At 39.3% G+C, this 72089-nt stretch overlaps 1 protein-coding gene and 1 long non-coding RNA gene across 3 annotated transcripts; one reads left to right on the top strand and one right to left on the bottom strand.

The window, feature by feature from the left end:
- Positions 1 to 2256: 2256 nt before the first annotated feature.
- On the bottom strand, positions 2257 to 3270 carry LOC115262665 (uncharacterized). Its single transcript, XR_003895398.2, has 3 exons — positions 3129 to 3270; positions 2876 to 3049; positions 2257 to 2813 (listed from the first exon to the last, which is right to left on the bottom strand). It is a non-coding gene; the product is annotated as an uncharacterized LOC115262665 (long non-coding RNA).
- Positions 3271 to 22371: 19101 nt separating this feature from the next.
- Positions 22372 to 45995, top strand: LOC109621264 (AP-1 complex subunit mu-1). Of its 2 annotated transcripts, none has more exons than XM_020076998.3 (4): positions 22372 to 22535; positions 22929 to 24028; positions 24097 to 24222; positions 45379 to 45995. In XM_020076998.3, the coding sequence occupies exons 2-4, from the start codon at positions 22985 to 22987 to the stop codon at positions 45475 to 45477; spliced, it is 1269 nt and encodes a 422-aa protein (XP_019932557.1). In that variant the 5' UTR covers positions 22372 to 22535; positions 22929 to 22984; the 3' UTR covers positions 45478 to 45995. The 2 variants fall into 2 exon arrangements, with proteins under 2 accessions (XP_019932557.1, XP_019932558.1); XM_020076999.3 differs by lacking the exon at positions 22372 to 22535 and adding an exon at positions 22555 to 22705.
- The last annotated feature ends 26094 nt before the right edge of the window (positions 45996 to 72089 follow it).

A 72089-nucleotide genomic window follows, 5' to 3' on the forward strand; every position in this document is an offset into this window, starting at 1 on the left:
CAGATAATCCTCCAGCGGTTGACGAGCGATCTGATGCATGGGTGGATAAGGACGAAAGAGCAGCGGCTACGATCGGTTATCTGGTGGAAAACAGTCAGCTGCAGCTGATCAAGAATGCAAATACAGCCCAAGAAACATGGAATGTTTTACGTGATTATCATGTACGTCAGTCTTCTGCGGGAAAAGTTGGCCTGGTGAAACGTTTATGTCGATTGGAAATGGAGGAAAATGGGAACGTCGAAGAGCATATAATCGAGATGGATTCATTATTTGACAAGCTTGCGGAGGTAGGTTGTGAAATATCAGAAGAAATGAAATGTAGTTTCATCATGGCGAGCCTTCCTGAATCCTACGATAGTTTTGTCACTATGGTGGAGGGATTCGCTGGCAAATTCTCGGAGAAAACGGTAAAGGCTAAACTTCTGAACGAGTTTTACAAACGTCAGCACAAAGTTTCGGTCCAGGAGGAGAAAGCGATGAAAGCTGCAGTGCCGAGAGGAAGAAAACCGTTCGGTCTGGAATCGGATCGTCGCGAAGAACGTCGTGTTTGTTTTGAGTGTGGCAAGCCAGGACATATAAGGCAGAATTGCTACATTTATCTCTCGAGACTAGCTGAAGAACAAGGAGTCCATCGCGAAAGCCCTGTTGACAAGAATAATGCGAAGATTGCTACACAAAAAGAGGAGAATCAGTCCAGGTCTGTTTGTTTTTCTGCAATGGAGGAGTTATGTGGTGGTGGTGGATGGATTGTTGATTCAGGCGCATCGCACCATATGACAGCTGATCGGTCATTTTTCGATCGATTCCAATACAAAGACTCTAAACTTTGCTTGGCCGACGGAAAGGAGATGGATGTTGTCGGAGTTGGAGAAGGACATTTCACTGGTTTTGACAATGATGGGAATGTGGTTGATGTGAAGTTGACAAATGTTCTTTTTGTTCCGGGTCTTCAGCACAGTCTGATTTCTGTGAAACGTATTGTTGAGTCTGGAGCGCGAGTAGAATTCACTGCAGAAAAGTGCTGCATTCTGAATGCGGACAAGATTGTTTTGATTGCAAACGTTGTGAGTGAAGTATACCGTCTGTAGATGTATATGTTTGGAGCTGCAAACATCGAGGAGGAGTGTTAGAGTGTGAGTGATGTTGCGATGTTTTCAGTAGCGGATACTTGACATGATCTGTTTTCGAAAGAATGTATTCGAATATCTGTGTTTATGTTTTTAAGTTGATGATGTAATAAATAGATGAGTTCGTAAGTGAAAGTTCACAAGACGTGTTTTATTTTGCTCTGCTTTCACGGAAGAATTCCCACAAGTTGTTGGTCGCAACGCACATGTGAGGCAGCGATTGAATATGAGCGTCGCTAACGCCATCTGTTCGCTGATTGCCACTTGGCAATTTGTGGCGGCCATGTTTTTTACACAAGCTGCTGAGTCAAACTTGAACGTCTGTCTGCGGTTTTACGTTCATTTGTATACATGTTGCTTCTCCTGCATCTGTTCTCTTGCTGCATTTTGTCGCCACCAAATTGATCACTAAATCATCACCCTTCCATATAATTTTGAACCGTCGAGATAATTTTCCATGGTTTAAATACTAGTTTAATAACACTGATTCCATGGTGCATCGGTGGAGCAGATGGAAAACGCAAATAGACAAGGACTTTCGATCAGGAACCACCCGCATAACCATGAACAATACTAGTACCTAGACTAGTACTGTTTATCATACTGTTAGCAACAATTTATTACAGAATCTCAACAGTATCGTATAGCATCCAAAGCAACAATAAGTCAACCGTACCATGAATGTATTCAACAGTTTCACAGATGGTTCTCGAGTAAATTACAATATGTGGGATAGGCGGTTAAGTTATGTTACAATAAAAAAACGCCGATTTTCTCGAACAAATTTTTTCGAAAACAGTACGCCAGATGGTCAGTATACTATCCATTTTTTGCTCCGATCCACTGTAAATCAAACAGTTTGTGGACAGTTGTACAATAAACTGGGAAGAAAAACGAACAATGTATGTGCTATTGTTGGTTTATTGTATTTAGGGGTATTTTAACCGTATGTTATATTGTTCATCTATGTTGAAACCATTAAATAAGAATAAATAAATATAAAAAATAAATAAGCTGATGGTTCCGTTTTTAAGTTGAAAAATTCCAAAAAGGCTAATCCAGCATAACCATCACAAGTTGTTCGGTTTTTTTTATGTAAAACCTGAGCTTTTGATGATTGTACTAACTCAAACCTGGATTGGAATTTTTTAACTTATAAACGGAGCTATCATTCACTTGAATTAAAAAAAATCAAATTTTATGAATCATTTTATAAGTTATTTTATTATGGACCTTCCTATTCCTATTCTTCCTATTCAACATCACTACCTTCTCTTCTTCATCCTTTTTCCGTTTCTGACCGAGACCGCAATAGTTTCTCCTTAGACTCCGCGTCGGAATCCGGAGGTTTCCTCATTTTTCTTGGCAGAAGTCACCGCCATCACCACCACAGTTTCTTCAAAAGCAGTTGTTCCTCTTTCTTCCTTGCAAGAGTTTTTACTCGACTTGCTTGTTGGCCGGAACTGGCAGTCACAGATGCTGTAGGTTTAGCTGCTGGAGCTGACATTTTTTCCCTACAGTCGAGGCTGCAGCTTTCGCCGGTGCTGATTGTTCAAAATAGCTGGTTCAAATTCATCCTCATCGTCATCGAAACTGTTGCCTGATGACTCCTTCCTTGCCGAAGTCGGTCGGTCAGTTCCGAGTGAGCTATCATGCCCGGCTTGCACAAAATTCGAGGGAAAATTCCTACAAACACATAGAATAAAATGTTAAAGTTTTTGTATTAGAATGAATGGTGAAAAGCTTACCACTTCCATCTATAACGCAGTTCCGACATCGGTTCCGAGTTGTCGCGGATATTCCGAAAGACGCCATAAACACCCAGATCCGATGATCTGTTTAGAACTAGTTCCAGGATCGCCCTTTAGCAGCAGATCTGGTTCAGATCTTCCGAGTACCCGACAATGGCTTACCGGGCTTACCTGTAATCAGATGGATGAAATTCGCGATGAAAATAGCAGTAATAATGCTAGAATATTCGATCCACAAAAAATAACTCACCTTCAAGATCCTACTTCTGGGTGGAGGCTGAATTTTCATTCTTGGCGAATTTTCGTTTTCCCGCGATGATGATGTCGCATTTTAGTTGTTGTTATGCAAAACTCGCGTAACATTTGAAACGGTCCTATACGCAATGCAATCAAAAACAATTGTTTTTCTGTTCAGAGATTTTAAACACTCCTTTACGTCTATTTCTCTGTGTTATTATAGAACATGTGCTGATACTATAAAATATAATAAAAATAATGAAAAATATTGCTAATCGGATTATAGAAACAAATCAAATAGAATCAAATAGAAATCGCATAAAATTTTCTCGAACTTTGCGTTATCTTGAACAGGCTTTTATAAAATATTCCGCGAGAAAATAAGAAACACCACGATACAAGTCGATCACAATTACAAATACGTGTAACTCTTTGTCATAATGTTGAACAGCAGTAATGTATGGTGAAATGTACAGGTGTGAGTGCGCTGTGCAAGCGTAATAATCAACCGTATGCTATATTGTGGTTTCATATTGCAATTATTCAATTCAGGTTCACATTTATATACTGTTTCACAATGTATGCACAATGTAATATATTGGTAACGCTTGGTATGGGCTATCCATACTGTTATTTACGGTACATAGCTTTCAGTTTAATATTGTTGAACATAAGAACAACAATATGTGACACATTAACCATACTATTTAGAACACGTTTACTGTTCAGACCGTATGGCAAACTGTATTTGTCTATGCGGGCAGGAGGACAACAGCTGGAATCTGGGTCATACAGCAAAAAAAGTAACTTCAGTGAAGCAAAAAAAAAATAGAAAAGAACAGGAGATAAACACAATATTTTTTTCTTTTTTCTTCGTCTCACTTTTGACAACTACCGCTCCAGAGACCTGGTACGGAATTTTGAAGTTGGCCGTATATCAGCCGAATAATGCGCCAAAAGTGGCTTTTGGGCAGCTCTATTAGAGGATATAGAACCAATTAGCTCTGTTAGCCAGGTTCTATATTCGACTATAGAACCGATTTAATGCTATTTTTACGGCTTAATGGTTACTTGGGTATTTCTATTTATACTCCGTGGAGTTTACAATTCGGTTCTTCTTTATCGACGGTAGCTATTGCTAATTTAGAGAAAACTTTCCGTTTTAGGGAAGATTCAAAAATTACGTCCATCGTTTTTCTGGATTTCTAGACCCCCCCCCTCCCCCCTCTGTCACGCAATTTCCCAATAGCCAATACACGTACTGTCACACTTTTCTAGATTCCCCCCCCCCCTCCCCCAAATGTTGGACGTAATTTTTGAACGTTCCCTTACGGTAGAATGAAAAGCTACCGCAGCTGTCAGACTACTGATTTTCACTGAGGTATCATCGATCTACCCTAGCGAGCCCTAGCGATGCCTTGGATAGCCTTGGATACGACGCCGATGATCATTGTTTGTTGTTGGTTTTCAGTTCAATTCACCTTGCAAGCATGCTTTGATTTGGCCTTCAGTTTCAATGAAAGGATGATTTTCAAGCCTGCGGTAGAACTTTGACAGCTGCGGTAGGACTCGGCGGCTACCGCAGAGTGGATTTTTTTCTAAAAATCCGCAATATTGTCGCGCTTATCTTAGATTCTCAACAAACTGCGTTCGAAACGCGCAGCATCAGATCGCGCTAGACCGCGCCCGTATGATTTACACACGGTGTGCGCCTTTGCTAAAACCACAGACAAACAGACGTAACACTCTTCAAAACAGCTTGGCACATGCATTTAACGATCAATTCAAATTTAATTTGATTTGCGCGATTCCCTGATAAAAAGTATCATAAAAATACGATAAATTTTATTGTTACAACACCATTTTTCGAAAAATATTCACCATTAAACATATTATAATTTACACAACACACTCACCATCACCCCTATTGTTCTATACCATTCGTCGAATGGTAAATGGCACTTTTACAATAAAAAATGGTGGTCGTTATGTATCTTAACCATAAAATTTTGAGAAAATTTTCATACACTTTTTCGCGAAAAACAATAGAATGTATTGTGTTTTTATGAGACATTTTTAGGGCAATTTTCAAAAGATAACAATATATCTTAATGTTTTTCATTGTTCTTACAATACAAATACAATTACAGTAGACGTTCGGTAACTGCAACATGTTTACGTTTCACTTATCGAACGAAAATCCGATAACTGCAACGCCTGACAGTGTCAACAAACCATCAACTGACGTAAAATGAACGTGAAATTCATCCGACTGTTCAATTGGGCTAACATGGCGCACCATTTTGACAGATGGCGGTGCGATAACTGCAAAATTGTTGCACTTACCGGACTTGCAGTTAAAAAGCATTGCAGTTAAACCGTTTGCACCGACCGAACGTCTACTGTAATTGAATGGCGTCAAATGAATCGTTGTTACAATAAAAATACAATAATATTTGTTGTTATTTGTAAGCAGTTTTCGCTTTTGAAAATCCATAGAATTTATATTTCCCGCTAACATTTATATCCAGCATTTACGAGCACTAACGTCCGCCAGAATGATATGCACATTTTATGATAATAATCAAACACTCTGATGTCTATCTGGTATGTATTGCTTGGCAGCTGTTGATAAGATCTATCTTCAATCTTTTCAAATAACTGTCAAATATCACAAGTCAGACCTCAGGTCGTATGATCCATACCATAAATCGTTCACAATTCATGTGGCCATTGGTATCTGTAAATGCTGGAGAAAAATGTTACCGAGAAATATGAATTCTTTGGTTTTTCAAAGGCGAAATCTGTTTACATAACAACAAATATTATTGCATGTTTATATTAACATCGGTTCAATTGACCCCATTAAACTAATTGTATTTGTATTGTTATCAATGGTAGTTTACTATTTACAAGATTCTTTTAATTTATTGGAAAACATTAGAAAAATCATTGTTCATCTTTTTCTTGTCTTAACATCCTCACTTGGCTAAACCTGCTTTTCAGCTAGTTTTCTATAAGTACTTCCTCAGTTATTCATTGAGAGCTTCCGTGTTGGCAGCCTTGACGTCTGTCAGTTTTAGCGAATAATATTCGATAACCGAAACATCTACTGTACTCAAATTTAAAACGAAAACTATAAAAAATATGTCAAGTGATTTTGTATTTCATTATACAAACATGATCCAAGCAACAATAATACTTATTGTTATTTATTTGTTACAAATTGTTTTTAAGTGTAATGGGGCACGTTCGGTGTAGTACTAGATTTGTAGTAATGAGCTGAATTTTTGTATGGTGAGAAGGTCAATTCTCCGTTTCTGCAAAGAAATGGTGCAAAAAGCGTGGGTATTATGATTCCTTGCCTAATTTGATGGTGTTTGAGCAAAACTTTGGATATCTATGTTGTTTATGTTGCAAGAAATGAAAAAAACAACAACATTGTTGTAAAAAGTTTTGCTCAAACAACATCAAATTAGGCAAGGAATCATAATACCCACGCTTTTTGCACCATTTCATTGCAGAAACGGAGAATTGACCTTCTCACCATACAAAAATTCAGCTCATTACTACAAATCTAGTACTTCACCGATCTGTCCTATTGAGAAATAAACTCTTTTTTAATAAAAAGTCCATGAGAACTTTGCAGGCACTTTTGCAACTATTTAAAAACAACTTAAATTAATTTTTACTGATATTGCATCTTGCTTTGCTTTATAGATTACCGTGCAAATGTTCAATCGTCTAAAATATTTGTTGACACGTCAAACACCAAAGAAAGTAGCAAGTAAACAAACCGATTATTCCATGCACCACCCAAAAAGTGTAACCGACGCTTAAAATGTCTAGCAGCGAAACGAACCAATGTATGCTAAAACTGGTGGGAACATATTGTGGCGTGACAAAAAATTTCTGCAGGGGGTCGAATACGGTGCAAAAAAAGCAATAGTAACTTTAAATTATTATAGAACTATTGAAAAACAATCGAATCAATCAGTCACTAATAAAGCTAATGTTCACTTATTGTACGAACTATATGGGCTTGATTTCTATTGTAAAAAGTAACAATATATTTACTATGTGTTTTATTGTGAACAATAAAACCAGTCATTTGTTAATAATATTTACCATGTAATGAATGGTAATTTTTTATCCGGGTTGTTCCACCAGAGGAGCTAGTGTTCGATCGCTTTGACGTTTTCCAGTGTACACGACGCTGAATGATGCAAACGAAGATTACAGCGAAGACGGCTAATAACAAGACAGTCGGCTCCCACCCTGTCGCAGGTGACATGGTTAGAACGCCCTCAACGATTCACAGGAACATTAAAACATGATTGTGTGCGTGTACATGCTAATACGTACACGTAAATTGTAGTATCGCACGCACACTCATTCATGATGTTGTTCCCTGAAGTCGCTCGCGGCGCTAGTGTGCTTGTAGCTCCCAAAGTATTATGCGTTGCGCGAAAATTTGTACGCGCAAGCGCCCATACATCTCCGCCTGTAAGAAAAATCATTTCGGTGTTTTCGGCGCAGTATTCCTTGGCCAAATCGCGCACTTATTGTAGAAGACACCATAACGATTAAACATACCAGCGGAGGTCTATTAGCGATTTTGCACCTTTTTCGCTCTCTATTTTCTTGCAACGGGTAATATATGGAGCAAGAGGGTAGATGTCTGTCTTGTTATTAGCCGTCTTCGATTACAGGCAATTTGTATAAAAGTGTGCGTGTTAGCAAAACGTCAAATCGAAATCCATCATGGCCGACAGTGTCGCGCGCGGTTCTAGCGACAGGTGGCAGTGTGCTCATGAAAATGACACCGGACAAAAGTTTTTGATGAATTTCCTCTAAGAGTTACGTCTGTTTGTCTGTGCTAAAACTGTTTTTGCAGCCGCCGTGTGGGAGCTGTCATGAATAAGGGTTTATTCAAATATTACGTAACGCAAAATATGACAATTTTAGACCCCCTCCCTCCCCCACGTAATACCTTTTGTATGAAACATTTTGAAATTTTGTATGAAGCGTAACACAGCTTTAGACCCCCTCCCTCCCCCCTTAGCGTTACGTAATATTTGAACGAACCCTAATCAGCCGCCGTATACAAATCAAACGGGGCACAATCTTTTCGCGATAAACGACGGCTGGTTGAGATCGTCAGCATCTGAGTGATTAAGCTGGGATGCACAATATTCAAACTGACAGTTGTGCGTGTTGGTGTTTATAGTCCGTAGACTTTACAATTCATTTTTTCGTCCGAAGACTGCATTATTCTTTTATAGTCCGTAGACTTACCCACTCACCCCTGGAGGGGGTGGGAATTGGGTTTTTAAATTTAGAAAAAATCAATGGTTTTATATTTTTAAACGAAAGAGCACCTTTTTCTGGGCCACTATGATTTTTTTCAGATTTTTAGTACTTTATTTTGATACCTAAAATGAATTTCAAAGAGATTATTCCACAACACCTTTTGACAGCTGGGCAACTGTTTGACAGCTCCGCCCAGTACTAAATCCGACGAGGGGTGATTCATCAAATCGCTCCCATATAAATTTCAAATTGATTTTTAAATAGGTTCCCGGGCACCAAAAGTCATGATAATTTGGATTTCGGCTCAGTTTTACATGCAGATTCAGAATATTGAATTATCTCAACACCGTTAAAGAAGCCAATTGAACCCATGATCTTCTGATCTGTATACACTGAAATAATTGGGTTCTTTAGGGGTATCCGGATTATTTCATAATTAGATTCTCCGCCCAAAACTTAGTCGAAATCCAAAATTTCATAATTTTTGGAGTCCGGGAACCACGGGGCTGCTCACTTACATAATAATATTTAATATTTCTATTAACTAAGATAAATATATTTAATTTTATGGCAACAATGCTATGCTATAAAATAAATCCTTGAACTGAAAATTGGATCTCAGCAATCTTGATCCTTAACATCAACAAAATTATTTATCTGGCTGTCATATACGTAAAGTTTTTTTTTTTCCTTCTGTAACTAGTTTTTAAATCATCCGAGATGAATGAAATTTGATGCGAACACGGGATTAAAATATGGTCCTCTATATAATCGTGAAAGATCTTTGTTGGGGAGTGGTCTTCGGCCATGAGGAAAGTGGTCCCAAACAAGAATTCATCCAAAGAAGGGGGACGGGTATCTCGTTGACACCACCAGGGTTAGCAGATTGGTAAATCCACGAGTAAATCTCACGGTAAATCCAGTGCTAGGAGAGCTCAGTATGACGATTATTGTGCGTTTACGTTCAAGTGCTGTTGAACCTTGCAGGCTCCTTGCCCAACCGGTTGTATGCTCTCTAGAATTGACTAAAACAATACATTTTAGATAGTCAATAACAGTGAGAGTTGAAAATTCAGACGTTTAAAATAGTAGGGTCTGGGACCATTTGGGCAGGAGCACCTATTTTGGGCACTTGCAGCTATAACTCAGCCAATTTTAAACCGATTGATTTGAATTTTTAAACATGGCAAGATACTGTGCGTATCTGATCATGTCTCAAAAATCAAGTCAATCGGTTCAAAATTGAGTTATAGCAGCAAGTGCCCAAAATAGGTGCTCCTTCCCAAATGGTCCCAGACCCTAGTTCTAACCATCCAGCTACTCAATCCCTATATCAACTACACAAAATGCCGTGTAGAAAGCTTCTCAGATTCCTCCCTTAGACCAGTTTTATCTCATAAATGCATTTATTCAGAGAGGGCATAAGTTAATGTTAATAAATTTCACTCAAGCGGAATCTTTGTTCCAAAGTCGTAAGGATCGTTTCATCAGGTGGTAGTGGGAGAAAACTTTGTCCTGGCGTCTATCTCGGAACACTTCTGCATGAACCCAATTCCTTCTTCTATGTACTGAAATAAAAAAGTGAGGATTAGGCAATGAAAAATGTGCAAAATACGCATTCAAACTTGCTGAATGATTTCGCAAATGTTTGTTGTATTTTATTGTGACAGGTAGGAATAATCAGGAAAGGCCAATGTTTGCTAAGATCTGTTTCAGTTCAGTGCCAGAAATTTTATGGCATTGCTATAAACTATATTTGCATAAATATATTTATAATTCTTTAATAAATGTAAATATTTTTTGAGTGAGCAGCCCCGTGCCGGGAACTATTTTTAAAATGCATTTAAAGTTTGTATGGGGAAATTTTTTTGTTCGGGTCGAACTGTCACTTTAGCGATTGAACTGTCATTCTATCCACGAAAATTAAAACTGTTTTGTTGATTTAACCATCAAAACAAAGGTGTTGGAATCCAATTAAATCACGTTATACTCAGAAAAATGAGCTCTTTCGATTAGGATATAGAAAATAGCAATATTTTATTCACTAAACAACCCAATTCTAAGAGCCTATTTCATCAGACACTACACATACATTTTACCCCTAGTCTGACACGTTCACTTCAACTGAATTGTTATACGTATCATATCATAAACAGTTCCGATTGAAAAGCCTTCTAATGAAACTAAATGACACTTGCGCATATCGGAGTTATATGCACATAACACGATCGATACATCAGCTGTGCATATAACTTTGGCCGGGTGGAAAAGCAACTTTGGCAGATAAAGTGGAACATGTTTTGCAGAATTCCGCAATCCCAGTAAGTGAGCTTCGTGGTCGTGCGGCTAACGGCGTCGGTCATTCAGGCGTTGTGAGTTCGATTCCCGCTCCAGCCGAGGGAACTTTTTTTTCAAAATGTGAAGGATATTATTGGCGTTGCATATACATTGGCGCACCCAGCCCGCATGATAGAAGCAAAATGCATGACATATAACAGTATCATGGCAACCTGAGAGTCATACCACATGCGTCGCATATAACTCTCACTTCCCATTTTCAACCTTAGATTGAATTCATATGATATTCCAATAGTGCAGTAATATATGATTGACATATAACCACCGACGAAGATACAGACGGAGCAGTAATCGTTTTTTTCGGTACCACTTTCGTTTTCACCCTTTTGCAAGCCCCTCTTGTTTTCTGTAATATGCTTGCGTTGGTTAACCCCTTGAACGGGCGAAATGAGCGAACTGTCAAGCGACTTGTCAACAACATGTTTGTTTGTTTTGTTCGCTTGTCTTTTCGTTACCGCCCCAGCAGCAGCAACACCTGATGGCCCCGAAGAGGATCAGTTTTTCTGCTATTCCATCAAAGATTTGGCTGCCGGCAGATCCAGAGACTAAAAGATTTAGTCGATAACCTTCCGAGAACCGACGACTGGTTCAGGAAACGCTGTGGCGTCAGTGAAACTTCGACCACAAAACGCTTCTCTCGCCGATGGATGGTTTTGTGTTGGCAAGGCCAGCGTGAAAATTCATTCTTCATGCCGGTGGATGTAACGGCCGATCAGGGCAAAAGTGTTTTTGAGCAAAGGCAACGGTTTGTTCCTAAACGATCCGGAATCCGGTTGGACGCAAATTAAGAACTTCACGGTGCTGCTATCGTCGCGGACGGTTCAATATGGGAAAATTGTTGAGGAAACTTCCACCAAGGTAAGCCTTCGTAGCAGACAAGACCATTGTTTCTTCCATTATAAATATGCAAACGAATTTCATATTTTTCCATAAAATTTATGTTTCCGCATCCAGGATTGGTCGACCAGGATCCACAATGAAATCGTCCACGCGTTACAATTCTGGGTGGTCTGTAAATTTGCAGGCTGCCGCTCGACAAACGAAACATCCTCTGCAGCTAGTCAGTCATGAAACGACCGCTGGTCTGAACAACGGCGAAAAAGTGCTCGGAAGCAACTTGGAGCCTTTCGACAAGGTGGAAACTAAACCGGTTCTACATTTCACAAGGGTTGTGCAAATTGTGCAGACCGGTTCGAAGGGAGTCAAGGAGTAACGTGAAGCTGGATTTTGGGAAGGCTTTCGCTAGCCGGATGCTGTAAGCGTGGCACAAAACCAGCCAGATGTTCTAGTCGGCGCAGAAGGTTCGAGGTGTCTAAAAACCGAAACTTGTCAGTCGGCAACATTTCGAAGAATTTATTGAGAAATACGCGGATGAGAAGCGAGTGACGTAGTGGCGCTAGCTGTAAGGTAGTTTCGGATGCAAATTGTTGAATTTGATTTTTAGTATGCACCTATTATGATTGTGTTATTCGATTAGTGTGCTCGATAAAATTCAATGTTGACTTGAAATAAATGCTACTTGTGACGTGACGCAGCTCGAACAAGAGGTGAAAAATCTTGACTCGAATGAAGTGAGTCTCTTGGCGAGTCACCTTATTCAAGTCGAGATTTGTTACCTCGATATCCGAGTCGAGCTGCGTCACGTCATTCCATTCGTACAAATCATACACAACTGTTCTCAATGAATAAGTATGAACTTCTTAGGGGTCGTCCATACCACGTGGACTAAATTCTGTCTTTTGGTTCCTTCCCTTACCAATTGAACAAGTGTGGACTTAAAACAAGAAATGTTTAAGTAAAATAAACATCATCACCATCATTCTTGTTTACGGACGTATCCACTTTCGAACGTATTTGGTTCGTTCGAATCTGTTGCCCATTTGATTTTGCTGGAGTAAACGGGAATGCGGACGATTTACGTTCGAAAGTGGATTCCCAAGAAACAGAACTAGCTGAACAACAGTCTCTTAAGCTAAAGTTTGCTTAAGAGTGGTTTGTTCCACTCTTGTACAGCAAAAATGTGTGTTGGGTTCGATCGAAAACAAGAATGAGGGTGGAATCACCCTTGCCCGCCCACGCCTTGACGCACATCGTTGTAGCCTTTACCAACTTCGTCACAAGTTTGCGCCTTCAAGCACAGGGTGTGATTCTTTGTCACAAAAAGTGGAAGGGAAGCTTTTGTGTTCAGCGTGCATAGTTCCTTAGACTTTTGGAACAGTTCCAAACGTTTTTAGTTAACGACACCAATTTTGAAGAATGAATTCTTGCATCACCATGCAATTTGGAAGAACATGGTGTACCTTACATATTAGAACACAAACCCTTAGGGGAAACTTGATCCCCGGGGAGCTTCTTGAAGTGAACCATCTGTCTTGCATCACCATGCATTTTAGGACGTGGTGAACCAAATTAGAATAAAGCCTCTTCGAGTGAAGCATGATGTCTTGCATCACCATGCATTTTAGGAGGACGTGGTGAACCAAACTAGAATAAAGCTTCTTTTAGTGAACTGCATGTCTTGCATCACCATGCATTTTAGGAGGACGTGATGAACCAAATTAGAATAAAGCTTCTTTTAGTGAACTGCATGTCTTGCATCACCATGCATTTTAGGAGGACGTGGTGAACCAAACTAGAATACAGCTTCTTATAGTGAACTGCATGTATTGCATCTTGCATCACCATGCATTTTAGGAGGACGTGGTGAGCCAAACTAGAATAAAGCTTCTTTTAGTGAACTGCATGTCTTGCATCACCATTCATTTTAGGAGGACGTGGTGAACCAAATTAGAATAAAGCTTCTTTTAGTGAAGCATGAAGTTTTGCATCACCATGCATTTTAGGAGGACGTGATAAACCTAATTATGACAAAGTTTCTTTTAGTAAGTATGATGTCTTGCATCACCATGCATTTTAGGAGGACGTGGGGAACCAAATTAGAATAAAGCTTCTTCGAGTGAAGCATGATGTCTTGCATCACCATGCATTTTAGGAGGACGTGATAAACCTAATTATGACAAAGTTTCTTTTAGTAAGTATGATGTCTTGCATCACCATGCATTTTAGGAGGACGTGGTGAGCCAAACTTGAATAAAGCTTCTTTTAGTGAACTGCATGTCTTGCATCACCATGCATTTTAGGAGGACGTGGTGAACCAAACTAGAATAAAGCTTCTTTTAGTGAACTGCATGTCTTGCATCACCATGCATTTTAGGAGGACTTGGTGAACCTATCTAGAACAGTTTCTTTGAGTAGAGCATGATGTCTTGCATCACCATGCATTTTAGATGGACTTGGTGAACCTAGCTAGAACAAAGCTTCTTTAGGTAGAGCATGATGGGCCTGATTACGAGTGTCACTTCACGGTGAAAACCAAAAAGTGACACCGGTAATAAGGACGGTGAAAGTGATTCCCCTTTGATTAACCCACAACTTTTTCACCGTGGAATCGCAATGAGTCACCGTGATCGATTTTCACCGTAAAGTGACACTCATAATAAGGGCCGATGTCTTGCATCACCATGCATTTTAGGAGGACTTGGTGAACCTAGCTAGAACAAAGCTTCTTTAAGTAGAGCATGATGTCTTGCATCACCATGCATTTTAGGAGGACTTGGTGAACCTAGCTAGAACAAAGCTTCTTTGAGTAGAGCATGATGTCTTGCATCACCATGCATTTTAGGAGGACTTGGTGAACCTAGCTAGAACAAAGCTTCTTTGAGTAGAGCATGATGTCTTGCATCACCATGCATTTTAGGAGGACTTGGTGAACCTAGCTAGAACAAAGTTTCTTTGAGTAGAGCATGATGTCTTGCATCACCATGCATTTTAGGAGGACTTGGTGAACCTAGCTAGAACAAAGCTTCTTTGAGTAGAGCATGATGTCTTGCATCACCATGCATTTTAGGAGGACTTGGTGAACCTAGCTAGAACAAAGCTTCTTTAAGTAGAGCATTATGTCTTGCATCACCATGCATTTTAGGAGGACTTAGTGAGCCAAATTAGAACAAAGCTTCTTTGAGTGAAGCATGATGTCTTGAATCATCATGAATTTTGAAAAAACGTGGTGAACCTAACTAGTACAAAACTGCTTTGAGTAAAGCATAATGTCACCAAACAGCTTCAGAGGACTTGGTGATTCTTCTTCACAAGTTCTGATTACTAGGAGAGGTATTGCGCGTCACCAAACGTTTGAACTTACTTTGCGTCACTTCGCTATCTGGGAGGACATGGTGAACCTTAAAACTTCTTTCTGAAAGCAGAATGACTCATGGACATCTAAAGTAATTACAGAAGCCCAAATTAGAAATGTATTTGTTTGGGAGAACATGAGGAATCTAAGCAACTTTTCTTTAAAATTATGACTCCTGGACATCTGAATTAATTACAGAAGCCTTAATTTTTGTTTGAACATACATGTCGTCACCTCTCTTCCTGGGAGGACATGGTGAACCTAAGAAACTTCTCTTCGAAAATAGTATCACTCATGGACCTCTGAAATAATGACAGAAGCCTAAATAAAATACCGTCAAAAAAACGTATGCACTTTGTGTCACTGCTAAATTTCTGATTTGTAAGAGTTTTTGGTGAACCCACGGGCAAATTTCGTTTTTTTACAGAGTGAAACTAAACAACCCACCCACCACACTGTTATTTATTGGATTTTAAGAAGATAGCAATATAATGGTTGGATTATACTCCGTTCATGTTAGTTGTTGACGTCTTTAATCAGCTGTGATGTATGATGCAGTAAATCTTCCAGGGGTACCTGCAATAAATACAAAATTTGATTATCCGTTTACTTCTAGTTGTATGTACAGGGGATAGACAAAATGATTAGGGCAGGCAAAATTTTCACTTTTCAAAAAATGTTCAACTAGCTGTAACTTTTCGAAAAGTGCATCAAATATTTTTATTTTTTTTACTGTAAGATGATCAACTAGTTGTGTATCAGTGGTCCAAATTTGGAAAAGATCGGGCTATTCAGCACGAAGTTATAAGATTCTAGAACAAAAGTATAATTATCCGATAGCCAAACTTGAGCTGTTATATCACCGGATTTAATGAACCGAATGCAATAAAATTCTGACCATTTATGACTTATATAATGAACTCTAAAAACGTTTGACTCAACTTGAAATTTTTAACAAGCAATAAAGTTATAGCGGTTTTTTTATTTTATGTTTTTTAGTGTATTGGTCTATTTTTAATATGCATCCCATTAATGGTAATAAAGTTATTACTTTTTCAATTTATTGCCGGCTATGTTGCTACTTTCCTTCAAAACATATTTATATTCAAGTGAACTAGAGGGAATTTAAATGAGCTATAATTAGTATCTTGAATTTTGAAACGATGTTGAAGTTTTGGATAATATGGTGTTTTATTAGAAAAACAATCTTATAATTTTCCTACGCGTTAAGAATTTTAAATTGAGTCAAAAGTTCTTCATAGCTCATTATATAAGTCATAATCGGTCAAAATTTCATTGAATTCGATTTATTGAATCCAAAGATATAACAGCTCAATGTTGGCTATCGGATAATTATACGTATTCTAGGATCTTTATAACTTCGTGCAGTAAAGTCCGATCTTTTCCAAATTTGGACCACTGATACACAACTAGTTGATCATGTTACAGTACTTACAGTAAAAATTTAAGAATATTTGGTTCAGAAGAAAGAATATTTCGAAAAGTTACAGCTACTTGAAAATTTTCTGAGAAAGAAAAATGTTGCCTGTCCCGATCATTTTGTCTATCCCCTGTACGTAGTTTTCTGTCAAACTGTCAAATAGTATTTCTTCAGGGGTTCCCTTTGAAATTACCCAGGGATACCCCCAGGATTCCTGAGACTATCACCCGGTACCGTCATTGGGGGTGACAATTTGGGAGGACTTAGTGAACCAACAAATCAGTCTAAACCTCTGAGACAAATTTACATATTTTTGGTGAGGTTGGTCAGTATCAAAGATTGATAATTTTTGCATCACTATGCAATTTGGGAGGACTTAATGAAACCTACAAATCAGTCTAAACCTCTGGGAAAAATTTAGATATTTTTGGTGAGGGTGGTCAGTATCAAAGATTGATAATTTTTGCATCACTATGCAATTTGGGAGGACTTAATGAAACCTACAAATCAGTCTAAACCTCTGGGAAAAATTTAGATATTTTTGGTGAGGGTGGTCAGTATCAAAGATTGATAATTTTTGCATCACTATGCAATTTGGGAGGACTTAATGAAACCTACAAATCAGTCTAAACCTCTGGGAAAAATTTAGATATTTTTGGTGAGGGTGGTCAGTATCAAAGATTGATAATTTTTGCATCACTATGCAATTTGGGAGGACTTAATGAAACCTACAAATCAGTCTAAACCTCTGGGACAAATTTAGATATTTTTGGTGAGGGTGGTCAGTATCAAAGATTGATAATTTTTGCATCACTATGCAATTTGGGAGGACTTAGTGAACCAACAAATCAGTCTAAACCTCTGAGACAAATTTAGATATTTTTGGTGAGGGTGGTCAGTATCAAAGATTGATAATTTTTGCATCACTATGCAATTTGGGAGGACTTAATGAAACCTACAAATCAGTCTAAACCTCTGGGAAAAATTTAGATATTTTTGGTGAGGGTGGTCAGTATCAAAGATTGATAATTTTTGCATCACTATGCAATTTGGGAGGACTTAATGAAACCTACAAATCAGTCTAAACCTCTGGGAAAAATTTAGATATTTTTGGTGAGGGTGGTCAGTATCAAAGATTGATAATTTTTGCATCACTATGCAATTTGGGAGGACTTAATGAAACCTACAAATCAGTCTAAACCTCTGGGAAAAATTTAGATATTTTTGGTGAGGGTGGTCAGTATCAAAGATTGATAATTTTTGCATCACTATGCAATTTGGGAGGACTTAATGAAACCAACAAATCAGTCTAAACCTCTGGGAAAAATTTAGATATTTTTGGTGAGGGTGGTCAGTATCAAAGATTGATAATTTTTGCATCACTATGCAATTTGGGAGGACTTAGTGAACCAACAAATCAGTCTAAACCTCTGAGACAAATTTAGATATTTTTGGTGAGGGTGGTCAGTATCAAAGATTGATAATTTTTGCATCACTATGCAATTTGGGAGGACTTAATGAAACCTACAAATCAGTCTAAACCTCTGGGAAAAATTTAGATATTTTTGGTGAGGGTGGTCAGTATCAAAGATTGATAATTTTTGCATCACTATGCAATTTGGGAGGACTTAATGAAACCTACAAATCAGTCTAAACCTCTGGGACAAATTTAGATATTTTTGGTGAGGGTGGTCAGTATCAAAGATTGATAATTTTTGCATCACTATGCAATTTGGGAGGACTTAGTGAACCAACAAATCAGTCTAAACCTCTGAGACAAATTTAGATATTTTTGGTGAGGGTGATCAGTATCAAAGATTGATAATTTTTGCATCACTATGCAATTTGGGAGGACTTAATGAAACCTACAAATCAGTCTAAACCTCTGAGACAAATTTAGATATTTTTGGTGAGGGTGGTCAGTATCAAAGATTGATAATTTTTGCATCACTATGCAATTTGGGAGGACCTAATGAAACCAACAAATCAGTCTAAACCTCTGGGACAATTTTAGATATTTTTGGTGAGGGTGGTCAGTATCAAAGATTGTAAAGAAGTGATTGTATGTAAGATTCTACCCGCCATAAATATGGAGTCGCTTATTGCAACACTCATACTGAATATTGCATCACCTAAAATGTAATTATCAGTTCTACAGCAGCCGTCGTCAAACACGGACGTGCACTCGGTCCTCTTTGTATTCAGCCTTTGCTGTGTTGTGAACCTCGAGCGCGCTTTGTTCTCGGTCGGTTACGGTCGATTGTCGCTGGTGCTTTTTGTACGCGTTTCGATATGAGTGAGATAATTATCAACACCGTGCAGTACCGTTTCCCCGCGGGAAGCCCATCGCCGTCATGGGAGGAAACAGCTCATTTTCTGAAGCAATTGGACACGGATTTGAGCTTGATGGAAGCTGCTTACAAAACAGCTCAAAATCGTACTTTGTACATCAAATTCACGACTTCGGAGGCCATGACGGAATCGTTGCAAAAGAACGTGGAACCACGGCAGTTTGCTTATGCAAACGGCAAGTCGGTGGCAGTGAAGATGTCAATCGCGGGTGCTAATATGCAGTACGTCCGTGTGTTCGACCTGCCACCGGAGCTGTCTGATGATAGTCTGTCGTTGACACTCGGGAAGTTCGGTGAAATAAATCATGTGACGCGAGAGAAGTTTCCAGCGGAATCGGGCCTCGGTCACATGTACACTGGTGTACGAGGAGTATATATGGATGTACAAAGGAGTATCCCGCCATCGATTGATGTTGGAGAAAGGAAGGCAAGGATTTTTTACGAAGGTCTTAAGGACACTTGTTTTTTGTGTGGAGGACTTGGACATCGGAGGGAGTCTTGCCCTCAGCGTCAAAACCGAAAACAAAGGGCAAATCAAGGACAAGGGAACTCGGAAGCTTGTTCATATGCTGACGTCGTGTCTGGACAAGGAAGCACATTGGAAACCCCAAAAATTTCGGATGTTGAAGAGGAAGAAGTAATTGAAGTTCTGGAAGAAGACGACGAAGAATATATAGACGTGCCCACGGAAGTATCGGAAGCGGAACAAGTGGAAAACGTCCGAAAGGCGGCAACGGCTGCTGAAAAGGAAGCGAAGCGTAAAGAAAGCCTGGAACAATTGGAACAGGTGGCTAGAGCGATCCATGATGCGATGCTGAATCCTCAAGCAAATCAACGGCGGGCCCAGTATGCTTCCTCAGCCTCAGGCTCCAGTTCAGGTTCTGGACCGAGAATGAAGGTCGCCAGAAAGTCTCGTTATTGAAGCCTCGATATAGCTGTTTTATATTATATTTCATATTATATTATATTTCAAGTTTTTCGGCTCTGTAGAGTTTTAAAGTAAACAAGCGAGCCTATCAAATAAACGATTAGATAAAAAAAAATGTAATTATTTCTGATCTTCGAGGCACAAATCACTTATGATACTCCTAATTCCCTTTGAAAATGCAACTCGTACCCACAACCTAATTGGCTCTAGGTTTACTCTAATGTTTTAAATTACCTATGCATATTTGAAAACTAAAATTAGTGTAATGACCTAAGAAAAATAATATGATATGCCAACAAAATTTAATTATGTATGCTGTAATCCTAATCATACCGTTATCATGTTGCGTTGTGTTGTGTTATCGTTTTGTGCGTTGAAAATTAAATAAAATAAGGTATTGTAAGCTATTATGTAGCGTATGAAGCCCCACTCGAGAACCCCCGTCAACTCAATACCAATTGATCTGAATTTCCGTGCACGGCCAAATATTTACTACAGGATTGTAATTTATTTTCGAGAATAACCAAAATGCACAATCAGACGAATACTGTCAATATCGATTTATGCATAAATGAATACATACCAGCACGCTTGATACATGATGAACAGACTTCGTCTTATTAAGAATGGGAAACTTCTGCTAGTGCTATGGTGATATTTGCACCAGCGGGCAGCGGATCTTGATCTTACAGTCGTAGAACTATTGGATGTGGAAGTGATGGTTCTTGCAGGTTCTTCTTCGCTCTTTTTCTTATTTGGAATGTTTTATCTGTTCATCCTGCGATCACAGTACGTGCTGTACGTACTAGAACGGGTATCGTAGCGCAGCCGGATGCTGATTTGTTTTTCAGATCGAAATGACCTAGACAAATTCACCGTAGGCATTGTCGTTCCTAAGGCGATGAGACGAATTGTTTCAACACTTTCTTTCTTCTTTCGTAGAGCTGTGGAAAAACAAAAATAGAATGGTAATTGGATTGATCAATGAATGTGTAGGAATCATAAGAGAAAATAAATAAAACGGGGTGTAGATTTTGTTTAAAATAATAGCTACTTACTCCTTCTACATTTTCAACCGGTTGCAACTGCATCCCATTAAGATCCGGTACCGTGAAGGTTTCCCCTCTTAGGAAGTTTAACGCTTCACTGGTCGTTTTGGCAGGAAACTACGATAAATCCTTGGTAAGATTCGTTTGGATGCGGGGTACAGCGTACTGGTATAGCTTCTTCTGCTCGCGAGCAATTTATTTTAGAAAATTGTCCGTGTTTTGTGAGCATTTTTCTTGTGGCTTGGGACAGATATTATCCCACACTTTACAGTCGAATGCCATTTTCACAAGGATCATTCGCAATCTGGAATCGAGTACATACTAGCGGCCCTAAATAACTTAAGTCCAACTCAATAGAGTATCCTGCTTGTTCTCCCCCGATGAACGGTTACGGCCACAGCGGATTCCCCGCATACTCCTGAATAATAATCCTCGTCGTGTTTTCCCCGCACTACATTATCGCATCTGCACACAGAAGCTGCGGCCTCGCGTAAATTCCAATTCGGTGTCAGCGGCAACACTCATCTCTCGGGTGCGACTTTGCTAAAAATGTCAAATCTTCGATCCGCTAGTTCAGCTCGTTCGCTCGTTAGCTGCCTCGGCAGGAAACACTGGTTAGCTCACGTATATACTCGCGCGGCGTAACTCGCATCGCCGCACCACACTGACCACTCGTTATTGTGCCATTTATTTAATAATTTTTCGAAGGATTTCGATTGAAAATAATGGAATTTTATTCATAATAAAGGAATAATAAAAAAATCTCGCGAGATGATGTTTACACGGGACCGCGCCAAAGTCATAAAAAATCATAATAAACAAAACAAGTTTCGACGCGGCGAAATAGGGCGAAAACTGTCAAATTTTTGCGAGAGGGGTAAACCAATGCATAAAAATCTACCGCAAAATGGTAATCACTAGCCCCCTCGTGAACTTTTGAATAAGAAAGAAGAAGAAAACATGGTACCGAAAATTTTAGGTGGTTTGTACCGCACTCTTACGTCTGTATAAGAGCCGATGCACACGGGCGGCGCGTCCACGCAGCGTGCACGCAAGTGCGTCCTGAGTTACACACAATCAAATGGGGTGATGCACACGAGAACGCAACGCTACCGCACCGCAACCGCGCCGCACCGTGTGCGGCACGCAATGTCAACGCATGCCCCACAGGAACGCTGCGGCGACGCAGCGTGAATTCACGCGGCGTCAATTAACGCTCGTGTGCATCGGCTCTAAATTCGTCTGTGATATAACTGTGATCGGGAGAGTTGGCTCAGTGTAGACAAATTTGGATTTTCGGCTCAGTTTGACATGCAGATTCAGAACTCGACATTCCCAAATGCCCCTAATACCCCGGACAGACATGTGATACGAGTGTGATTTCTGTACAACGGTACGCAGTGCCAAGAAAATTCTAACAAGACTGACTTAAACTGAGAGAATTTTCAGTATGGCACTCATTTCAAGCGCAATTGTACAGTGATTCTTGTATCACATGTGTGTCATATACTTAACATGAAGTTTACAGTGCTCCCAAACAGATAGCGCTCGCATCCAGAGGCATCCAGTACGCCGTGTCAGCCCTTCTTTCTTTCTCCTTTGATTGGCAGTTCGTTGAGGCATTTGACAGCAAAGCAATCCATCTCGTCTCGTTTATCGTGTGTGCATGAGAAAAAAGTGAAAAAATGACGACGATATTGTAATTTTGGCGTTTTAATCACTAATTTTGATCCATTCATAGGCTCAATTGTGAATCCAGTTGGTGTGTTAATTGTGCATTTAGTGAAGGTAATAAACTACCAGTGAGAAACCGACAGAAAGGTTTTGTGCGAAAATCTTGTTTGTACGGTCGCCTCCCTTTCTCGGGTGCTCAACCCATTTTATGTTCGATGCATTTTTCCTGATATTTTTAGTTCCTGATCGAACCAATATAAGCTATAAAGTTAATTGGAGTTGCAGTTAGTTGCTAAGTTGTGAAATTTTAACCTATAATCGAATTTTAAACACGCAATTTCTTACAAAAGTGTCGATTCAAAAACTGGTGACGTAAATTTTCTCGATTTGTCATTGGCCTTTTTGCGGTACTAGAAATCAGAGACTAGGAACGTAGAATATCAAAAGTGAATGTAAATAAACACAGCAGGTGGTAATGTTTTATCCTTTTCTCCTTTAATTTTACAGGTGCAACCGCAATATTTAATAGTTTTGATAAGGAGCAATAGAATCCCGTAAGCACCATGTCCTCGTCAGCGATTTTCATTCTGGACGCCAAAGGGAAGGTGCTGATATCTCGGAATTACCGAGGCCACATCGACATGGGCGTGATCGACAAGTTCATGCCGCTGCTGATGGAAAAGGAGGAAGAAGGTCTGATTACACCGATTCTGCAGACACCAGAGTGCACGTTTGCGTACGTTAAGACCAACAATCTGTACTTAGTGTCTGTGACGAGAAGCAATGCCAACATTGCGCTGGTTTTTGTGTTCTTACACAAGGTGGTTCAGGTGTTCACGGAATATTTTAAGGAACTCGAAGAGGAAAGCATCCGGGACAATTTTGTAGTGATTTACGAGCTGATGGATGAGCTGATTGACTTCGGTTATCCGCAAACCACAGACAGCAAGATCTTGCAGGAGTATATCACCCAGGAAGGTCACAAGCTAGAAATTCAGCCTCGCATTCCGATGGCTGTGACGAATGCCGTTTCCTGGCGTTCCGAAGGCATTAAATATAGGAAAAACGAAGTGTTCCTGGACGTGATCGAGAGTGTCAACTTGCTGGCTAATGCCAACGGGAACGTGCTCCGAAGTGAAATTGTGGGAGCCATTAAAATGCGTGTTTACTTGTCCGGAATGCCTGAGCTGCGGTTGGGATTGAACGATAAAGTACTGTTCGAGAGCACCGGCCGGGGTAAATCCAAGTCCGTCGAGCTGGAAGACGTGAAATTCCATCAGTGCGTGCGGTTGTCCCGCTTTGAAAACGATCGTACCATTTCATTCATTCCACCGGACGGCGAATTCGAGCTGATGTCGTACCGTTTGAACACCCACGTGAAACCGCTGATCTGGATCGAGTCGGTCATCGAGCGGCATGCCCACAGTCGGGTGGAGTATATGATAAAGGCCAAGTCGCAGTTCAAGCGCCGTTCGACGGCCAACAACGTGGAAATAGTCATTCCGGTACCGGCCGATGCCGATTCACCCAAGTTTAAGACCACCATCGGCAGCGTCAAGTATGCCCCGGAGCAGAATGCCATCACCTGGACCATCAAGTCGTTCCCGGTAAGATGAAGGAATGGAGAATGGTGGTTCTGATTTTAAAGTGACGCAATTATTTTTGATTTTTTTAGGGTGGAAAAGAATATCTAATGAGGGCTCACTTTGGACTTCCCAGTGTCGAGTGTGAAGATTCGGAAGGAAAACCTCCAATTCAGGTCAAGTTTGAGATACCGTACTTTACGACGTCCGGAATTCAGGTAAGTTTGCTTCGCGTTGTGGGCTGAATTGGAAAATATTGAAAGTCACAAATTTAGTTAGGGGCAGAGTTGTCGCTTTTCTGTGTGCTCTCCGTCAGTCAGGAATGCATGAAACTGGCGAGTGGATGGTATTTTTTGACAACCTTTGTCTGAAGTTTTAACACTGGATTCGGCAAATTTTCCCCTAACTGCTAGAATTCTGTATTGTACAGATATCAAATTACAGTACATACACTGTGGTACATAATGGGGCACGTTCGGTGTAGTACTAGGTTTGAAGTAATGAGCTGAATTTTTGTATGGTGAGAAGGTCAATTCTCCGTTTCTGTAATGAAATGCTGCAAAAAGCATGGGTATTATGATTCATTGCCTAATTTGATGCTGTTTGAGCAAAACTTTGGATAACTATGTTGTTTATGTTGCAAGAAATGGAGGAAACAACAATACTGTTGCCAAAAGTTTTGCTCAAACAGGATCAAATTAGGCAATGAATCATAATACCCACGCTTTTTGCACCATTTCATTGCAGAAACGGAGAATTGACCTCCTCACCATACTAAAATTCAGCTCATTACTACAAATCTAGTACTTCAGCGATCTGTCCTATTGATCGGACAAACGTCGAATTTCATACAAAATTTCCAAGCTTGAGATGCTGTAACTATGATTTGCGTTGACGGGTTGAGCTCAATTTTTGACACGGAACTAACAATATGCTGAATTTTACGTGTACGAAGTTTATAATGTTTTCGTTCACAGGTGTGGGCGCGACAAGGCGTTTAACGTGAAAAAGTGATCGGACAACGGTACCCCTTTAATTTACACACGTGCCGTTGTCTGATCACTTTTGCACTTTTTAACGCCTTGTCACGCCCAGACCTGTGAACGAAAACATTATAAACATTATAAACTTTGTATACGTAAAATTCAGCATATTTGTTAGTTATTTGTCAAAATTGAACGCAACCCATCAAAGCAAACCAGTGGCGTAGCTAGGAATTTGGAGGCCCGGTGCGGAGCCAAATTACTGGGCCCTCATGAAAATTACAGATGTACATATTTTACTATGATAAATCTATACATTTTACTCTCGAATGATCGCGCTGTTGTGTTTTGTACAAAACGTTGAAAGACTTTTGTACTTTGCATTAGCATCTACTGGCAGTGGTGGCCAACTGACTGACGGAAGGGTAGTCTACCGGGGATTTTATCAATAATATTCTCAAGAATTCTCAAGAAATTCCAGGAAAAATTATTACAAAAAATTCTCCTATGATTGTTTTTGAACCATATATTCTTCCAAGAAGTTACATCGGAATTCCGGAAGTCCTTCTTCTAGAATTTCTTTAAACATTCTTCCGTGGTTTCTTTCAGGAGATCCTCCAAATTTTGATTTCAATTTCAAGTTAAGTATTTTTCTATAGATTCTTCAAAAATTTCTCAAATATTCCCTCACATAACTCTTTTAGAGATTTCTCGAAAAAAATATCTTAGCATTTCTTCAAGCATTCCACGTTCATCTTGGCGTGCTTTTGAAGATTTCTTCATATTTTTTTTCAAGGATTCCTTCAAAAATTATTGCAACGCTTTTATTCGAAAAATTTCTGTACATAATTTTCAAGGAGTTTCTCTAAGGATTTAATAAAAGATTTATTCTAGAATGCCTCCAGGAAATTTCTAAAGAGTCCATTGGATAATAATTAAAAAAAACATTCTCCAAGGATTTCTACAGAAGTTTCTCTAAGAAAATGCTCAGAGGGGCTTCTGTTCTGTAGGAATCCTTTTGAAAAATCCTTCTGGAATTCCTCCAACGAATTCATTAATATTCATGCGCACTACGAATTTTCCCAAGGATTCTTTCAGGAATCTTTGCATTCCTCTGGAAACTCTTTTGAGGATTTCGATTTTTTGTAAGACTCCATAATTTTTGCGATTTTTTAAAAGACTCCATCAAAACTCTTTCGAGAAACCTTTTGGAAAATCATTCTTAATTTCCATAAAGCATCTCAGTCAAGAATTTTTCAAGGATTCAATTATGATTCCTCTAGAAATTCCTCCAAAAAATCGTTAAAAAATTAATGAGAATTCCTGGTAGGGTCAACATTCTCTTGGCAATCTTACAATCCCAAACTCATCCTATTCGAAAACAAAGCGATTACGACACCGATTGATTACGCAATTTTTTGTTATAATTCGTGCCTCTTAAGACTGTTTGCCACTTTCTGCAGGAATTCTAGAATGCCTATCTATCCCTTAAGTGATTAATGCAAAGCTAAGATTTCATAGAGGATATCCATCGGGAATTCTTCAGGAATCGCTTCAAGAATTTCTACGGGAATTTTTTTCCAAGGAATTATTAATTATTTCTTCAAAAAATCCCTTTAAAAATTATCAAAAGATTATTTGAGAATTTCTTCAAGGATCCTGTTTGAAATTCCTTCTTGTTAAATTTATTTAATATTTTTTCAACGATTCAACGAGGATTACTTGTGGGATTTTTTTAAGGGTTGCTTTAGGAATTTTTCCAAGGTTTTATTCAAAGTTCTAAAGGGATTTCTTCAAAGAGGCTTATAGAAATTGCTCCTAAACTTTCTTGAGGAAATTTCCAAAGGTATCTTCAGTAGTTCATTAAATAAATGGTCTTGCGATTTCTCCAAAGATTCTTTCACAATTTGTTCAAATATTTTCTTACAATTTCCTAAATTTATTTCACGCTTAAACTGATTTTCCAAGGTATTTAAAAAAAAAATTGAACAAGAAATCTTTCAGGAGCAAGGATTTCTTCATGTATTTGTATACATCCTGCAAGATTTTTTTCCAAGATTATGACACTGGTTCCTCCAAGAAATTCTTTAGGAATTCTTTCAGATGAAGCTTCGAGTGTTTTGCAAGAAATGCTGAAGAAATTTCTCCAAAAAGCCATTCAAGGATTCAGCAACTGCATCTTTAGAAATTCAAATAAACAAATACAAGAATTCTTTCAAGAATCTTTCAGGAATTCTCACAGAAGTTCCTCCAAGAAATTCTATTGAAAAATCGTAACACATTTTTAGAAATTGCTTTGTGAATTTTTAGGAAATTGTTTGTGAACTTCTCTGGTAATCACCTTATTTTTATGGAAATGCTTTAGGTATTTCCTTTAAGATTTTCTTCGTTGTAAATTCTTGGATTTTTTTTTGAAATTCACAAGAGTATATCTCATGTAACTTTAAATTGCAAGGGCGTAGCCAGCTTTTCGGCCAGGGGGGGGGGGGGCGAGCACCCTTACACTGAAAACCACTTTGCAGTAACAAGGAGTTCAAATACTTCATCACTTAAAAAAAATAAAAGTGAAGTATGAAATATGGGTAATTAACAGGAATGGTTCAATGGAGGAATCATATATGATTATAATCTTGAGGAATTCCTCAAGATATTGCTTCAGGAATTTCTTTACAAATGCCATCATGAATTTGAATTTATTCAGCAGTTTCTCCAGAAATTTCTTAATTATTTTTTCCAGGTTATTTTAATGTAGATATTCCAGCAATTACCTTCGGAAAACTTGCATTAATTCCGTTGGGAATACCTTCAGAAATTTCTTCAATAATTCCTCCAGAAGTTTTATTACGAATTTCACCATGCATTCTTTTGAGAATTTCCCCAGTAATTCTTTACAAATATCATTCTTAATTCCAGCAGAAATCCGTTTGAGAAGCTCCAGAAAATACTTTAAGAATTTCTCCGGGAATTCTTTCAAAAATTCCAATCAAACTAAGATTCCTTTCCTTGAGGAATATCCTAAGAAATTTTTGGAGAAATTTCTTCGAAAAATCCTTTAATGAATTCCTTCGGAATTACCGGAAAAAATCTTTGAAAATTTCTAATGGAATTCCTTCGGAAACTCCTGGAGGAATATCTTTGGAAGTTGCTAGAGGAATGCATTCGGAAATTTTTAAAGGAATCAATCAAAAAATAATTTCAGGAATCCTTGAGGAATTCCACCGGAAATTCCTTGACAAATTCTTCAGAAATTTCTTGAGGAATTCCTTCATTTCTAAAGCTCCTTGAGAAATTCCATAAGACATTCCTCCGAGAGTTCTTCTACGATTTCCTTTAGAAGATTCTTCGGGAATTCCTTGAGGAATTTCTTTGAAATAGATTTAGAATATTACTTGAGGAACTCCTTCGGAGTTTTGGTGAGGAATTCTTCCGAAAATTCCTTGAGGAATACCTTCAAAAATTCTTTGAGGAATTCATCCGGAAATTTCTGTGAGAATTCCTTCCCAAATTCCTGAAGCAATTCTTTCGAAAATATTGAAAAAAAATCCACTAAAAGTCTCATGAGATATCCCTTCTGAAATTCCATAAGGAATTTCTTTAAAAATCTTTCAAAACTTCCTTGAAAAAATATTTCGGAAGTTCCTGGAGAAATGCTTTTTGTGATTTTTTATTTCCTAGAGGAACTCATTCGGAAATTCTTTGAAGAATTACTTCAAAAATGCCTTGATTATATGTCTGAAATGTCTTCTGGAATATCTTCTGAAATTTCGTGAGAAATTGTTTGATAAATTCGTTGAGGAATTTTTTCGGTTTTTTATAAATCTTTACGAAATTCCTCAAGGAATTCCAGCGAAAGATCCTTGAGAAGTTTCTTCGAAAATTCCTTAAGAAAGTCCTTCAAAAATGTATTGCGGAACTCCTACGAAAACTTGAGAAGCTCCTGCAAACATTCCTTCAGAAACACGTTTGAGATTATGTGAGAAAATCCTAAGGAAATTTTTTGAGGACAACCGCCAAAAATTTTTAGAGGAATTCATTCGGAAATTTCGAGGTATTTCAAGGCAAATCCATAAAAAAAATCTTTGGAAATTCCGGGAGGGATTTCTTTGGAAATTCGTGGAGGAATTCCTTCGGAAATTCAGGAGAAAATCCTTTGAAAATTCCAGGAGAAATTCCTTTGAAAATTCCTGGAGGAATTCCTACGGAAATTCCTGGACAAACTCCTCCGAAAACTCATGGAGGAATTCTTCGGGAAAATCCTGGAGGGTTCCTCGGAAATTCTTGGAGGAATTCCTTCGGAAATACCTGGAGAAATTCCTTCGGAAATACCTGGAGAAATTCCTTCCTGAAACTTCTGGAGGAATTCCTTCGGAAATTCATGGAGGAATTCCTTCAGAAAATCCTTGAGCGATTCCTTCGCAAAAGTCCTGGAGGAACTCCTTCGGAAATTCTTGAAGGAATTCCTGGAGAATTTTTTTCGAAAATTCCTGGTGGAATTCCTTCGGACATTCATGAAAGAATTCCTTCGGTAATTCCGGCAGGAAATCCTTTGAAAATTCCAGGTGAAGTTCCTTTGAAAATCCCTGGAGGAATTCCTTCGGAAATTACTGGAAGATTTCCTTCGGAAGTTTATGAACGAATTCTTTCGGAAATACCAGGAGGAATTCCTTCGGAAAATGCAGAAGATATTTCTTTGAAAATTCCTGGAGGATCTCCTTCGGAAATGCCTGGAGGATTTCCTCCGGAAATTTCTGAAGAAATTCATACGGAAATTCATGGAGGAATTTCTCAGGAAATACCTGTAGGAATTCCTTTGAAAATTCGTGGAGAAGTTTCTTCAGAAATTCGTGAATGAATTCTTTCGGAAAATTTCTGGAGCAATTCCTTCGGAAATTCATGGAGGAACTCCTTCGGAAAATGCTTTAGGATTTCCTTCGCAATATTCCTGGAAGCATTCCTTCGGAAATTCCTGGAGGATTTTTTTTTTCGGAAATTCGTGGAGGGATTCCATCGGAAAATTTCTGGAGAAATTCCTTTGGAAATTCATGTAGGAACTCCTTCGGAAAATTCTTTTGAAACTCCTTCGCAAAATTCCTGGAGGAATTCATTCGGAAATTCATGGAAAAATTCCTTCGGACATTCATGGAGGAATTCCTTCGGAAATTCCAGGAGGACATCCTTTAAAAATTCAAAGAGGAATTCCTTTGAAAATTCGTAGAAGAATTTCTTCAGAAATTCTTGGAGGAATTCCTCCGGAAATTCCTCGAGGAATATCTTCGGAAATTCGTAGAGGAATTCCGCCGGAAAATTTCTGGAGGAATTCCTTCGGAAATTCATGGAGGCATTCCTTTGGAAAATCCTTTAGAAATTCCTTGGCAAAATTCCTGGAGGAATTCCTTCGAAAATTCATGGAGGGATTTCTTCGGACATTCATGAAGAAATTCCTTCGGAAATTCCAGGGGGAAATCCTTTGAAAATCCCAAGAGGAATTCCCTTCAAAATTCCTGGAAGAATTCCTTCGGAAATTCCTGGAGGAATTCCTCCGGAAATTCCTAGAGTAATTCCTCCAGAAATTTGTGGAGGAATTTTTCCGCAATTTCCTGGAGGAATTTCTCCGGAAGTTCCTGGAGGATTTCCCTCGGAAATTCCTGGAAGAATTGCCACGGAAATTCCTGGAGGAATTCTCTCGGAAATACATGGAGAAATTCATTCGGAAAAACCTGAAGGAACTCCTTCGCAAAATTCCTGGTGAAATTTCCGACAGAATTTCTCCTGGAATTTCTAAAAGAATTCTTCCTGGAATTTCAAAAAAAAATCCTTCAAGAATTTCCAAAAGAGTTTCTCCAGGAATTTTCGAAGGAATTTCCTAAGGAATTCTTCCAGGCATTTCCAATTGAATTCCTCCGGGAATTTTTAAAGAAATTCCTCCAAGAATTTCCGAAGGAATTTCTCCAGGAATTTCCGAAATAATTGCTCCAGGAATTTTTGAAGGAATTCCTAACGGAATTTGTAAAGGAAATCATCCATAAATTTTCGAGGGAATTCCTCTTGGAATTTCCAAAAATAAAATTCAAAATACTTTCCAAAAAAAAATCTCCAGGAATTTCCGAAGGAATACCTCCAGGAATTTCTGAAGGAATTCCTCCAGGAATTTCCGAAAGAATACCTCCAGGAATTTTCGAAGGAATTCTTCCAGTAATTTCCGAAGAAATTATTCCAGCAGTTTCCGAAGGAATTCCTCCAGGAATCATAAAAAGCATTCCTCTAAGAAGTTTAGAATGATTTTTTTCCAGGAATGTGCTAAGGAATTCATCCAAGGATTTTCTCAGGAATTTCTCTATAGATTTCTGAAAGAATTCCTCCAGACATTTCCGGAGGTATTCATCCAAGATTTTTCGAGGGAACTCCCCAAGGAATTTCCGAAGGAATTTCTCCAGAAATTTCCGAAGGATTTCCTTCAGCAATTTCCGAACGAATTCTTTCAGGAATTTCCGAAGGAATTCTTCCAGGAATTTGCGAAGGGATTCCTCCAAGAATTTTGGAAGGAATTCCTTCTGGTTTTTTTTAAGGAATTCCTCCAGGATTTTTTGAAGGAATTGCTTCAGGAATTTCCGAAGCAATTCCTCCCGGAATTTCCGAAAGAATTCCTCCAGGAATTCCTAAAGAAATTCCTTCTGGAATTTCCGAATGAATTTCTCCAGGAATCCCCAAAGGAATTCGTCCAGCAATTTCCGAAGGAATTCCTCCCGGAATTTCTGAAAGAATTCCTCCCGAAATTTCCGAAAGTATTCATCTAAGATTTTTTGAAGGACCTCGCCAAGGAATTTTCGATGGAATTCCTCCAGTAATTTCCGAACGAAGTCCTTCAGGAATTTCCGATGGCATTTCTCCAGAAATTTCCGAAAGAATTCTTCCAGGATTTTGCGAAGGGATTCCTCCAGGAATTTCCAATGGAATTCGTCCAGCAATTTCCGATAGAATTCCTTCAGGAATTTCCGAAAGAATTCCTCCAGGAATTCCTAAAGGAATTTCTCCTGGAATTTCCGAATGAATTCCTCCGGGAATCTCCAAAGGAATTCGTCCAGCAATTTCAGAAGGAATTCCTCCCGAAATTTCTGAAAGAATTCCTCCAGGAATTTTTTGAAAGAATTCCTAATGGAATTTCCGAAGGAATTCCTCCCGGAATTTCCGAAACAATTCTTTCAGGATTTTCCGAAGGAATTCCGAAACAATTCTTTCAGGATTTTCCGAAGGAATTCCTCCAGGAATTTCCAAAAAAAAAATCTAAAAATAATTTCAGAAAAAAATCCTCCAGGAATTTCTGAAGGAATTCCTCCAGGAATTTCCAAAAGAATTCGTCCAGCAATTTCCGAAGGAATTCCTCCAATAATTGCCGAAGAAATTATTGCAGGAATTTCCGAAGGAATTCTTCCTGGCATTTCCAATGAAATTCGTCCAGAAATTTCCGAAGGAATTCCTCCCGGAATTTCCGAAAGCATTCCTCCAGGAATTCCTAAAGGAATTCCTCCTGGAATTCCAAAGGAATTCGTCCAGCAATTTCCGAAGGAATTCCTCCCGAAATTTCTGAAAGAATTCCTCCAGGAGTTTCCGAAGGAATTCCTCCAGGAATTCCGCTAGGAATTTCCGAAGGAATTCCTGCAAGAATTTCAAAAAAAAAATCCAAAAAGTATTTCCGAAAAAAATCCTCCACGACTTTCCGAAGGAATTCCTCCAGGACTTTCCGAAGGAATACCTCCAGGAATTTTCAATGACATTCGTCCAGCAATTTCCGAAGGAATTCTTCCAGGAATTTCCAAAAGCATTCCTCAAAGAAGTTTGGAATTATTTTGTCCAGGAATTTCGTAAGGAATTCACCTAAGGATTTCCTCACGAATTTCTCTATGGATTTCTGAAAGAATTCCTCCAGGAATCTCCGAAGGTATTCATCCAAGATTTTCCCAAGGAACTGCCCAAGGAATACCCGAAGGAATTCCTCCAGGAATTTCCGAAGGAAATGCTCCAGAAATTTCCGAAGGAATCCTTCAGGAATTTCCGAAGGAATTTCTTCAGGAATTTCCGAAGGAATTCCTTCAGGAATTTCCGATGGAATTCTTTCAGGAATTTGCGAAGGGATTCCTGCAGGAATTTTGGATGGAATTCCTTCAGGAATTTCCAAAGGAATTTCTCCAGGTATTTCCGAAGAAATACCCTCTGGAATTTTCGAAGATATTCATACAAGAGTTTCCGAAGGAATTCCTGCATACATTGAAAAAATACGAGGATGCAGGAGAATTTTATTTTTACTAGTCAAAAACAGCTCTGATCATCTAAGTTTTTCGGTTAAGTTAGAATATAGTTGCTCGGTCAGGGGGGGGCCACGGCCCCCCCCTGCCCCCCCCTGGCTACGCCCTTGCATGATAACCGACGGAGTTCCGTAAGGAAGTATCAAAATAAATTTCCAGAGGAATTTCCAAAAGAATTTTCTGAGGAATTACCAAAGAAGTTTTCAAAAAAATTGCCACTTACCTGTCCAATGAATTTCTAAAGGAACTATTGAAAGAATTGCAAAGATAATTGTCAGATATATCAGCAAAGGGACGGCCGGTGAAACTTTCAATGAACTTCCAACAATACCTATCCCGTAGGAGTTCCCTAATAAATTTTCAAAGTAATTGCATAAAGAATTTCGAAAAGTAATGCTGTAGATATTTTCAAACATAATATCCCAAATCAATTCCAAGAAATTTACAAAAGAATTACCGAATCAAATTCCGAAGGAGTCGCCGAAACAGTTTTCGAAAACATTCTTCAAAAGAAAAACAAAAATAATCGCCAGATTAATTTCCAAAGTAAATGCCAAATAAATAAACCAATCAATTCCCGTAGGAAATGGCAAAGAAGTTTCCAGAAGAGTGTGAAAGTTGTTCCCAAAGTAATTAGCAATGGATTTTTCAAACGATTTGTCAAAAAAGGCAAAAAGTTGCAGACGAAATTTCTGATGAAATTTCCATAGCAATAAAAATCTGGAGAATTCCGCAAAGCCATTGCTGAAGCATTTCCGACAATTGATTAAAGAAATTTTCAAAGGAATTGCTTAACAATGTCTCAAAAGAGTTGCTGCAGAAATTTTCAATGAGACTTCTAACGGAGATTGAAAAAAACATTTTTTTACCAAATGGAATAGCGAGCTCAGTTTTCGACATAATAGCTGAGACAGTTTTCAAAAGAATTGCCAAAAAAATTTTCTAAAAATAATGTAGAATGAATTCAGAAAAAAATACATAAAAGGTATTTCCGGAGGAATTTTTCAGAGTAGTTGCTGAAGGGATTTCTAAATATTTTTTTAAGATATTCCTTAACGAATTGCTGCATTAATTTTCAAAGTAATTACTGAAAAAGATCCAGAAGAAATTTCCAATGAAAAAGTTCAAAAATTGTAATGAAAAAATGTAAAAAATTTTCCAATAATTCTCACAGAAATTCTTCCAAGATATTCTACTGGGATTCTTTCAATGAAACCTTTAGGTATTCTACTTCAAGAATTCTATCTTGGGTATTTTTACGATTAATTTAGCATTTACTTCAACGTTTTCTTAAAAGATTTCCTTCGAAAGTCGCTACAGCGATTGCTTCAGAAACTCCTCCAAGCGTTTCTGAACGATTTTCTTTAATAATGTATATTCCCAAAAGTTCCATAAAAAGTATCTTAAAAATTTCCACAAACGATTCCTTTAGGGCTACTCGACATAATCACTTTAGAAATTTTCCAGAGGAATCCATTAAGATTTCCATCAAAATTCCAGTGAAGATTTAAACTTTTTCTTCAAGATTTTTTTTCAACCTAGGTTACAAAGATTCGTTCAGGGATTTCTCAAAGTTTTCCTTCAGATATCCCTACAAGGATGAACACATTCATCCCCAAAGGGTTCCTACAGAAATTCCTCCAAGGCAATATATAGGAATTCTTTTGAAGATTATTTTTTAATTTGCTCCAAGAATTCGAGAGGAATTCTTTGATAATCTAGGTATTTAATCATAAATTCTTCTAAAAGTCCGCTTGTTTTCAATTTTTTTTAGGAATCCTTTACGTAAATCCTCAAAGTATTCCTCGTACTTTTAGTACTACTTCATAGTACTGTAGTAATCCTTCAAGAATGTCATCAAAGATACCTCAAAAATCATGATTCATTCCGAATACATCTTGGAATTCATCTAGACGATTCTCCAAAGATTCCTTTAAAAATTCCTCCAAAAATTCCTGCAAGCATTTTTCCAAAATTTCTTTCGAAAATCTCCCAAGGATCCATTCACGAATGCCTCCAAACATGATCTCCGAAATACATTCAATATATTTTCTATGCGGAACACCCACAAGATATCTTCTTGGAGAAACCTTTAATTCTAAAGGAATCCTTGGAGAAATTCCTTAAGAGTGATCTAAAGGATTCCTTGATAGACTTCATGAAACAATCCTTAATGGACTTTAAGAAGGAATTCGAAGAAATATTTCTGGAATAATGCTTGTAGAAATGCCTAAAAAAACATAAAGTAATTCCTGAAGGATTTCTTGAAAAGTTCCTGAAGAAAAGCTTGCAGGTATCATTGTAAGTATTCCTGAATCAATGCTTAGAAGAATTTCTGATGCAATCCCTGAAAAAAGTTCTGAAGTTAATCTTAAAGGAATTTTTGTAGAATTCTTTGAAGTAACTGGGGATTTTTTTTATTACCGCACGGGTTTGGGCCGAAGGGTCTCAGATTTTCATGAAACTTTTTCCACATGCAGGGCTCATGGATATATGAACAAAAAAAATTGAGGAACATTCAGGGTCCTGTGAAGAATTAGCAATAAGTTAAAATTCACAAATACAAAGAAATTAAAAAAAAAAAAACATTCAGGGTCGCCTATTTTCCCGGAAAACTCAGGTGATTTTTTTTTTGTTTTCCCCTGCCACTACTTACTTTGAAAAATCATAACTCAAGAACGAAGCATCGTAGAAACAAAGTTTTTTCTAGAAAATGAAAACAAATTTTCTCAGAAATCCAAAAAATATATGAAATGGAAAAAGTTTTCCACAAAATTTTTCACCGTTGAGAAAATTCATAAAAAAAGCCGGAAAAACTATGTCCGAACTCGTGGAAAATTTTGAAAAAAAAATTTGAGAAAGTAATTTCATAAGCTTTGATCGCTGAAATTTTTGGAATGCACTTAATTTTCGTTCCTCAGCTATGGCAAATTTTATGAAAAATGCCCATATAATATGGGCTTACATGGTCATTTTCACATAATTGGCCATAACTCAGTAACGAGAAAAAAGTACATTCCAAAAATTCCAGCAATCAAAGCTTATAAAATTATATTCCCAAAAATATTTTTTTTGAAAATTTTCCACGAGCTCGGACATAGTTTTTCCGGCTTTTCTTTATAAATTTTCTCAACGGTGGAAGATTTTGTGGAAAACTTTTTCCACCTCATATTTTTTTTAATTCCTGGGAAAATTTGCTTTCATTTTCATTAAAAAACTTTGTTTCTACGATGCTTCGTTCTTGAGTTATGATTTTTCAAAGTAAGTAGTGTCAGGGAAAAACAAAAAATTTCCACCTGAGCTTTCCGGGAAAATAGGCGACCCTGAATTTTCCTCAATTTTTTTTTGTTCATATATCCATGAGCCCTGCCTGTGGAAAAAGTTTCATGAAAATCTAAGACCCTTCGGCCCAATTTGTACGATAGTGAAAAAAATGCCCAACTGTTATACAAATTATAAAAGTTATTCCCGAAGGCAAGGTAAGTATTTACCTTGCCCAAAGGAATTCCCGCAGAAACCCTTAAAGGAATATTTGGAAAGAAATACTTGATGAAATAGTTGGAATACGTTGATTGCACTTGTTTTTTTATACGAGAGCAATAATAATCGACAAACTATTGTTATTACGGGTTTGACGTGACATGTGTTCAGATCTTAATTTTCATAAATGGGGCCCCTGAATTTTCTTAAGCTATGTTAACAGTTATGTTTGGTCCTGTGGTTAGGCCCTGGGCAAAGGCACAACCTTGTGATCAGCTTGATTGCTGTCAGGTCTCGGGGCTTAAATGCATCTTTACCCTACAGAGAAAGATGCACACTCGTGGTGCCACCAAGAATCGATACTTTCCATGATCAGACAAAGAAGCTCTGGGGTCCTTTTTAGTTGTTTTTGATATATTTTATTTCTATTTGCAGGAAGGAAGTCGATACAAAATTTTCCTCCACTTTGTTATAATTATTAACTAAACTTCTTAGTACTGAAGACACAAGAACAAGAAACACAAGAAACTAACCTAATCTGCTCACTGAAAATCAAGCATCGTTACCGTTTTGTATGAAAATGGATTGCCGGTATTTTTGCTTTGTCTGACACTGTATGTCCAAAATTCTTACTGCATTATTGGTACCATTTTTTCAAAGGTAAATTACGTTGACCAAATAATTAACAACACATTCTTTCACAGCTCAATACAAAGTTAATCTCCCACCTTTCCTAATCCTCGAGGTTGCAATGCCTACTCCTAAATTCCACAGATTCAATGTTAGGAAGAAGTTTTTGATACCAACGCAGCTTGACATGACGAAAACTGATCACTTATTTAGCAAGATGGACAACTTAATTTATAACGACAAAGTAGATATCTTTACAAAGCCAACGTGTGATCAATACTCAATTCTTAAAATACATTATTGACGTCAATGAGTTCTATCTGATACTTTGGACAAACATTTATCATTTCTTACTAGCTGAACTGAAAACTCATAAAAAAGCATCATACTCAATGAGTATTACTCATCTGACCGAATATACAAGTTTTTGTTGATCTCTAGGTAATATTAAAGCATGACAGAAAGATAAAAGAAATTTTGTTAGACGCTTCTTTTTGATAACGACATGATTAGGATTACAGCATACTTAATTGAACTTCAATGAAAATTCCTATAATTTTTCTTTGGTCTATAACTAAAATTTTAGTATTGAAATATAATTCAAAATATAATTTTCTCTTTTTTAATTCAGAATAGTTGATCTTATTTATGATTCTATGAATTAATTGCTTTTTAAATCAAGAAGTATATCACATACTTTTCGTCTTTGATACTTACCATTATTTTTTAATTGGATACAATAATAATCAACAATGATGATCAACAAAATTTTTAAAATTTCGTAGTATTATTTGCATTATTGTGCCAAGTCTAATCCAACCCCTTTCCCCAACCCATACCATTACCCATCCGATGGTGTTCATGTGGTCCGCACGGACTATTACGGCCATTAACCCTCCTTGATCTTCGGCTTTGGATTGACTTGCGCTCTTATTGCCCCACCAAACGCTGCAAAATGAAAATGAAAATGAAATGTTTGGTCCTGTGGTTAGGATATCAGGGACGTTTTCATAATGTTCATGAATTTTACTTCCAAATCAGTACTGAATTTCGTAAAATTCAATTGTAATTTCCCTGCACATTTTTTTTTTGTATTTTGGGGCCCCTGTAGATAAAAAGAGTAATCATCAAACTAATCAAAACTAAACTAACTAAACTACTTGAATAAAATGTTCACATTTAAAATTGTTAACAATAGGACTAAAAATTAGCCATCTTTGTGATCTATTCCAAAAACTATTGATAATCACGAAGGGGCCCCTACATACCTATCAGCAGATCTGCAAGTAATGAACTTATACTCATCGGAAACTATCGCTTTTTAAAAAAAAAAATTCAAACTAGTGTTAGTAACCTTCTCTGATTTGGAGGCCCTCTGAACTCGGGGGCCCGGTGCGGACCGCACCCTCCGCCCCCCCTTGCTACGCCACTGAAGCAAACCAAAGCTACAGCATCTCAAACTTTGCCATGTTGTATGAAAATCAGCGTTTGTCCGATCAATTATGCACCACACCCTTTTACGGGGTCTATGTCATTTGGCAAAAAGTCATTTAGCATAAGACCGTTTGGCACAACCGTCATTTGGCATAATGGACACTTGGCATAATATAGAAGGGCGCATTTCAATTATGCGAAATGTCCATTATGACAAGTGACGTTATGCCAAATGACTTCATTCCAAATGTACCGCTCCCCCCACAACTTTATCAAAATCTTGGGATTTTGTTGTTTTAGCTTCTCGACTCGACCTGACAAATTTTACCTAAATCTATCCATAATTCTTAGAAACAAAAACATATTGTTGGATATATCCAATCCACCCAAAGGTATATATTAGCTTTGGCGTTAAGCGATAATAACTACCGTCTACCCCCGTTGGTTTGATCGCATTTTGTCTGAGCACTTTTAAATTTGAACCCCGCTAATATGCACATAGGGTGACGATGGGTATTATCGGCAGGATTGTTCTCTTCGTCATTGGGGGTTTTTGTGGGTCGATTTGCCTGAAATTTGGGCATATAACTCAGCTTAGTTTGAAAGGATTTGAGGCCAACTCAGAGACCTACAGGTTAAAAAAAAACCGGCATGACGAAGAGAACAAAACTGCCGAGAATACGTAAGTTCCCCTAGTTCAAATTAAAACAAAAAGCTAACTGAACGGAACGCAGAATCAAAACAATAGGTACAGCATAAAGATACCGTGGAGTGCCCTAATTTCGTGCGGGCCCAAACTTCGTTCACTTCTAACATCTAAGACCATTATTATCTAAATACAGCGGAATCATCCAAAATTTGATATAACCTCAAAACTACATTTGATCTTAATACAATTCACAAAAAAAGAATGAAAAATTTGATTTATGTCAAAGATTAAAAGATAACTTCTGAGATACGATAAAATCAACACTCACGGAAGTGAACAAGTATTTCGATCTCTAGCAAGAGCAAACATTCCAATTTATGTTTGATTATTTCAATTCAATTTGTTTTTTTACAATACGTAACAAAATTACTCAAAAATGTTGTTTTGTATGGGTCCCTAATTTCGTGCACTATTTTTTATAACTTTGTTTTAGAGGTTCATGTGTACTTGTAGCCATCACATAATTCGGTTATTAATAATAGTTCTTATATCTATTTTAATTGCTTTAAAATTAGCTAGGGACTGCTCAATGAGCACATAAACTACGTCGAAAGTGAAAAAGATATATAAATAAAAGTGGAATACTAAGAAAGCTCGGAATGATTTTATTTACCCAAACATTGGGACTAGTAGCTTACAGCCGCTAGTTTCTTTTAAGCAAATTAATGCCATAAGCCTTATTGCCAGAACACAAACTTGGAAGACGACACTTTACTAGAACTAACCTCCCAAAGAATGTGCCTAATAATAGCACATAATAGAAAAGAAAAAAGCTATAAAAAATGAATTGATTCACATTACTGGCCATCATTAAAGTTAGTGAACATTTGATTCAAATAGTAAACATTATTCTTTTAGTAAAGATGTCAATTAAGGATCAAAGCAAATGTCAAAAATAATAACCCTTAAAACTACAGAAGGATTTTTGGAAATCCTAATGTAAACATCCGGGACGAATATGGAAAACAGCAAATATTCATTCATATTTTGTCACAGACATCGATCTTATCCACACGTTATGGTTTCATGGGTATTATACGAGTATGCTACGTTTAAAAAATTAACACATTTAGTCGAATTCTACGTCTTTTAGAGTGAGCGAAATTTGGACCCATTTTGAACGAAATTTGGAACCCCTGCACGAAATTTGGCACTTTCAAACAAATCAAAACTAATGCTGTAACTATCTTGTATAATGGGAAGTTGCCTAATTTATATATTTCTTGGGAGCTACAGTACCTGTACTAAATATTATTGACTAAATTAATCTGACATACTTTATGGTAAAATTTCAGTCGTTCATCAAACTTCGAGGATTCTTAAGTGCACGAAATATGGGCACCTCACGGTATATGTAGGAGAATATCAAGTCGCCAGTTTTTTTTTGTGTCGTCTGCACCTCTCAGGGTAGTCATACATGTGACACCTTATATGTAGAGCATGTTTTATTTCATAAGTTGCTCAATCGTGCGATCCACGTCACGTTGCAATACTGTTCTGCAGTTTGGTGCTCTTATTGTAATAATGTGGTTGATCGGATATGATTAATTCAGCATCGCTTTTTTCGTAACTCAATACGAAGTCTGCCATAGAGAAACCCGTTTCGATTTCTCACCTCCGTGAACAGATGCCGACTGATAAATCTGCAACATTCAAATTCTTTGTGTGAAATGTGAAAAGCAACATACATCCGAAATGCACAAAGACGTCAAATATTCAACGGTGTGTGGAGCGGCCCTGGTGTGATGGTTAGAACACTTGACTATCACGCCGAGGACCTGGGGTCGAATCCCACTCCCGACAAACTCGCAAAATGTGAGTTCTTCCTTCGGAAGGGAAGTAAAGCGTGGGTCCCGAGATGAACTAGCCTAGGGCTAAAAATCTCGTTAATACAGATAAAAAAAAATACAGGGTGTTAGGTTCCTGAGTGCAAACTTTTTAAAGGGTGATAGAGGACCATAAATGGTGAAAAAAAATGTTCTACGCATATGGTCAAATCTCAACCGTTACGTAGTTATTGAACTTCCCATGTTTTTGACTATTATTGCCTTAACTGGCAATAACTTGAAAATGGTCAAACTTTTCGAAGTTTGTTTACCCTTATTCGAAAGATTATTGAATTTTCTTTCAAATGGCATCTTTGAATCGATTGGTTTAGTAAAATAACTAAGTTTTCTAGAGCAAAATAGCTAAAAATAGTGTATTTTTATTGGTTTTTGTCAATTATCTTTGAAACATGCGTAATAAATTAAAATTCTTTCTTCGGCAAAGCTGTTGCCCCTGTTCCACTCTACAGTTCGTTCTTTGACACTAAACTTCTAGCTCTTATCTTTTTCTTGCTATTATGATTTAAATGTGCGGCACAATGCGCAAAAAAGTGCTTTCCATGACAGTTGCAAATTTATGATCTGAAATGCGATGTTAAATTCAAAATTGCAACAAAACGATGAGAGATAGAAGTTTAATGTCAAAGAACAAATTGGAGAGTGGAACAGGGGCCACAACTTTGCCTAAGAAAGAATTTTAAATTACTACGCATTTTTCAAAGATAATTGACAAAAATAAATTAAAACACACTACTTTTGAGCTATTTGGCTTAGAGAATTTACTTATTTAACTAAACCAATCAATTCAAAGATGCCATTTGATACAAAATTCAATAATCTTTCGAATAAGGGTCAAAAAACTTCGATAAGTTTGACCATTTTCAAGTTATAGCCAGTTAAGGCAATGAGAGTCAAAAACATGGGAAGTTCAATAACTACGTAACGGTTGATATTTGACCATATGCGCAGAACAATTTTTTTCTCCATTTATGGTCCTCTATCACCCTTTAAAAAGTTTGCACTCAGGAACCTAACACCCTGTATATTCAACGGTGGTCAACATCGTGTCGCCAGTTTCAAGAAATGACCTCATCGATTGAACTTCATCAAGCACCAAGAAAGAAGTGCTCCTCGACCATTCCACAACTAACACTCCTCGCAAATGCGTTTCGAATCGGGTGTTCGCTCTAGTTGTTGGAAGACGGGCTTCCTCACGTTTTCAGAGTTTTGTTGTTTAGCAAGGGATATGTTCAACCAGTTCACAGAACTCATCGTGAGCTTTCATCAAACCTCCCTACAATGTTTGAACTCGACTTATGTCGGCTGTTACGATAGATTGAACCGAGTTTAATTCAAAAGCCAATCAATGCTAAACAGGCAGAAAATTTTATTGTCCTTTACCGGATATACCAGTCGTCTGGTATATCTGAAATAGACGAGAAAAAACTAATGTTTTTTTTTCGAAGACACAAGTGAGTGTTTGATTGACAAATTGAGAGATAAACTTGTGAAAAAATAATGTAATGTCGTCAGCAAAGCCGACGATTGCCACTTCCACTGGGAACTTTAACCTCAACATCTCGTCGTACATGACATTCAATCACACCGGACCCACAATGAAACCTTGTGGGACTTCTGAGGTAATGTGAAAGCACTTCCGAACCATCTCCATGTCGTAAACTAGTTACTCGATTCCGGAAGTAACCGGAACTCCGGATCCTGCACAGGTACCCGGGTATCCCCAGACGCAGGAGCGCATCGGCAATAGCCGGTCAACTGGCGCTATTGAACGCGTTCCTTACATCCAGAGTCACTACTGCACAGTAGCGAATCCCCCTTCTCTTACGCTCGAGCGCTATCTTGGCTGTCTTTGTAACCGACAAGATAGCGTCTACGGTCGACCTCCCCTCCCGGAAGCCGTACTGGTTCCTCAAGCGACCATGTAGTTCCTCAGTGTGCCTCAACATTCTGTTAAGGATGATCTTTTTCGAGCACCTTCCCCGCCGTGGTGATCAAGCATATTGGTCTATATGCCAACGGGTCTCCGAGTGGTTTCCCCGCTTTTGGCAATTGCACCAGGTTCTGCCGCTTCCAAACCTCTGAGAAAACTCTCTCGTCAAGGCATTTCTGCATAGCAGACCTGAACATCTCAAGAGCCTTTGCAATAGTTACTTTTAAGGCAGTGGCGATTCCCTAATATCAAATGTACCTGTTCAACAAATGTAAATTCTTGTATTTTCTCAACAAATTAGCATGTAACTTGTAGTAAATGATGAGAATAACCATTTCCATACATTTCCAATTTGATTCAGAACTTGAACTCTCCGCAATTACAAGTTTTTTTTTTTTTTTTTTTAGATCACTTACAGCAGATCTATTTATTTATCGATTTATTCCAACTGACCTATATGGTCTTATTGAAAACTTATAAACTAAAAAAACTCTTAAAACTAACTGATAATAAGGCACAACTAGCATTTGAACAAACATCATTCGACAACAACAAAAAATAAAGGCAATACAAAAAGCACATAACATCAATCTCAATCACATGACAATCAGTTCACAGCAAAATATCAGTTCAAAGTTCAATATAGTCGCGAGTTTTATATACGGTTAGGTTTCCAAGTAACTATACGATTTTCGAATTCTCTATATTTAACATTTTTCGGCCAAGTAGAAGGTTGCATAGCAAGACTTTTGAATTTATTTGGTATAACAACTCTGAATGATACGAAATCAATCACATTATTGGCCGATTTGTTTGATATAAGCTTCTTCACCCTAACATTTCTAGAATCAGTCAAACTCAAACTCTCACAAACAAGTCGTTCGATATCTCTTTCAGTGGTGTGGCATTCGATATTTGTTATAAACAGAGAAAACGTAACGTTGCAGTCTGTTAAATCTGTTGGAACAGTAGAAGAATTTCCACTCACAAATGCATCGGTATGTATCTCTTTAGTACCATCGAGGAGATGAGTGCAATCTATCGGTGATAAATCAGGAGTTGAGTGTTGCTTCCCAGTAGTATCGATGCCATTAGATTTGCGTTCTGATGCCATTGTAGCGAGTGTTTCAATTATACCGGCAACCTTTGTTTTCAAATTGGCGATTTCAGCCTCACACGTAGTCGGATGAGAGCAGCACACATCATTTGTTTTGCTCTCGTTTGCGTCACGGGTTGTGCAGAAATCCAGCAAGCATTTGTCGCACATCCAGAGAACGTTTTTGGAAAATAAGGCATCCATCGTTGCTTCCGTTATTCCCACACAAGCAGCGTGATAGCGTTTAGCACACCTTCCTTCACATACGGTGTAGCGGTCGCATTTTCGGTCGATAGTGTTGAGACATTCATTGCACTGCATTACGGCGATATGATCTCTCGAACCGTGAGAGAAGCTTGTAATGGCCGGTTTTAGTCTTGTAAACAGCGGTTTGGTCACAAAATTTGTCACAGATATTTGTATCGCACAACGCTTGATCGTTGAGCAGGTAAAAAGTGAGGTTACGAGACGCCACTGTTTTAAGGCCAAGTTCGGAACTCCGTCCGGACCTGGGATCTACGGAATCTTACCTACGCTAAATGATTTTGCTATCCCCGCAAGTTCCTCATCGATGACCCTCTCCTCATCGCCATCCCCAGTCCCCAGCTATCCTACGAAAAGAGACCAAGAACGTGACGTGGAAAACCCCCCGATGATCCCGTCCAACATCTCTGGAGACTGCTCTGTAGTAGCCATTACACCTCTTGTCTTGGCCATCACGATCCTGGTAGGCAAATTTCCACAAAATGGTTGCAGTTCTGGAGAATTTTCAAAGATTTTTGGAGAGATCATAAACTGACAAGTCATTGGAGACAATATGGCAATGAAAAGAACAATCTGCAATTAAAAAATGTGCAGTTAAAATGTGCAAGAAACGGCCTTTGGGGGAAAAGTAGCATAAACCCACTACATAATTGCAGTTTTATCTTACTAACCTCGCTTACCTATCATTATGCCCTTCTCAGGTTCGTTATCTGAAGATCATTGAGAAGAGCGGCTACCAGGCATTACCATGGGTGCGCTACATTACCCAGAACGGGGACTACCAGCTGAGAACGAACTAGGAGCAAAGCCTTCTTCATTAAAAATCCCTACGTAGCCAGACAAGACAGTATATGAAAAAAAAAGATCCTTCGCCCTAGAGTCCCTGGATTATAGCAGCACGTCCGACAAACAACAAGATAAAGGCAGGTTGATCGTTGTAGAAATTTATTTTAGTAAATTTGTAAGTGCAAAATTCAAAACAGAAAAAAATATCTAGTATCTGACTATGAACTAACAGTTTAGAAACATCAATCGTACATTATCGGTAACATATTTCTTTTATTATGAAGCAAAAGTTCAGTATTTTCCATGTTTAGGTTGTGTTGTCGTTTCTATTTTAAGCCATACGTTTGAGGTGACATTGTTGTAACAACAGCTTCGGGCGTTTATCACGTGCAGCAAAAAAACGAGAAACATGCAAAAAGTATGATGAAAATCATTCAATCGGATGAAGTATTATAAATTTTGAAAATTCTACTTACATTTATTTTATTGTGTTTAATTAAATAATAGACCACGATTTATATTTCACCAATGACTGCCGAAAGTTTCATTCAGTAGAACAAAAAGAAACCCACACCCAACCCAGCGGCGAACCACTTAGTTACGGCTTAATCTGCTGTAAACAACTTGCATAACAGGGCAACAAGGTTTGATTTCTCACGCGAAAAACTGTGTCACTCAATCGAAAAACCAATGCGAGTTGCTGCTAAAAGTTAGTTTTCGACAAGCGGTAGGTAGAAGGCAAAACTTTCCCCAACGCAGATATGCCACCCATCCATAGAACCTCTATCGAACAGGGCAGGGCATGCCACAGTTTCTTACATTGTAAACTTTTTCATCAAAGTTTGTTTTATCGCTTCTGCTGCCTGTGTCTGTGTTGAAAAAGCGGATGTGTCTGTGTGCGAGTGTGTGCTGTGCGTCGTTGAGCAGGAGGAAGCAGCTGGAAAGTCGCTTCTTTATTTCCGATCCCAACTTTCCCAACAGTTACTACTATTGAGAATTGGAATGGGATAGATGTTCGCGCCGTTTGGTTTGGAAAAACGTCGAAAAGCACACATCATTCATTATAAAACCTACCAATAATGATGACTCGGACCATTATCAACATTGATCGGAGCGATATGCGGAGACTAACAAAACTGTCAATGGTTTTAAGTGATAACAGTAAAACATACAAAGGTATAAAATTTTTCTCTCGTTATGATGGCGAGGCACAAATAGTGGGGGTGATCAAGAAGGGTGAGTTGAAAAATATTATAGATGCTGCAAACTGCGGGAGCCCCTAGGGGAGCCCCATCTTCACCAATCTCCAAAAGCTTTTCGGTCTACCTCCTTTGAGGTTCACGCCTCGTGACCGTAGCGTAGAGGGCAACCGAAAAAATCAGAGTCTTATGTAGAGCGAATATATACCTAATAAGGCTACCGTAAAAGACCCTATTTCCAGCTGCAATACGTCTTTTCATTGCATGGGAAACTACTTCAAACACATCCCCATCAATCACTACCTCAGCACTAACACCACTAGATCTGACTCTGTCTCTACCCGCGATCATGTACTTTGCCTTGGTAGAGTTAATCATCAAGCCTATCCTCGCTGTCTCTCTCTCTCTAGAGAAGCATAAGCTTCATCCACTGCCCTACGATCAATGCCGATGAGATCAATATCGTTCGCAAAGCCGAGGAGCATGTGCGACCGTGTGATGATATAGTGCCATTTCTCTACACGCCAGACCTCCAATAGCTTGGCTTCTTCGAGAACTCCTGGTGAAATTTCTGGGCAACTCCTGGAAAAAATCCCAGGGGACCACTGGAGGAATTCTCGGAAAACTCCTGTACGAATTCCCGCGGAATTTTTCGAGGAATTATCGGGGAACTCCTGGAAGAATTCCCGGAAAACTCCTGGAAGAATTCCCGGGGAACTCCTGGAGAGATTCCTAAAGAACTTTTCCTGAAGGAATTCTTGAGGAAATCCTAGATGTATTCCCGTGAAATTCCTAGGGAAATTCTCTGGGAACTCATTAAGGAATTGAATTCTCGGGGAGACCCTGGAGGAATTCGTAAGGACTCCTGGATGAATTCCCGGGGAACTCTTGTAGGAATGCTTGGGCAACTCCTGGATAAATTCCCAGAGAACTTTTGGACGAATTCCCAGTGAGCTCCTGGAGAATTTCTGGGGAACTCTTGGAGGAATTCCCGGAGAGTTCCTGCTGGATGATTTACAAGGGAACTCTGGAGGTTTTTTTTTGTATGAGGATTTGTGAAACAAATATTTCTGGGATCTGCTGAAGGAGTTTCCGGGAAAATCCTGGAGGGATTCCCAGGGGATGCTGGAGAGATTCTTAGGGAAATCTTGTAGGAATGCTTGGTGAACTCCTGAAATTCGTAAAAATCCTAGAGGGAATTTTTGGATTATTCAAGAAATAATTTACGTACAAAAATTCCCTATTAAATCCTGGAAGGGTTTGACCAAAAATGTTGGAGGGATTCTTTGAGATTTCATAGTAAAATCCCGTTGAATTCACGGTACTATTCCTGGGGAAGCCATGCAGGTATTCCCAGGAAATTCCTGGTGGAATTCTCGGGGGATCCTGGTGGAATTTCTTAGGAGTCCCTATAGGAGTTCTGAAGGACTTTCCGGGGTACTTCTGGAAAAAGTTCTGTGTAAATTCTGAAGAAATTTTCAATGTTATTCTGGGGAAATTCCCGGAAACTCTAATGAATTCTTAGGGAACTCCTTGAGGAAATTTTAAAATCAATTCTCAGAAGTATGCTTATCTTACCGGTCAGACTAAGGCCTGAGTGTCATCTGCTGCTGTACATAGGAATCGTCTCCATTCTACTCGGACCATGGCTGTTTGTCTCCAGTTCCGCACTCTGCGAAGGGTCCGCAGATCGTCCTCCGCTTGATCGACCCACCTAGCTCGCTGCGCACCACGTCTTCTTGTACCGGTCGGATGACTCTCGAGAACCATTTTAGTTGGGTTGCTATCCGACATCCTGATGACGTAACCCGCCCACCGTAGCCTCCCGATTTTCGCGATGTGGATGATGGTTAGTTCTCTCAGCAGCTGATGCAGCTCGTGGTTCATTCGCCTTCTCCAAGTCCCGTCTTCCATCTGCACTCCGCCGTAGATGGTACACAACACCTTCCGTTCGAAAACTCCAAGGGCGCGTTGGTCCTCTGCACGTAGGGTCCATGCTTCGTGCCCATAGAGGACTACCGGTAATCAGCGTTTTGTAGATAGTTAACTTCGTGTGATGACCAGTATTGAGAGCAGTCCTGCAAAATATCAGGCTCAGTGCCTGTTTTTTAGCCGAAAATGAATGACTGCGGCGGTCGTTTTCAGTTCCTCGATGTGAGAACTGACAGAGTCCGAGAGCTCCATTCGTGAGCGACCTAACAAGATCAATTCCCAATCATCCAAACACTACTCATGCTGAAAGGCCATTCGTCTCAAGCGGTGGCTTGTGAGAGTGAGTACCCTATACGCTACCACGGGTGAAAACACTCAACTACAGAAAATTGAATGGAAATTTAGCCCTGTCAGCTCTCGCTTTCAGCACGCTGCGTGCGAGTGTGAGTACCTATTTCATTTCGTTCCCACGTTGCTGATCGGAAAGCAACATTGACAGGAAACCCAAAACGGAGAAAATGAAAAAAGCAAAATATCGCTATCATAAAGGCCTGTCGAAAAATTGCAGCACTGATTGAGAGTTGTCAGACAAAAGAGGCAGTTAATTTCAAGATTCTCCAAGCTTTACATGCTTACTCCAGATAATGTTTCCTTGTGAGCTTACTTCAAGGATATAATCTTGGAACATCCTCTCTCCAAGAACTTCCTCTAAGTACTGGCTCTAGAACTTTGCTCTAGGAACTTACTTTAGAGACTGTCTCCAGGAAAATTTCTTGAATACAATCTTTCAGGGATGTCCTCCTGGAACTTCCTCCAGACACTTCCCATAAGAATTTATTGTAGAACTTCTTTCAGAGACTTCCTTCAGGAACCGAGAACCTCCTTCAGAAGCTTTTTCACAAAATCTTGTCGCAAAATTCTGCTTCAGGAACTACCTTCAAGAACATTCTCTAGGAACTTACTTAAGGATCTTACTCCACGCACTTTTCCAAGAAGTTTTTTATGAGTTCCCGTCATTCCAGAACATCTTCTGAAAGTTTATTTCGAGAGCTTCTTCGAAGAACTTCCTCTAGGAACTTACTGCAGAGGCTGTCTCCAGAAAGTTCTTCAAAAACAAATCATTCAGGAACATCCTCCTGGAACTTTCTCATCGAGCTTGCTCTAATAGCTTTCTCCTGGCACTTCCCATAGAAACTTGTTCTTACTTTAGTCGCTTTCGTCAGCAACTTGCATCGGGAAAGTTTCTCCAAGCACTCACTACAAGAATTTACTCCAGCAGCTTCTTCCAAGGGTTTCTTTCAAGGCATGCTCCCAGGAACTTCATCTATATGCTTCATCTAGGGTCTAACTCCAGCATTTTCTCCGGAAATTTTCTTCAGGAACTTCTTCCGAGATCTTCATCCGGGAGGAATTAACCATAAATCTGGTTAATGCGTACATATTATCAAATATAATAAATTAAGAATATGACCCACTCTGGCGCTGAACTGGCGAACGCATTTTACCGACAGCAGCGACACGCTTGACTCGCGGTCGAACTAATTTACTGCCGCAAACCGACGGGTGACTATGATTGAAAAAGAAAAGGATAAACAACGAAAATTTTGAACGAGCTCCAGATGTCATTTTCTTGGTGCTCCGCAGTGCCACGTCCAAGTGTGTGGGATACATGAATGCATGTTTTGTGGAAGTTTGTCACGTTGGGTTACATTGGGTGATTAAACCTAGAAAGTACATTGGGTAACGTTGGGTCGCTTACTCAACATTAACATTGTTTTAACAGAAAAAAGCTCTTCCAGCCCATGTTCCACAATTAAGGGTTTCTCTCTTGAGACAACTTAATCGAGGGATATTCCAACAACATTAAGTTGCGATCAGATTGAAATGTGTTACTCTCCTATTAGTTTTATGTAAATGCATACACCAAGCTTTGACGTGACCAGAACTAGTCTGGCATAGCAAAAACTCATATCCCAACCGAGATCAGTGAAGTCCCTACTCAGAGCCTGTCCATAAACTACGAAGACTGTTGGGGGACGGAAGGGTTTGGCCAAAGTCTACAGCGCCTCATTAAATTTTGTTGGTACAACGAGAATAACCAGCATCAACAATAGCACGGTAGGGTTTAATGTTAATCTTGTCGTTAGAACGCAGATCGAAAATTATCACGGCACTTCTAATTCAATGAGTGTTCTGATGATCACCACAGTGTAAGTTGTCCGGACCTCACCCCGTGCATCAACCAACATAACGGTTTATAAAAAAAAGCTTAAGATAATTCCCATACACACCAGAAACAAAACGTGTTTTATGATCTGTTTCAAAGGACTTTGACTTTTTGCAACGTCAACCTCCGACTCTCTCAAATAACGTCTACTACGCAGCAAAAAAAAAAAACATGGCTAACTCGATTATTTTCGTTCAAATGGTTCGATTTCCCGCTGCATGTGGCGTTGTCGTCGAACGAATCTGTTCGCCAACCGATAGTATGAGAAATGCCAGAGTGGGTTATCTTGTACTTAAAAATCTTTGATATTATTTATGTTTCAGGATTGCAATGCAACTACGACTATAATTCCTCATTAATATAACCTCTTGAGCAGTTCCGCAAACATTTTCGGGGAAGTGAAGGCAGGAGTTCGCTGAGCTGCTGTATCAGAGTGATTGTTTTTCGGCTCGACGGATCGTATTTTCACGTGTGTTGGAGAGAAACGTCAGTTCCGCTGGCATTTTTGGGGAAGAGACTAGAGGAACTAGATGAATGTGGATGAATTGAACGACGATAAAAAGTAGATCTTCATAAAAAAAAAAAAATGATGCGGGGCCCGTGGCGCAGTTGGTTTCGATCCCAGCTCCGGCACTTTCGTCGGTTTCTACTCTGAGAGCAGCTAACACTGACCCTCTTCTGAGCCCATGGCTCAAACGGACCCAGATGCATGGACATTGGCGAACGCAACTCATAATGGACCCCCAATCGGACTGGAAAAAGGAACAACCAACAGCCATACATCAACATCCTCGTGCAAAGTCCAAATAATCTTGTTCGTTTTGGATTGGTGTTATAACATAGTGACGATCAGAGTAGTGATCCACCATACAAAACTTCCTAGTTTTTCCTGACAAAAATAGAAATTGATGAAGTCCGTCCAAAATTTGACTATAATTCATGTGCAATTCATACCACCAGACGAAGAACGATATTTCTAACCCTTGAGAAAGATGGCATAGTCCATCGAAACGTCGGGCATCGAAAATATATATCGTTTTGATTGCACCGGAGACTGCAAGGCCGAAAACCCCCCAAGTCCAAATAAAGTCGTAGCACTCAGGCTCAATCCGGGTACCACTTCTAGTACTACATTTGGTCCCCGGTACCCAAGTTTGACGTTTGGCTGATTACCTCATTTTTTACTAACTTTGTGACGCAGTAGCTCACGATGATGTAGTAGCTCATAACAGCAAACTAATGTCAATAGTCCTGTTCAACGACGCAGGTTGAACTTGCTCGAAGTTGCTGCATCCTGCTCTTACCCATTTGTCAACAAACGGGTAAGAGCAGGATGCAGCAACTTCGAGCAAGTTCAACCTACGTCGTTGAACAGGACTAATGTGTCATGATTATCTCGCAGAAAAGTGTTATGAATCGGCAGTTGTTTTTTGATATCTGAGCATAATTTGTCATCTCCAAGTTATCAGGCTTCTAAGCCTATGTTCTACAGTAATAATTAACCCTTTATAAGGCCGAGAAAACTAAAAGAGTTATCATCGCATACTATTATGCAAATGATTATATACATGATTACATATACAAATCATTTTTTATTTAAAAGAAACTCTCAAAAATCTAGGTGGCAATATAGTTGCCACTGCCCGTTTAGGCCAAAAACGCTGATGGCAATATAGTTGCCACTGCCCGTTAACCCCAAAAACGAGCTTTTGAGGTGGCAATATAGTTGCCACTGCCCGTTTAGGCCACCAGCGCTGGTGGCAATATTTTTGCCACTGCCCGTTTAGAGTACTTTTCTTCTTTTGACTTCGGCAAAAAGACGGAAAAGAGATTTTAGAGTGGATTGGGGCTTAACCCATAATATAAACTGCGTAGTTCAGCTCATGTCAACCCAGAATTTGATTATATCTTAAAATATTTACCAAATCTATAATTTTACAATAAGTTTGAGCTAATTTTCTTCACGCGGTCAAAATTAGCCATTTTTGAGACTACAAATGGCTCCTAAATTGTTGTTGAAGCTTTGTTTAGTACCAAAAAAATACCAGGCGTTCTTAGTAGTCCTAATTTTGCGTAAACAAAAAAAAAGCTCGAAATAAATTGTTATAAAACAGAAAAAAATACAAACAGTAGGTGGCAATATAGTTGCCACTGCCTTATAAAGGGTTAAAGAAATATCCTGAAATTCTCCAGTTTGTTTGGATTTCTTGGCAACCGGTTCCCACCAACTGGTGCTTGAGGCTGCTTAGAACCCCTCTGCCCTCCCTGACATCCAGGCCCTCGATCAGGCCTCTCAGTTACGTTCAAAACAAATGTTAAATAGTTTGAACAAAACTATGTATTACTCAATAAACCTACCAGAGTCCAAATTTTTCCTGTTTGTATTTGAATAAACATTAGTTCGTTGCTCATAGCAACATTGGCAGAGTAGAGTGTAAGGTATCATTATGCGAAGGTATTATAGTTTTTTGGTCTAGTACTTCATGAACCCCGAATTTTCAAACCAATGTATGGGAGTTGAACGACTTAATTTGGACTTTGTCCTCGTGCTCATCATTCTAACATGATAGGGTAGAAAGTGAAAACAGCGAAATAGCATCCAGTTCGATACAGTAGAATTAGAATAGAATGCATTTAGGAACTGTACAAAGTGTAAAGTGCCCCGCACAATGCATACGTTTGCATGTGCGTGACAGTAGTTTGACACATTTCCCATGGGAAATCTGTCAAAAAAACGCAAACCTCGACGGAACGGACGCTAAGTGCTCCAGGCTTAAGTACAGCTTCCAATTGGAATCGCTCACGCAGTGCACGCAAAAAAAATCCGTTCTGATATACGTGCACTACCAGTCACGGCAACGGGAACAAACGGGAACTATGCATAGCAACGATAACAACAGGCCCCTGGCATGAATGAAATATATCGTAGCCAACATCTAACTGCCTTATACTCATATTCGTGCAAATTAAAACGAGCGTGTAATCAACAAACGCAGTTTTTGTTTGATGTTGTGAGCCATACACGAAATCACATTCACAATGCGTGTTTGTTGGGTTGCTTCATTCAACTAATCGCATGCTCCTCTTACCATACATTAATATTAAAGCGAGTTTGACGTGTTTTGTGATCATAACAGGTGAAAAAAATGATTCCAAAAACTGATCAACAACCCAAAATAAACGTTAAACAAAAAAATGTTGATGTTTTCGCATTTGACAGTGGGCGCTATTTATTAGCGCCCAGGACATCCTGTCTACCATGATTCCAATGCATTGATATAGGCCGTGTCAGAGGCCTGGATAACAACAATAAGAAATGTACACCGTGAACTCAGCGGGGCAGCGCGGACGTCAACCACGAATAGATGTGCCGTAGTCCACATGAATTTGACATGTTTGGGAAATTGACACTTTTGGGCACTCTGACAGATCTGGGATGTGTACGAAATTTGCGAATTAGTCATTACCATAAGTTATTACTTAAGTAAAACGTGTAAAACTAGCAAAAGGTTACCAAAATTTTGGCGTGCAATCGTTCGAAATTACACGACAATGTGAACATAGTAAATAAATCAGTAAGAAATTGTGTAATGCATCAATTTTCAGCACAAACAATTTTGAACGTGTTTTTGTTGTGAGCTACGGTGATTTTGCCTTTTGCTGGCCCCCTGCGTGAACTAGATTTCACGTTTTCTAGAACGCCCATATTGACAGCTTGAACTAGCTCCATTTCATGGTGTATATTTGCTTGTTCTTATATTTGCGTTTGTTTGTTCACGTTTATCAGAACGGTTTTCTGAGCGTGTGCCCTAGTGGACAAAAGAGCTATAAATTAGGTTAAGTGATTGAAGAATAAAAAGAAATTAAAAAAAAAATGCTGAAAGTGACAGATACTTCATCAGGATTGGGGGGGGGTGTTCTGTTCTTGGTAGGTAGCCTAAGGTTGCTAAATGCAATTTCCGGGTAAATTGAATGGCCAGGCTATTTGTCACGAGACAACAACCATCAAGTTGTATTCCGAAGCAATTCCTATTTAAACTCATGGGGAAACCCGTGGTGAAACTCCTGTTGGACTTTCTGTTGTAATTCGTAGAGGAATATGTACAAGAATTTTCGATGGAACTCCTAGAGGAGGTGTTCCCAGTTGAACTCGTGGAGGATATTCCTATGAAACTCCTATAGAAGAGCTTTTGTTCCTGGGTTACGTACAAAAGGCTGAAATAACAAAAGGCTGAATTACAAAAGGCTAAATCACAAAAGGCTGAAAATGACAAAAGGCTAAAATAACATAAGGCTGCAATAATGATGCGACTAGTTTTCAAACGGCGAGCCTAAAGGCAGTCATGCGAGCCTAAAGGCAACACTAACATCACAGACAAACAGACATAACACCCTAATTATTCATATCGTACACTGATATAATGATCTTTATGAATATTTGCTAATTGGCCATCCATTCAGCCCTGACACTTGCATTGGTTTTGCTTGAGTTTGACATTTGACGCACACTACCGTTCATTGGCTGATGGTGCATTGGACGAACATGCTTCCGTTACTATGTTCGAAATCGGAAAGCATTAGGACTATTTTTCCGCGCTAACATAACTATGACAGTATTTCTCCAAAGAATAGCATATATTTAAAAGAAGGAAAAATCTCTGATCACATTGTTAGCAGCTGTAATGGCAACCAATCTCCATAACAGTATGACTCTAAAGAACAGCTCATGCTCAAAGAAGGAAAAATCTCCGATTGAAATACCATCAGTCATTTTTTGTTTTAGTTGGTATGCATCATTAGCCTCTTCGCTAAGCACATTCTATGACTAGGACTCATATATGTAGCCGATCTGGTTAGCGAACGGGTAGTCATGCTGAGAGTGACGGGCTCGATTCTCTCTCGGGCTAGAAACTTTTTGTTATGGAAAATTCCTTGACAACCGCGGGCATAAACTATCCTGCCTTTCACACGATATACAAATGCAAAGTGGTCATTGGCAGAGAAGGCTCTCAATTAATAACTGTTGAAATGCGAATAGAAGCTGAAAGCAGGCTTTGTCTCAGTTGGGACGTTACGCCAGAAAAAAAAGAAGAAGAAGAAGTACTATAACTCATTTCGTGCATTTTTGCAATTTCAGCCTTTTGTGCATTCAGCCTTTTGATATTCAGCCTTATGTTACTTTCAGCCTTTCGTGTTCAGCCTTTTGTGCATTCAGTCTTTTGAAATTCAGTCTTATGTTAGCATCCCTTGTTCCTAGAGGTATTCCCAGAGGAACTCTTGTGGTAGTTTCTGGTGAAACTGCTTGAGGAATCTCCGGGGGAGAATATTTTCGATAGAACTACTAAAAATATACCAGTAGAACTCCTGTAGGATTTCTGCTGAGAGTTTGTCAGGCATTACAAAGGAGTTCCATCAGGAACTGCTCAAGAAGCTCGACCAGGATATTGCCTGTAGTTGTTTCATTCTGAATTTCCGTAAGAATTTTACCACAGAGAACAGACATCCAAGCCTATAGAAAATTTTTCTCGAAAGCTGTGTAAAGATTCAAAATTTTTTAGCGTTGACAACACTAGCGTCACCTATGCGGCAAATTGCTACAGCCAGTGGTGAATATGCATATCTAGATAAGTTTTATATTCACCACTGACAACAGCGTGGCAACTTTGCGAGAGCAGCGCCACCACGATGTTGCCACTTGTGTTGCCATTTCAAATGACCGTTAAATTCCTTACACAACTTTGGATCTGGACTTGGATGTCTGTTCTCTGTGGTTTTACTGGGTATTTCTGTAGGCAACCCAATGTTTACACCGTTAAACTTCTAAAACGATTCATGAAAAATTGCCGAATGATAAATTTTCAATATTACTAAAAAGCATACAAGAAAACCATAAAGCAGTCATTTGGATCCATAAAACATTGTCGAATATCACTAGGGTAATTTGCCAATTGTTGCACGGCTAAAAACTCGCCTATTGTTGCACACTCCATGCTTTTCTTATGGGGTGTGCAATAATTGGCGAATTTTTAGCCGTGCAACAATTGGCAAATTACCCTACTTTTCGTAAAATTCAGCAATAAAAACTTCCAAAATGTCATGTCATGGTCTGCACCATGAAATTTTTGATACGACCCATAGAATGATCTATGAACAATCCCTAAACAATAGAAAATATGAAAACGATCAATAAAATACGAACGATTCATTAAACATTTAAAACGATCCATAAAATTTTATAAATGATCCATAAATCAACAGTGAAAGTTTTTCGAAAAAGTCGTCCATGGTTTTTTTGAATCCATATTTTTAAGGATCATTTTCTCAATTTTTTGGATCATTTAAATAATTTTTCTTATAGGGAAACTTGCGTATTCTCGGCAGTTTTGTTTCTTCGTCATGGGGGGTTTTTTGAAACCTGTAGGTCTCACAGTTGGCCTCAAATCCTTCCCAACCAAGCTGAGTTATATGCCCAAATTTCAGGCAATTCGGCCCACTAAAACCCCCCATGACGAAGAGAACAAACCTGTCGGTCGATAATACCAATCGTCACCCTATTTAATTTAATGAATTGATTTCCAATTTTCTATGGATCGTTTTTTTTGTAATATTTTATGGCTTGTTTTCATATTTTCTATGGCTTGTTGTTTCACTGGGAATTCTTGTCTAACTTTAACCGGAAATTCCTCTAAATAGGAGCCCCATCAAAAATTCTTCTAGGCTAGACGTTCCAAAAAGAGTTTCTCTAGGAGTTCTACCATTTCTTCTTATAGCGAAAGCGAAATCGTCTAGGAATTCCATCGGGAGTTTCACGAAAAGTTTTGTTTAAAATTTCACCAAAAATGTCTCAACGAGTTCCACCGGTAATTTCTATGAAAATTCTACCTAGATCTTCTCTTGGAATGCTGACCGCAATTTCCGCAAGAATTTCACAAAAAAAATCTTCTAGGAAGAATTTGTGCAGATATTCTATGAAATTTCCTGCAGGAATTCGGCTGAAAATTTGTCTTGATCGGACATGTTTGATGCTTCTCCTGGGATAACAGCATGAAATCGCAAAGATCAAATTCATTTTCATCGGATATGCTCAATTTTATGCATCAACGGTTCAATACTCTAATTTTAGTTTTACTGCAAGCACCAAGATGGGGTAGGTACCTATTGTGGATTCGACTCTTGTACCTTGGTATCTTTTTTAAACTCCCTCCTCGTTGTGGGAACAGCAGCACGTTAAGTCAGTCCGACAACTTGCTGCTTACCGATGTTGTAGGTTAAAAGTTTCACGCCAACAACGGTGTTGGTGTAGATATCGGTATCCCAGCAGGGTTAGAGGAAACCGATTGCTCCGGTTCCTATATTTAGTCACCTACATGTGTGCCACCGCACGTGCATAGGTTCGTATAGAGAGATCCAAGGACGATTTTTTTTCCTTCGATTCAGACGAATTTCAATGTCGTCGTGGGGATGTTTTGAAATTCTTTACCACAGCTGGGACGAACTTGAATGCGATAATGGTGGAGGTCACCCATCAAGCAAACCGAAAGTCCCTAAACTTTTGGGGACATTCCACAGTTGATTTGTTGCCGCTTGAGTACGGTTCGGGAAAGTTTTTCTATTCGATTTCACTTCACAATGACACCTGCTCCAAAGACTAAAAAACATGATATTAAAGATAACATAATTGAGAAATCTAACGCATTTGCATCAATTACTATTACTATTACACTGTAACATTTAGAAGGATTTTCCAACAATACTGAGGAGTTGCAGTCTCCAGATTGATTGATGCGATCGCTTCTGGATATGCTTTCTTGTCTTGCTGGTATTTTTGCCAGTTTTTGGTCTTTTTGTACGGGGCCACACGCATAGTCACTGGAAAAGCAACCAGGCGTCTCCTTCGTTCGAACTGCGCGTTTGTCACGCGCTAGAAGAGGAAAGATCACTGCATGGCTGGTTGCATCAAATCGATGTGTAAATCATTTTCGCACGGTAATTAGTCGTCATCGCATTTTTCACTCAAATTTAATTAATATTAAAATATATGTTTGTGTTACATGTAAACAGACCGAGCAGAGCTCATATGCATTCCAGTAATTATCATTCATCGCGGTCATCGTCGGAAAATGGATGGGATGGATACCCAAACTTCCTATCTATTAACCAAAGGCATCCACGTGGGAACGCGGCTGACTGCGCGGACCACAATCCGACATAGCAGGGAGGAAGGCCGAGGCGAAATAAGCTTCGGGTGTGAATTTGGTCACGACAATCCTTTCATGTGCACTGCTCTGGAAAGTATAAATAAACACGTTTGTGCACCCTCCTGCCATGTTCTCCGCGCTGAAAAAGAGCAGACCAGAATGTGACGTGATAAAATTACTGTTGTTATTTATGTTTAGTTAAGTAATTTGTTTCATCGTGTGATTAATTATTTCACCGATTCCTGTGCCCTTGTTCCCGTTGCTGGTGTCCTCGATTCTGATTATGATTTCCGGCTCATCAGTCTGGCACTAGACCGGCGTTGAAAAAATTATAGCGATATTATTGTTTCAATTTTTGTAGCATTTCGTTTATATATGTATTATTAGCTACTCCTATGATAGTCTTACTTTTCTATGTTTCTGTTTAACCTCTCAATCAGGAAGCTATGTGGTGAAGCATAAAAATATTACAAAGCTTTATGATGTGAGTTTGTATAAAAAAGAACGTCTACCTTGGCGTGTCACCAGATATACACTCTGATTTATTTTATAGTTTTTTAGAGATTTATTATAATATGTATAAAGGAATGTTATACCTCAACCAGATTTTATAGTAGTAGCCTTACAACACTTGAAAATCGAAAAAAAATGTCTACCGTCGTGCGGGGCTACTTTTGAAATGCGGGGCTACTTTGGACACTTTTGAATATGGATTTTTTGAATTCAAAATATGGTTCAAATCTGTTTGATGTCTTTGGGACTATTGTGAAGCAATAGTTTTCGCTTCATTTGGTTGAAATTATTTTTCAAACAGACCGTTTATTGCTTGTCAGGACGCGAAAAAACATCGAATAAACCAATAAAATATACATAACGTATCAGAACATTTGGTCTGTAAGCATTGTTTCTACAGTTCATAAATTTCAAAGGGTTGATCAATTGATTCAAAATGTATCAACGTAGCATATACAATCGAATATTTGTATCGTTATACATTGTAAATGATTGTTTCACCTAAATAAAGGATTGATGGTCCCTTTTTTCAGGCCATCTATATAGCAATATCACGCTGCTCATAATACCAAAGGTAGCACAGAACCTTCTTAAAACGCATATTTTTATTGAAATTATGTATGATACAGTATACTACAGTATTGGTACAAAGTAGTTTTCTAAATAACCCTGAAATTTGAAATGCAGTATTGTTATAGATAACAATGTCCAAAGTAGCCCCCATCCGGTTCTATATGACATGTGTCCGATTGGTGTATGAACAACTTTTTTGTTTATTGATGGATTTAGTTCAAATTTTGCATACATCCTACATACATACTCACAATTATTATGTCTAAAAATTTTGGAAATCCATTCACTACTCTGGGAGTTATAATGTCATAAAGTTGAAAAACCATGAAAAAGTGTATAAAGAAGCCCCGCACGACGGTAATAGAAAAGTTACCAATATGATACATTTCTTATGTTAAATTATCGAAAGATAGTACCATTTTGTATTTCACCAACCATACTAAAGAAATAGTTATTTATGTAACGAGTTGCAAAAAGTTGATTTTTTCAGCACGAGTCGTACATTTATCCAACAATGCTCGCCGAGTTGGATAAATACGAAGAGTGCTGAAAAAATCGAGTTTTGCAACGAGTTCCATACAAAATTTTATGCAATGATTTTTCATAATGCAACTCATTTGAGTTGCATAATATTCATAATGCAACTCAAATGAGTTGCATTATTAACATTATACAACTATTTTTCATTATGCAACTCATTTCAGTTGCATAATGAACCAGTTCGGAAAAAATAGCCATTATGATACCAAAATGAGTTAGATAAAATGTAAATTATGATACTGAATTGCATAATAATTATTTATTGCAGTAACACAGTAATTTCCCCGCCATATAAAGCAACAATTGTAACCATGGATTTAGATTATAAGATTATTTCTAATACAAAATCATTATTACCAATATGAGCAATGAATTAAAAAGGACATAAACATATTTACATTCGAGGCCTGTAATTCAATATGATAAAAACGTCAAATTCCAAAACCTTGAACACTAGAAGGAAACAGTTTATGATAAAAAAAGATATCAGATTTGTTTCCGATGTATTTTTTTTTGGTGTCCGCGAATTTTCGGGCTTGGTGGTCTAGTGGCTACCGCTTCTGATTCGTATGCAGAAGGTCATAGGTTCAATCCCTGGCCCGACCCTTTCTTCCTACTTTGTATCTTTCTATCCACTTTCTCTCTTTCTCTCTCACTTCTTTACATAAACATCTCATGTATATTCATATGTTCATAGCCATCGCTAGAATCAGAAATGAATTGCAAAAATTCGTTTCCCTTCCTTCTAACTTCCACAGCACAGTGCATATAACGCCTACAAGTTATGCAACCAAAGCGAACTGTGCCGCTTGTCTTCATAGTAATCACCACGCAATCTATTACCTTACGAACACTATAAATACCCCTTATCCATGGATCGCATCACCGACCCAACGGTGACTCCCAGATCTCCCATCCTTTCCCTCTAACAAATACCCCAGTCCGTGCTGGTTGTGGGGAAGCAGAGGTGATCTCGGTCTTTAGTAGCAACAACCAGCACACTCTAACATTCCTTTCCCTTCCCAACTGACTATAAGGACGTGGCCGGCGCCGTTATTGATCAAAAATGCATGAGCTGCTTAAATTGCACTTTGAGAATAAGTGGAGGGGCATTTGGATCTCAGTACAATTGGTACCAGCTCAGATCAATCACGGAGGAACAACCATTGACATGTATAGTCAGATTTGATCGTTTGATCGTTTTTAATTTTTTTTTTTTGGTGTCCGCGAGTTTCATATTTTACCCCAACTAACAATGATTTACTCGAAAAGCAAGTTTAGGGCTGTACGTTCTAGAATTTTTTGTCTTGAAAATATAATTTCTCCTGGAGAAGAGTGTTTCACAAAAAGTGTTTCCTGGCTGGATTATAGCGAGCCGTGCCTGCGACCGGTTGCGTTCGACAGCGGTCTCGACTTTTTTTTTCTGTAACTCGGATGGCGAAAATTGTTTCCGCGGATGGTACATCCAACAGAAGACCATTTTAAGTGATTGGTAATTTGTGAGTGGTAAACAGATAAATATAGGAAAAACCTAGCCTTTCAATGTGACTTTCCTGTTGATATAGCGAATGTTTGACTGCCAGTAGCTATGAAGAAATCTGACTCTATGGTGATGTGGTGCACCCTTTGCAAGTGGAGAGGACATCGTCCTGGGTCTATTGAGTTCTCAAATTTGATGCAAGCCTATCCATATACGGGAGAACAAAAGTTGTTTACAAAGTTCTTACAAATTCTTAACACGGGAAATTTTAATACAAACCACTACACTTAACGGCGGCTTGTGGTGAAAATTACTATTCTGAGGGTCATTTTAAATACACAACGCCACTAAATTTGTGCAGACTGAGTTTCGTTTCAATTCAATAAAATTATGTTTTCAATTTTACCATGTACTCAATTTTCAATTGAAAAAAGCTTCTGTTGGCAACCGGATTAGAACCAAGAACCTTGACATCACCAGGCTCGCACGCTACCACTCGGCTATCGAACCGGTTGATGTGAGATGAAACAAAACGCACACAAGAAACGTTGGTGGGTCCATGATCATGTTTTGCCATGGTAAATTTAAAAACATATTTATGCTTGTCATTACTGCAAGCCGCCTTTCAGTGTACCACACAGGCATCTGGATTGGTCAATAGGATCATTTTTCAGGATAAAATTTGATTGTGATGGCGTTTCAAAAATGCAATGGGAGAGACTCAAGGTGAAAGTGTGAAGTAATGTTGACGATACGAATACACGTAATGGATGCTAGGCGAAGAGGGGTCTCCAGTTAGTCTAGTGGTTAAGGCTATGGATCGCCAATCCGGAGACGGTGGGTTCGATTCCCGTTCCGGTCGGGAAAATTTTCTCGACTCCCTGGGCATAGTGTATCATTGTACTTGCCACACAATGTACAAATTCATGCAATGGCAGGCAAAGAATGCCCTTCAATTAATAACTGTGGAAGTGCTCTAAGAACACTAAGTTGAAGAGAGACAGGCCAAGTCCCAGTGGGGACGTAGAGCCATAAAGAAGAATAAGAAGAAGCTAGGCGAAGACTGGTGCTTGAGCCTAGCTATTTAGCACTGTAGTTGGAGGAAATACCAATGCAGAATCCGTAGCTTCCGGGAAGGTAAGCACAGCTCCCTGGGTTAGTGGGTTGGTGTCAGGCCCTGCGAGCCAGCCGTAAAAAAGACTAGCACCGGAAAATCAACAAGAGAAGAATGCGAACCGATATCAATGGCGACGACCACAGCGACAAAATGGGACTTGCGATTGGAAGCTCGGTACGTGGAACTGCCGATCTCTCAACTTCATCGGGAGCACCCGCATACTCGCCGATATACTGAAGGACCACGGGTTCGGAATCGTAGCACTGCAGGAGGTGTGTTGGACAGGATCCATGGTGCGAACGTTTAGAGGTAATCATACCATCTACCAGAGTTGCGGCAACACACGTGAGCTGGGAACAGCTTTTATAGTGATGGGCGACATGCAGAGGCGCGTGATCGGTTGGTGGCCGATCGACGAAAGAATGTGCAGGTTGAGGATCAAGGGCCGATTCTTCAACTTCAGCATAGTTAACGTGCACAGCCCTCTCTCCGGAAGCAGCTCGAACGCGAGTACGACCGCTGCCCAAACCACGACGTCAAGATCATCATAGGGGATCTAAACGCTCAGGTAGGCCAGGAGGAGGAATTCAGACCGACGATTGGAAAGTTCAGCGCCCACCAGCTGACGAACGAAAATAGCCTACGCCTCATCGATTTCGCCGCCTCCAAGAACATGGACCTTCTTCCAGCACAGCCTCCCGTATCGTTACACCTGGAGATCACCACAACAAACGGAATCGCAAATCGACCACATTCTGATTGATGGACGACACTTCTCCGACATTATCGACGTCAGGACCTATCGTGGCGCTAATATCGACTCTGATCACTACATGGTGATGGTTAAACTGCGCCCAAAACTCTCCGTTATTAACAATGTACAGTACCGGCGGCCGCCCCGGTACGATCTAGAGCAACTGAAGCAACCTGATGTCGCCACCGCATACGTGCAGAATCTCGAGGCAGCGTTGTCGGACGAGGGTGTGCTCGATGTGGCCCCTCTAGAGGACTGCTGGAGTACAGTCAAAGCAGCCATCAACGACGCAGCCGAGAGCACCATCGGGTACGTAGAATGGAGTCGACGAAACGATTGGTTCGACGAGGAGTGCAGAGCGGTTCTGGAGGAGAAGGGTGCAGCGTGGGCGGTAATGCTGCAGCATGGACCCCGACAGAATGTGGAGCGATACAGACAGAAGCGGAAGCAGCAGACCCGTCTCATCCGGGAGAAACAGCGCCGCCTGGAAGAAGCGGAGTGCGAGGAAATGGAACTGCTTTGCCTTTCACAAGAATCACGTAAGTTCTACCAGAAGCTCAACGCATCCCGCAAAGGCTACGTGCCGCAAGCCGAAATCTGCAGGGATTTGGACGGGAGCCTCCTGACGGACAGACGTGAAGTGATCGAAAGGTGGAGGCAGCTCTTCGACGAGCACCTGAATGGCGAAGAGAATGTAGGCACGGAGGACCAAGGCAGCGGAGGAAATGACTATGTTGGTGCAGCAGAGGACGGGAACGAACCAACTCCCACGCTGAGGGAAGTTAAGGATGCCATCCACCAGCTCAAAAACAACAAAGCGGCTGGTAAGGACGGTATCACAGCAGAACTCATCAAGATGGGCCCGGAAAAGTTGGCCACCTGTCTGCACCAGTTAGTAGTCAAGATCTGGGAAACCGAACAGCTGCCGGAGGAGTGAAAGGAAGGGATAATCTGTCCCATCCACAAGAAAGGCGACAAGTCAATGTGTGATAACTTTCGAGCGATCACCATTTTGAATGCCGCCTACAAAGTGCTATCCCAGATCATCTTCCGTCGTCTTTCACCTAAAGTAAATGAGTTCGTGGAAAGTTACCATGCCGGTTTCATCGACGGCCGGTCGACAACGGACCAGATCTTCACCGTACGGCAAATCCTCCAGAAATGCCGTGAATACCAGGTCCCAACGCACCACCTGTTGATCGACTTCAAAGCGGCATACGACAGTATCGACCGCACAGAGCTATGGAAAATTATGAACGAGAACAGCTTTTCCGGGAAGCTGACTAGACTGATAAGAGCAACGATGGACGGTGTGCAGAACAGCGTAAGGATTTCGGGTGAACTATCCAGTTCATTCGAATCTCGACGGGGACTACGACAAGGTGATGGACTTTCCTGCCTACTATTCAACATAGCCCTGGAAGGTGTTATGCGACGAGCCGGGCTCAAAAGCCGGGGTACGATCTTCATGAAATCCAGCCAATTTGTCTGTTTTGCGGATGACATGGATATTATTGCTAGAACATTTGGAATGGTGGCAGAACTGTACACCCGCCTGAAACGTGATGCAGCAAAGGTCGGACTGGTGATGAATGCCTCAAAAACAAAGTACATGCTGGTAGCCGGAACCGAAAACGACCGAATCCGTCTTGGTAGTAATGTTACGATAGACGGGGATACTCTAGGGCGGTGATTCCCAAAGTGGGCGAAATCGCCCCCCAGGGGGCGAAAATCAGGCCGAAGGGGGCGAAAATTTAAAAAACGCAAACTGGGGGGCGAAAATACTAGAAAAGGGGGCGATTTTTTTTAATAATTGAGAAATATCAAAAGTATTGAAATACAAGTCCAGAAAATCAACTGAATTATTAAAACTCCCAGAAATTTCAAGATTTTTGTTTCTAGGATTGTTGAAAAACGTCTCTTTCGAGATTGACTAAATTTTACAGATTTTTTAATGTTTGTGTGAACCACCGCGAGGCCGCCATGTTTAGGAATCCAACATCTTGTATGTTAACATTTGTGTATCCAATGCTTTGTTTTTGTGGATACACGATAGATGTTAGCTCCTGTCAGATCCATAGGCGCCAACTTAGGGGGGGGGCAAGCATAGTTTGACCGCCCCCCCCCCAATAATTTACGATTTTTTCGATTTTCCCATGCAAAAAACCAGAGAAAAAACAAGCTTTACCCCTCGCAATAATTTGATCAAGTTGGTGCATCTGGTCAGATCCATTAGGTGGGAATAGGATTGCCACATACGTGACGTGAAGTTTTTGGCGAAATTCCGACGAAAAAAAAAACAAAAAGACTGCTACACAAATTTCCAAAAGAATTCCTAGTGATTCTGGAGATCCAATAAATAAGAAACTTCTGTGGCGAAAATTTATGATTGATTTTTGTTCAAATTATGAGAGGAACAGGTTTTTTTTTGACTTGATAAGATTGTGTGTTTTTTTAAAATTGATGTGCGTTTTTTTCATGGAAATTTCAAATGAAATGAATGAATTTTAGGGCCCATATAGCCGAGGCGGTAAACGCACGGGTATTCAGCATGACCATGCTGAGGGTGACGGGTTCGATTCCCGGTCGGTCCAGGATCCTTTCGTAAAGGAAATTTCCTTGACTTCCTTGGGCATAGAGTATCTTCGTGCCTGCCACACGATATACAGATGCAAAATGGTCATTGGCAGAGGAAGCTCTCAGTTAATAACTGTGGAAGTGCTCATAGAACACTAAGCTGAGAAGCAGGCTTTGTCCCAGTGAGGACGTTACGCCAAGAAGAGGAGAGGAGGAGGATGAATTTTAGAACACTTTTCGGATGAAAGTCGTCAAACCTTTTTAAAAAATATTTCAGATAAGCTTCCCGGAGGAATTCCAAACATTGTTTATTACTAGGAGCTACTTTGAAAGTTTTACACAAGTTCAGCGTTGAATTTCCTCAAAAATGAGTAATGACTGCATGTCTGCATATCTACTTATTTGACAATAAAATGTTCTCCATTTCATAGAAAGCTTGTGAATTCGCACCACTGGATTTTCTTAATTTTCAATTGTATTCAATTGTAAAACATCTGGGTGAGGTTGTGTTCGTAAATGTTCACAGTCCGCACAGTTCACAGCTCACAATCAATGTATTTGCATAACAACTCAATAAAAATGAGGGCGACACTAATACAATTAATAAGGGGCTGTCCATTAATTATGTAAGGGATTTTTTTACGATTTTGCGACACCCCCTTCCCCAGTTTTATCACAGTAGTGTCAAAAAGGCTTTAAAAGGCATGCGCTAAGCATATTTTCAACTTTTTATCGTGGACAAAATAAATCTAAAGAGAAAAGGGCGAAAATATTTTTCTCATGCTACAAGGGGGCGATTCCTCCTAAAAGTTTGGGAAACACTGCTCTAGGGGATACTTTCGAGCTGGTACAGACAAAGTACATGCTGGTAGGTGGTACTGAGCGAGACAGGACAAGCCTTAGCAGCAATGTTACGATAGACGGGATACTTTCGAGGTGGTAGAAGAATTCGTCTACCTCGGTTCCATGCTAACGGCTGACAATAACGTGAGCTATGGGATCCAGAAGAAGCTGCGGTCAAAAAAGATTCACCCCCGCACCAAATGTACCATGTACAAGACGTTAATAAGACAGGTGGTTCTCTACGGACACGAGACATGGACGATGCTCGAGGAGGACCTGCAAGCACTCGGAGTTTTCGAGCGACGGGTGCTAAGGACGATCTTCGGCGGCGTGCAGGAGAATGGTGTGTGGCGGAGAAGTATGAACCACGAGCCCGCTGCACTTTATGGCGAACCCAGCATCCAGAAAGTGGCCAAAGCCGGAAGGATACGTTGGGCAGGGCATGTTGCAAGAATGCCGAACAACAACCCTGCAAAGTTGGTGTTTGCTAACCATCCGGTTGGTACAAGAAGGCGTGGAGTGCAGAGATCACGATGGGCGGACCAGGTGGAGCGTGATCTGGCGAGTGTTGGGCGTGACCGACGTTGGAGAGCTGCAGCTGCAAATCGAGTATTTTTTTATTCTTAATCACTTAACCTAATTATAGCTCTATTGTCCACTAGGGCAATACGTGAGCGATTTCAATTGACAGCAGCACTTACATTTTGTGCAGCGCCTAGATGTATATTCTATTCTACTTTATCCAACTGGTTGCCTTTCTGCTGCTTTCACTTTTCTACTCTATACATGGTAGAAGGATGAGCACAAGGATGATGGATGGCCGTTGTTCCTTTCCAGTCCGATTGGGGGTCCATTATGAGTAGCAGTTCGCCGATGTCCAGGTATCCGGGTCCGTTTGAGCCACGGGGCTCAGAAGAGGGTCAGTGCCAGTCGCTCTCGGGGGAAGAGCAACTGACGAAAAATTGGAAGTGCCGGGGCTGGGAATCAAACCCATCCGCATATGAAGCGAACGTGTGAGCAACTACGCCACGGGCCCCGGCTAAAAATCGAGTATTATGGCGGCAAATTGTTGATTCAGTATTATCATGAATTTGATGTTAACTAAATAAATGAATGAAATGAATGCTATAACAATACCTTATGAAAATTGATGATGTTTGTTATGACCTAATTACATAAGATAAACTTATGAAAAGAGCAGAAAAATCGTAAAATGTTGCAGACTTGAATCGATCCATGAACGCCGAAGAACACTGAGCTCGTGCCCAATCCACGCGGCTATCGACGCTTGACAATATGTATTGCGTTGCTGAATGTGTACAAGCTGTGAGTCAATTCTACGTCATAAAGCGACCTTATGAAATTCGTTATGAATTCTTTTAAGGCCATTTAATAAGTTATGATTATGACCTTATGATAATCTTAGTTTTATTTGGCTAAGTGTACCGAAAACATAGCATTCGTCGTTGAATGAGAGAAAGCTACAAAATTTGAAATGATCAACTGTCGAGAATTCCTCAGTATTGGACATCGAGCATTACGCAACAGATTGGTGAGATCTTTCTAAAACACATTATTTATCTTTGAATGTCAATTACCTTTGCAATAATATTTATACTTCGCATCGCCAACTACCCTGGGTCCTGCAGACCTCCCTGACTATGGAAGTCGTTGCTCCACAGGCAGAATAAATGCAATTTTAGAAACTGTAACAAGGATTTTTTTACCATGAATCCTTATTACCAATACACATTACCCCAGCTTGACAAACCGGATGTCACTAGAGTTCGGTATGGTAGATATTTTCCGTAACGCAACCCGAAAATCCACGTTACGGGCTCCGTCAGAGATCGAGCATCTTTTTAACTCCCTCAACCATTCATCTATCAGCACGGGTCGCCTGACACCTTGGATTAGGGTTACCTGTTTGGTGGACTTTCACTCCCGGAACAGGTGGTTCGCAGGCTTGTCCGCACTGAGCGCATGAAAATTGTGCTCTTTGGATTTACACCATCAAACACATCCTAAATTAGAAATCTTTTCATCAAATCAGATAGAAGGATGTTGAAATATTCTAAATGTCTGATGGGTAATAAACTCACCAGCTGAGTGAATGGAGGCAGGGGCGGGTTTCTATACCTATGCCTCTCTATTTCCAGGTGCATTCGGGCGGCGACTTCGGGGACGATGAGCGAGCAGCGCAACGTGGGACCACACAGTAGGACGATGTATACGACCAGCCAATCCACATTGGGCCAGGAGAGTGTCATTTTGGTAAAAAATCAATAACTTTTTTTCGAGACGAGATATCAATGGGGTATCTTCGGCAACTTTTTTATGCATTTTAAGCTGCATCTTTTGTAGGGGTCGTCCATATTTTCAATTCATTTTTGCGAAATTTACGACATAAAACTTTTTTCTGGTGCATTTATTTGGTCAAAATATTCTACAAAAATATAGCCCAAAGTATACCAAAAAACTTTGCAAAACAAACTTATATTTATTTTTTTCATTTTCATTGAGTTTGGAAGCGGATTTCATGGCCGACCCCTAAAAACCAGTTTTTGGCCGATAACTTTTTTGTGTGCGATTTTCAAAGCCTACTATGTTTTAGACAAATGTTCATGGGATGATTTTGCAACTTTTTCTCGAAGACGACCATAAGCTATTTCCTCACTACAAAGAGTTATGCACTTTTTTAGCTTGAAAATGTGCTATTTTGTGATACGTGTATCTCAAAATAGCGCAAACATTTTTCAAATCTGTAAAGGTGACACAATTCTGCTAGTATTCAACTACATTTTAACGGGTTAAAACATTGGGGATAATCTAATTTACCCATAATAAGATGCACTTGAAAACTGTGATTTATTGATATTTGCGAGTGAAATTTCCTTGTCACCATGTAAGGCAACATTGCATGGCATGCTTTGATGACATTTAGGGGGCCGATACTATTAAGCACATTGCAAGAACATGAAAATGCTTCATTATGGAGTTCAAAAATCAATTTTACTTCATTATTCACAAATTACAGGAGTGAGGAACCTTAAAATCATTATGGTGAAGGTCCACTGCGTCCCCCATTTTAATTGTTGGAGTATGGAGTTTCGTCAAACTTACATACTTGAACTTGTTCTACGTCAAATCGTTCTTCTCTGGACCCGGGCCAATCGCTCAGTTCCTCTGGACGTTTAGTGCTTTTTGATACTCGAGTACATATCATTATCGAGTGATCATCCTCAACTGCAAACATTGCGCGGCCTAGCACGGAGCCGAAGGCATCTCTCTAGTTCTCTACTTAATATTACTTTCATCTGTTATTTTTCCGACATCCGTGTAACTTGAACAGCCCAATGCAGTCTGCCGTAGACTAGAGAGTTCATAAATTAACGCATATTCTACTCTACAAATGCGAAAAATTTCTCCCAAACGGTTTGAATCGTGATCAAAACAGGGCGGCCCATAAGCCGCACATTTTGTGTAGATGTCTTTTTTTCCTGTTCGGGTTTGTCACTGCGACCAGTTTTTAGATCTATTGTGACATTACCCGTATCCTCAGTGTAGTGCATGTGACATTACTCAATTGCCATTGAGGGACAATAAAGTATCGATTTTGATACAGTTTCTGTTTTGTTTGTAGATGTCTAAGCTCCGACCATTTTCACAAGAGAATGTTTTCTAAGCGTGTTCTACTCCATATGGTATCAGAAATAACAGGAAGCATGATTAACAGATTATTGATTCACAATTCAATTGAAAAGACATGGAGTTTTTACGCCTTTTTGAGGGAGTCCAATTGAATGTTTCTGGTTCGTTCAAGGTGGCTTTTCTCCATCATAATTCATTAAGAAAAGATGTCAGATGATGCAAATAAATAAATAATAATAATGAATAATGATCCATCATATATAGAAATGCTACTCTAACATTCCTTAGCTCGTTACCTTTGACGGATATAATACTTGGCGGTAAAGAGGAACACGGCGCATGAATCAAGATTTTTTATAGGTTATGTATCAAACGATTGGCATTGTTAAATTAATAAAATAAGGCAGACTGTGTTGGGCTGGTCACGTCACATGGGCGTCGGAAGAACGACAAGTGATGGTAATATTCAGTAGAAAAGTCCAAGTTTGTAAGTTTGACGAAACTCCAAACTCCAGATTCATTATTGAGAAAACGTGAGGCAAAATCCAACAATTAAAATGGGGGACGCAAAGGACCTTCACCATGATGGTTTTAAGGTTCCTCGCTTCTGTTATTTGTGAATATTGAAGTAAAATTGATTTTTGAACTCCATAATGAAGCATTTTCATGTTCTTGCAATGTGCTTAATAGTATCGGCCCCCTAAATGTCATCAAAGCATGCCATGCAATGTTGCCTTACATGGTGACAAGGAAATTTCACTCGCAAATATCAATAAATCACAGTTTTCAAGTGCGTCTTATTATGGGTAAATTAGATTATCCCCAATGTTTTAACCCGTTAAAATGTAGTTGAATACTAGTAGAATTGTGTCACCTTTACAGATTTGAAAAATGTTTGCGCCATTTTGAGATACACGCATCACAAAATAGCACATTTTCAAGCTAAAAAAGTGCATAACTCTTTGTAGTGAGGAAATAGCTTATGGTCGTCTTCGAGAAAAAGTTGCGAAATCATCCCATGA

The sequence above is a fragment of the Aedes albopictus genome, chromosome 3 (assembly GCF_035046485.1).
Source record: "Aedes albopictus strain Foshan chromosome 3, AalbF5, whole genome shotgun sequence".
In the NCBI taxonomy this organism is placed as follows: Eukaryota; Metazoa; Arthropoda; class Insecta; order Diptera; family Culicidae; genus Aedes; species Aedes albopictus.

Bases quoted from the DNA above. Each gene is read 5' to 3' on its own strand.
- LOC109621264 (XM_020076998.3), top strand. From the start codon at position 22,985: ATGTCCTCGTCAGCGATTTTCATTCTGGACGCCAAAGGGAAGGTGCTG. The intron at 24,029-24,096 runs GTAAGATGAAGG...TGATTTTTTTAG, and splicing joins GGACCATCAAGTCGTTCCCG to GGTGGAAAAGAATATCTAAT. The intron at 24,223-45,378 runs GTAAGTTTGCTT...TGCCCTTCTCAG, and splicing joins TTACGACGTCCGGAATTCAG to GTTCGTTATCTGAAGATCAT.